General features: G+C 42.0%; 3 protein-coding genes across 8 annotated transcripts in view; 2 read left to right on the forward strand and 1 right to left on the reverse strand.

The window, feature by feature from the left end:
• Positions 1 to 1,394: 1,394 nt before the first annotated feature.
• COG2 (component of oligomeric golgi complex 2) lies at positions 1,395 to 28,702 on the forward strand. Its single transcript, XM_063151662.1, has 18 exons — positions 1,395 to 1,487; positions 2,021 to 2,182; positions 2,912 to 2,977; positions 3,919 to 3,999; positions 4,600 to 4,703; positions 5,894 to 6,002; positions 7,725 to 7,904; positions 8,901 to 9,025; positions 10,305 to 10,431; positions 14,148 to 14,287; positions 17,318 to 17,379; positions 18,619 to 18,770; positions 20,429 to 20,629; positions 21,415 to 21,487; positions 22,619 to 22,761; positions 23,268 to 23,407; positions 26,493 to 26,673; positions 28,268 to 28,702. The coding sequence occupies exons 1-18, from the start codon at positions 1,419 to 1,421 to the stop codon at positions 28,367 to 28,369; spliced, it is 2,217 nt and encodes a 738-aa protein (XP_063007732.1). The 5' UTR covers positions 1,395 to 1,418; the 3' UTR covers positions 28,370 to 28,702.
• Positions 28,703 to 33,056: 4,354 nt separating this feature from the next.
• AGT (angiotensinogen) lies at positions 33,057 to 44,737 on the reverse strand. Of its 6 annotated transcripts, none has more exons than XM_063151667.1 (5): positions 44,643 to 44,737; positions 38,296 to 39,106; positions 35,766 to 36,030; positions 35,181 to 35,325; positions 33,057 to 34,724 (listed from the first exon to the last, which is right to left on the reverse strand). In XM_063151667.1, the coding sequence occupies exons 2-5, from the start codon at positions 39,080 to 39,082 to the stop codon at positions 34,533 to 34,535; spliced, it is 1,389 nt and encodes a 462-aa protein (XP_063007737.1). In that variant the 5' UTR covers positions 39,083 to 39,106; positions 44,643 to 44,737; the 3' UTR covers positions 33,057 to 34,532. The 6 variants fall into 6 exon arrangements, with proteins under 6 accessions (XP_063007737.1, XP_063007735.1, XP_063007736.1 ...); XM_063151665.1 differs by having other exon boundaries at positions 38,296 to 39,109; XM_063151666.1 differs by lacking the exon at positions 44,643 to 44,737 and adding an exon at positions 41,482 to 41,626 and having other exon boundaries at positions 38,296 to 39,109.
• Positions 44,738 to 55,522: 10,785 nt separating this feature from the next.
• The window catches only part of CAPN9 (calpain 9), a 23,686-nt gene continuing 21,050 nt past the window's right edge, over positions 55,523 to 58,158 (forward strand). Inside the window, exon 1 of the mRNA XM_063153470.1 lies at positions 55,523 to 55,735. Within this exon, the coding sequence (XP_063009540.1) occupies positions 55,523 to 55,735 (213 nt within the window). The remainder of the gene's footprint in view (positions 55,736 to 58,158) is intronic.

The raw sequence follows: 58,158 nt of genomic DNA on the forward strand, positions 1-58,158 counted from the left end.
TGACCTAACCCATTCAATGACATTATTCTTTCTAACCCAAATAATTCAAGGACATTGCAATGCTGGAGCACATCCAGAGAAGGGCAGCAAGGCTTGTGAAGGGTCTAGAAACTTGTCTTATGAGGAATGGCTGAAGGAGCTGGGTTTGTTTAGTCTAGAGAAGAGGTGGCCCAGGGGACACCTCATTGCTTTCTGCCTGAAAGGAGATTGTAGTGAGGTGGGGACTGGTCTCTTCTCCTATGCTTGCACTGAAGGACATGGGAAAATGGCCTTAAACTGAGACAGGAGAGATCCAGGTAGATATTGGAAAAAAAAAAATGTACTGGTAGGGTGATAAGGTATTGGAATATGTTGCCCAGCAAAGTGGTGGAATCAAGAGGCATCTGGGTCTGGCTTGGGGAGACATGGTTTAGCAGTTTAGGGGTTACAGTGCTGCTGGATGATCTGGATGAGGGGATTGAGTTTACCCTTTGTAAATCCACAGGACACAAAGTTGGGTGCGAGTACTGAGCGCTGGGTCCTCTACTTTGGCCACAACAAGCCCATGCAGTGTTACAGGCTGGGGGAAAGGTGGATGGAAAGAGGCCCAGTGGAGGGGGACCTGTTGGTGCTGGTTGACAGCAGCAGAACATGAGCCAGTGTGTGCCCAGATGGCCAAGAAGGCTGATGGCATCCTGGCCTCCATAACTAATAGCATGTTCAGTGGGACCAGGGCAGTGATTGCACCTCTGTACCTGGCACTGGTGAGGCTGCACCTTGAGTTCAGTGACCAGTTCTGGGCTTCTCTGCCCAGGAAGGACATTGAGGTGCTGGAGTGTGTCCAGAGAACGGTGATGGAGCTGGTGAAGGGTCTGGAGTGTAAGTCCTGTGAGTTGCAGCTGAGGGAGCTGGCAGTGTTCCGCCTGGAGAAAAGGAGTCTCGGAGGTTCCCCACTACTCCTCTCTGCGACTGCCTGAAGGGAGCGCATTGCCAGGTGGGGATCAGCCTATTCTTCCAGGTAGCCAGGGACAGGATGCGAGGAAATGGCCTCAATCTGCGCCAGGGAAAGTTTAGATTGGACATTAGAAGAATTTTCTTCACAGGAAGGGTGCTTGGACATTGCATTGGGCTCCCTAGGGAAGTGTTGGAGTCGCTGTCTCAGGAGGTGTTTAAGAAAAGTCTGGACGTGGAACCCAATGCCATGACGCAATTGCCATGGTGGCGTTCAGTGACAGCTCGGCCCGATGATCCCAGAGGCGCTCTCCAGCTATCCAGCCCCCTGGCTCCCGGCCGTTCCCGCCGAGCCGGGGCCGGCCGAGCCCGAGAGGCCGCGCCCCGCCCGCCCCGCCCGCAGCGCCGGCCGGAGCCCTCCAGGGGGCGCTGCGGCGGCGGCCGCGCTCGGCGGTGCCGCGCTGGCCGAGGGGCGGTGCGGGCGCTGCATGGAGGGCAGGATGAGCCTGCCGCGGGGCCCCGAGAACCTTTGCTTCGACAAGGACGAGTTCATGAAGGTGCGCGGGGATCGGGGCTCGTGGAGGGGCGAGGGGCCTCCTGGGGAAGGGGGTGGCGGGTTCCCAGCGGGAGAGCGCGGCCCGGAGCCTTGGTGGGGATTTTACAGCTCCGCCAGGGCCCTTCCCGGGCCGGGCTGCGAGGAGCGCCGGGGGTGTCACTGACCGGGGAGCCGGGATCCGGCCGTGTCCGGGTAGGGCCGGGCTCCGAGACTGACGGGAGCGAGAGGCCTCGCTGCTTGCAGAGAGTAGAGCACTTCTCAGTACTGAATTTCCACTCTTGGCTGTTGTTTCGTGGTTTGGTTGTTTGGTTTTTTTTAAGTCTCCTGTATTTCGGGGAGCTCGTCATTGGCTATTCAGCCCCACGACACTCTGTGCTTTTCAGCCTAAAAACAGAGAGTTTAGCTAGTGCGTTAAGAAGCTTTTTTCCCCTAGGGCTTTAGTTTGGTCTACTCACAGGCATATGGAGTACTTTATTTTGGGTGTGTTCTCTGTGTGAACTGTTTACTTACATCCTTCTCTGTTTCCTGTTTCAGGCGGATTTTGATGTTGATCACTTTGTGTCAGACTGCAGGAAACGTGTGCAATTGGAAGAGCTCCGAGAGGATCTGGAGCTCTATTACAAACTCCTTAAAACTGCTATGGTAGAACTCATAAATAAGGACTATGCAGATTTTGTTAATCTCTCAACAAATCTCGTAAGTGTTACTGGTTGTACCTTGTAGTTCAGGCTTAGTGTGGTTCAGTGGGATTTTTATTTTTCATATGAAAAGTATATGGCTTTTATTTTGTCATTTTATGATTTAAGGCATCTTAAACTGATGTCTCTAATCCCTGCACTGAGACACCATTCCTGTAGAGCTTACAAAATTGCTGTACAGAGTTGCTGTTGGCCTGTAGTAAGTGTTTTAGATGTATGCATTTTGTCTTTTAAAGCTGATTTGTTAGGGAGTTAAAACTCAGGGCAAACTTTGTTTGACACTGTCAGCACTTTTAAAATTGAAGGAAATAAATTATTAAAATAGAATACCAATGATAAAAGTAAGTCTGTTTTGAAGGATTCTTTTCGGAATCTTTAAACTTTTTGTATATCAGAGTAGCTTAAAAAATCCCCAACTTTATGTCTGAAAATTGTAATTGTTCCAATTATACAGATTCTCAGACTGAGACTTAACATACTTCTGAGAAGAAAAATTTCCATGGGAAGAAATTTTGTTTACCTTTTGGCTTTGTGTGAAAGCAGTTGTACATCTTCATGCTTGTATTTGAGATAACATATTTTTGCATTGAATTAAAACCTGGAAATTATAAAGGAAGTTATGTTTTCTCACTTCACTTTCAGTATCTGTAAAATGATAGGCTTTGTCAGTAATTCACATATGAACTTATCAAAAAAGTAATAAATGTGTTTGTGGTAATTTCTTTAGGTTGGCATGGACAAGGCTCTCAATCAGCTGTCAGTACCTTTGGGACAATTAAGGGAAGAAGTTATGGTATGTTCAAAACAGCTGTTGTCAACAGCTTGGTAAACTTCAGCTCGCTCTCCTGTGATGTACAGAATGTTTTCTATTCAAGTACAGAATGTCTTCTGTTCAAGTTAATATTTGTTCCAATAAGCTTTTCTTTGAAGACTGATGACTTAGATTGCTAGTAGGAGAAGCATGGTGTTTTCAGGCACTTGTATTGTAGTAAATTTAGGTTTCCTATAGTGCATTTCAACCAAGAGATAAAGAGTTTCTAAAACTTAACAAGTGAATAGACTCTTGCAAGACAAGTCTATGGATATATCTTGAAGCTGTTTTAATATTTTAGTAACTTAAAGATGGTAGAAAATTCAGATGCAGCACAGTCCCTTTATGGACTTACTTTCCTTAGTGTGTGGTTTAACCATAAAACATCACCCTTTTGTAGGTGGAGCTTATTCTGGCTCCTCCACAGTGAGTTGGTATTTATAGGAAGGGCCAATTTTTGATCATCTTGGCAGCCAGTTCAAAGGGATGCTTGCTGCCTAGATGTGCCTCCAAAATATCACGCCCTTTGTGTCTAACAGAAAACAGGGTCAGCTATCATAGAGAAATCCTTATTGCATGAAAAATATTATTTAAAACTGATTTATAACTTCAGTTGCAAGACATAAAAACATAGTGGGTTGATTGCCTGTTTTTAGGCAAAGGTCATTTGTTCTCTCTAATGTAATAAAACAATGGTTATGGTGGAAATAATTACATTTGATTTGCAGTGGCAATACCTAAGAAGCAGGTTCTACTTTCAGTTATTTAGTTGTATTTATGGCTTTTTCACTTGATATTGTGTAGCTTTTATTAGTCCCATGATCTTATTAATCTGTGTCTTAAGTTTAGATTTTTTTTTTTTTAGGTTTTTTTCGACCCTTAAATGGGAAGCAGGCTTTACATACTGACTTTTTCTCTCACAGAGTCTCAAGTCATGTGTCAGTGAAGGAATTCAAGCAGTAGATGACCGAATGACTAAACAAGAAGACATTAGAAGAAAAAAGGTACAGCAGATAGTACTATCTTCAGAAGATCATCCTTAGGATAACTTTGATTTTGCCATTAACCCAGAGAAAATGAAATTAAGAAAGTTCTATGCTGTCTAGATGCACACTGTGCAGGATTTTGTACTTGTAATATGTAGTGAAATTTTGGTTGACAAACTTCATATTTTACAGTGTCTAGTTGGTCATAAATCTTTGCTTTACTGTAGTTGCCCAAAACATATGTTTGGTTTAGTTGGATTTTTTTTTTCTTTTGTAACAGTTACTCTTGTTTCTAACTGCAGTAGCATATAAACTTACTTATTATGAATGGAATTGAAGTACAACTGTTTAATTTTTATGGGAAGGAGACACACAAAGCTTTGAAAAACATCAGGGATAGGAACAACTGTCCTACATCTGTGACAAACATTTATTTGTGGTGTTTTATGGACATATGTGAGCAATACTTCAACTGAGACATGACTCAAGTGTTAAGATAAAGGGAGAAAACTTTAACCAGGAAAAAACCAAAGAACTAAGAAACCATCTAAAATGTTTTCTTTAGGTGATGTCAGTTGGTATTGGGGTTAGACATGAAAAATCTTTCTTTAATTGCAGATGTGTGTCCTGAGACTTATTCATGTTATTCAGTCTGTGGAGAAAATTGAGAAGATTCTACATTCCCAAGGCACTAAAGAATTGTCCTCTTTAGAGGGAAACAGGTAAAAAAATTGTAGTGTTCGGTTTTGTTTGTAGTTGATGGGGCTAACTTAATTTCATGGTGTTGTTGAAGGTGAATTTACAAGCAGTATGGTGTATCTTTAGAAATGTAACTCTGATGGACTAAATTATTGGAATTTTAGTATTTTCTTTGTTTTAGTCTTCTGCAAGCCAGTCATTCACAGAACGTGTAACTCAGACTCCAAACTTCCAAATTGCTCATGGTGCTTTCAGTAAGCAAGCTTTGTGAAGCTAGTATGCAGTTATTTTATTTCACTTTATTTTATTAGAAGTCACTAATCCTCTCATGTCTGAAATACTCTCTATAGTTTATTCCAATGTCATTTGTAAGTGAAACAAAATAGTTTTTCTTGTTTTCCCTGCCTATGTGTAAGTGAAAGGACTGCTGCAAGAATAGCTAAATGCAGACAAGGCAAACCTAGTACAAGGAAGGTTTGTGACAAATTCCAGTCAAACCTCTTCCTCTGCCTTTGCTGAGGATTGCAGGATGTTGTTCAGCCAGTTTTGGAACAGATGTACCAGTCATGCACTTGAAAGGCTTGACTGGGATGCAAGTACAATTTAAGCTGGAGGGAAGACACAGTGTGAGACTGTCTCTTCAGCTCAGTGTGCTGGATCACATGATTGATAGTGGGGGTAGGTGTACCAGAAAGTAGGTTGATACCTAGAGGGACAAAAGCAGATGTTTTCAGTCAGGTGAGGCACTTGGCAGAATTAAGTTTGCAGTTAAGATCATTCTTGAACAACTGAAAATTCGGCTCATATTGGGATCGTGTGGGCTTGAGAAGGGCAGGACTGTTTCTCTAGAGATAACTATCATTAGTTTTACTATATGATAGAGTAAGAAAGAAACAAATCTGGATGGTGAAGGTCACCTGGTGCAGTTGCTGAGCTCTCTTAAGACTGACTTTTCATGTGATAATAGAGCTTATGTTCCTCTCGGCTTCTGCTTCACCCACTTCATGTTAGAGCTGCAAAACAGCACTAATCATGTAGCATGCTCCGGATCATTATTGCTTGATTGCAATCATTATAGTAGTACCTATCAGAATTCAAAATACTGAAATTACATAAAATTGAGGGTGAGCTCTGTCCATCTGATACAGATGAGAGGGAGTTGGTTTGAAAGGATCTAACTGTGTATTCTCATTTTGTATCTTCTCTCTTCTAGTCCACTTGTAACTGGACAAGTTTTAGAGAGAATTGCCACAGAATTTAATCAACTACAATTTCATGCAGTACAAAGCAAAGGAATGCCCCTTTTAGACAAAGTGAGACCAGTAAGTATTATATGACTCTTAACACTTGCACAGTCAAGCAAAACCAGTATAAATGGAAGACAAATGCCTGTTTCCACAGAATTTTATTGAATTAATTCATGGAGAAAAATGGGTTTCATGAGGTCATTTTTATCAGTTGACTAGAACTATTGCTTTTTCCGAGGGTTTATGCCCTGTTTGCTTACTTCTTTAGGATTAATTACTGAGAGTAACAGTGGGAAATATGACAGATGTTTTTGTCAGCCTAATGTATCTTGCAGTTCGTCTGCTGACTGATACTGAGGCCTCGTTCTAGAGATTAATGTTTGCTTTGTTAGCTGCTGTGTACAGACCAGAACATAAATGGAATGTGCCTACATAGCGGCTGGCTTGAATATATTCAAGTTTGTCTTCTCATGAAATTATGCTAGCCATTACTAATCTCCCAGCATGCTCTTTTACCTGCTGTAAAAGACTAAGTGATGTTTTGGTGGGACTTTTTTCTTCTATTCATTCAGTGGGGAGAGGGAATAAACGAAAACTTGTGCTAAAAGAAAGCTGTGGATGTAGAGATGGGGTAATGCTTTAAGCTGATTCTCATGAGGGTGTCATTCTTAATGGCTTTCAAGCTGTTGAGGTAGTTCAGAGTTCCAGTTTGTACCTCTGCCTGTTGGCAATGCAAACTTGTTTCGGCTCCGGATATCCATGGGATCATTTTGTTACATGGACAGTTTACAAGACTCCTCTGGCCACTGAGTTGGATATCTAACTTGGATACTAGCAGCAGTGAGCATGAGCAGCAGAGTAGTGTATGGGTTGGGAGAACATTTGTCACGTGGCTTCCTTAATGGTGTTTGCCAGGACTTGTGTCCTGTACCTGTTGTTGCTAAGGCTCATCAGAATGTAGCTTTCATGACTAGTCAGCAGTTGGGTTCCTGACTTTGCATGTTCAGTAAAAATTGTATGAATCATTTTAGGATGGATGGACACAATACAGCATGTAAAAAGAGAGAGAAGAAATTTTACCGGCTATACTCATAGTTCAACTCCGACTGCTTTAATGTGTGTTGCTGATCTTCCTTCAAATGCGGAGTTATAGGGCCAGGAGTATATCTGCAGGTAGTGTAGCAATGGACTCACTGCTACACTAGTCAGATCTAGTGGAAAAGATGTCATGGGAGATCAGGAAAAATGGTTTGCAAAAAGGAGAATACGTGTAGACTGAAGAAGCTGTTTGGCAGAAGCCAGAAGGAATCTAATTTCATTGGTGTTTGCTAGTGTCACTCAGTGTCATTGGTTTGTGGTAATTTGACAAGTAGTGCTGGGTACACACTGTCTGTTTAGTCTCTGACAGTGAGGGATAAATGCTACAATTGTTATCCCTGGTCACTTATTGTAAATCTTTTGTTTATTGTCACATACTGGTTCAGTTGAACAAAGAGCAATCAGTAACTTATTTCCTCAGGATAAAGCAGACCTGATATAAATTACCATGGAACTTACAACATATAGAACATAGTAGTAATTGCCTTTAGCTTTATTATAATAAATCCTGTCTTATATAGCATCAGTAGCCAATTAAGTTTGTGTTAATGGTCATTGAACACTGTCAGTTATCAAATTTTTGTACTTTTCAAGTAAGGCTGGAAAGCTGAGTTAGGCACATCTGGATGAATTTACTTCAGCAATGATGACAGGCTTTGATTTTGGCCTTTTCTGACCGTATTTTCTTTGTCTTTGTAGCGAATTGCTGGAATAACAGCCATGTTGCAGCAGTCTCTGGAAGGGCTGCTCTTGGAAGGCCTTCAAACGTCAAATGTTGACATAATACGCCACTGTCTGCGCACTTATGCAACAATTGACAAAACACGAGATGCAGAGGCATTAGTTGGCCAAGTGCTTGTAAAACCTTATGTAGATGAGGTAAGATAACATTAAAAAAATTCCATTTGTTTTCCAAACATGCTTATTTTTCCTGTGAACCTCCAGCTTTTGTTAGCAGCTTCAAAATATCTTTGTGGAGAGAACAGGATAACTGAGCTGCAGCAAAATGTCAGTTTGGTTGTTGTTGCTATTTAAGAAGAAAAGGATGGAGGAATTCTCTTACTTGCCTGTCACCAATTTCAAGTTATATCCAGGGTGGATTCTTTTTCTTACCTCTATTTTTCTTCGGCTAAAGAATCAAAAAACCAAACCTCTCCCATTTAGGACAGGTTTCCATTGGGTTTCTGCTACGTGCTGTAACAGCTGCTACAGCATGGGACATGTCACTTTCCCCTCAGTTTTCTGAGGCTCTGTACTTTCACCACTTCTGCACCATTCCACTTGTTTTTGTAGCAAGAGGCAAACGTGTTCAGACATTGGAAGAATACCAAGAAACAAGCTGTTGTTCTTTTCCTACTGTCTTCTCTTTATGGCAGAGATTATCCCTTTTCACTGAGTATGAGGCACTGTCCAGACAAGCTGATTTGCTAGCTGCTAGCAGTGTCACAGAAGATGCTTTGCTTTGGCTTGCCTGTATTTGGGATTGGACCAACCACAACATCTGGAAGGAGTTTTTACTTTATTCTGAGTTTGATTAGCTTTTATCAGTTCCCTCTTTAACTTGACAGACTGATTCAGGTGACAGTAATGTGGCAGTGGGTTGGCAGCCAGACATAGTGGCTCACATTTAAAAGAAAGGATCTCCTTCCCAGTTTTGGGCCAGTCTTGTCAGTTAAGAGTGCTGCTTTAAAGGAAGTAATAATTCAGGCTGGCAAGTTATACTTGGAAAATATAATGAAAAAAAAAAGGTAATATAAGTAATACGCTGACTATCCCAGTATTTGAGGTTATAGTGTTAAGAGTTTTGTGAGTCTTGCATTACAGCATATTTTATATTCACTTTTCTGGGCGTTTAACACTGAGCTGTTCTGGCAGGTGATGGTGGAGCAGTATGTGCAATCCCACCCTAATGGCCTCCAGGCTATGTACAATAGGCTGTTGGAGTTTGTTCCTCATCATTGCCGCCTCCTGAGGGAAGTAACAGGGGGAGCAATTTCCAGGTGAGTATCTTGGGCTTCTCAGCTGCACTGAAGTCACAACAAGTATCATATGCATTGAAATCCTTTGCATTATCAGCTTTCATGCACTAATGACTTATCTGGCCTTTCCTGAAAATTCGAGTCAAGTTTGATTTGTACCTCACACCTCTGTTTCTCAAAACAAAACAGTGAGCAGACTTTCCTGGTGCTGCAGCCCAGACCTTCAGAGGAGGCAAAGACAATCCTGTGTTGCAGTCGTAGAAGTGAGTTCTGTACATAATACAATGTGTCAGATAACTTGGGTTTTGAACCCATTAAATATGATTGTACATTTCATCCAAGGAGAAGAGCATAATAAAGCTATTAAAATATAAGTTCAGAAGATATTGAGCTACTGCACATCAGAAAAGTGGGAATGGTCCTCAGAGGTTTGACTGATTTGTTGCATATACCAAAACTACAGGTTTAATTTATTTGTGCTTCCACTGTGTTCTCAAAAAGTGCTTAATTCCTTATGCAATTAAGTTACCTGTTTTTCAAGCTTAAATAATTCAGGTCTACTGAATTGAATCCATTTAGTCATCTCTTTTCAGGATGGTTAATATAGCAGACTGCTGTAATTAGCAGAACTATGGACATAGCCCCTAGGGACTGCAGGATTACTTTTCTAATTAGTCATCCATTGCTGAGCTTTTTATGGCTCCTAAGTTTTACTAACATTTTAATTCTTTCAATCCCTCAGCAAGTTTTAATCGTTCTTCTTAATAATGCAATGTTTCTACTTTGTAGTGTGGTGTACTAAATTGGAATAGAATGCTATTATTTCTTCTGCTCTCAATTTTTAAGTTTCCAAAATCAAGGTAACTTTTGATCTTTTGATCAAACACAATATGTATAAATACAGTTTGGAACAATTAGGAAGAAGTTCTCTTTTTCATTGCATTAGTCACATTATTCCTACTTGGTAGATCTTGGAAGTTTGGAGCTATTAAAACTTGAACTATACCTAGGATTTCTCAGCTGAAATGTACTAATTTTCCAGTACACACTCGCAAAATATGTAACTGATTAATTTTTAAAACACTTTGAGAGTTACAAAAAAGCACCTTTGATTTGATAAGAGTGTGGAATCGGATTAGGAATCTTCGAAGGAAGAACAGTTTAGAGAATCACTATAAATATGTAAAAAAAATTCATTGCATTTTGTCTAGTGCAGTGCATCTATTTTTTAGTGATTCCTGCCTCCAAATAGAAGCTTAGTGGTAAAATATAACCATGGAATAATTGCAATTTTTTTCAGTGAAAAAGCAGATATTGTTCCTGGATATGATTTCTTGGTGAACTCAGTGTGGCCAGAAATAGTACGTGGTTTGGAAGAGAAATTACCATCACTTTTTAACCCTGGAAACCCAGATGTGTTTCATGAGGTAATTAATTTCCATTTTTTCCATTTCTAATTTCTGTGACAGACGCAAGAATTGAAAGAGTCGTGTTCTCTAGCTTCTCCCCCCCCTGCTGCTTTTGTGTAAATTCCTGTTGTTGCATGGCTTGGAAGAGGAGGTTATCTCAAACCACTTGGTTCAATTTTCATAGGAATTAATTCTCCCCTCAAGTTTGTTAGGAGAGCTCATACAGAAGTTATTGGATACCATTCAGCAGATGAAATTGTTTTTATTTTGGGAGTAGAATTGCAATGTTATTGAAGATGGGAGTGGATGACTCCAGTGTTCACTCAAGTCTAGAACTGCTGTATAGCAGGAGCTGGTAATTAATATTAATTAAATATCTGGGTTGCAACTTATTTTTTACTATGGGAAGATTAAAAAAATTCTTTGTTTTGCTTGCTTGTTTTAGCTTTTGCTCTCTTGCAGTACTGCATATTATGTTGTGATTATAAACACAAGTCAACTAAAACCTGAAAATATTTGGCAGCACCATCAGGTTTAGAAAACAGAGATAGTATTTCTCTGATATCACAAGCTTACATTAAATAATGAATTTAAAGTACTTGTCACTCTTGTATTTTCTTCATTGGTAGTGCTGCTCTGTCTCTAAAACATCATCTTTTACTAATGGTGAAATAGATTTCTTGGTCTAGTATGAAGATCTTCTCTGGCAGCGCTTTACTTGTGACTTGTGTGTTGCAAGTCGAAAATAGGAACTCTTTGCTTTTCCTCATGTCCTGCCTGCTTTGTGTTTAATCATGATTACTGAAAAAATTGGAGTTTTTCCCCCTGGCAGTTTGACTTGTGTTTAGTGTGAAACATTTTATTTTCAAGATAGAGATGGGAGGCAATGGTAAATTGTCTGAAGGAAGGCACTGTTGGCATATCAGGACAGATGACTTGAGGAAATGCTGGCTTGCAAGTGGAGGTTTATAAGGCTTGTGATTCTTCATGTCTTCCTGAAAAACTGCTTTTACTAAACACTTAGATATTTTTTCTTGGAGTTTAAGTTCTCTTTTGTACAGATAGATTGAACAAGTGAAGGCAGATAGGCATGACTGAGAGTGTTTGCAGTGCTGTCTCTGAAGAAGAAGCAAATGACATGGATGTTGAGGAAAGCTGTGGTAGTGCCACGCAAGTGACACTGTAATGTGTTCCTCCTCCCACATGAGAATTCTTAGTTTACCATGAAGTTTTAGTCACTCTTCCAGCTTTCACCTTATGCCTACATACTGCAGATTGTGAGCCTTGTTGGGCCTTTGCTGTACTGTGCTCCATGATGTACAGGAGTGTATTGTGTCTTCAGAAAAGCTGGGTTTGCTTAAAAGGCCTGTCTTATGTTACACTGATACTGGCCAACAAAGGTGTTTGGTTTATTTAAAAAACACCAAACAATCAAAAAAAAACCCAGCATCCAACCATGACTTCCAGGTAAATCACATAGTAAGTCTAAAGTACTTTCCAGACTGCTTTTGACTAATTAAGGGACTCATAGTCATTAAAATCATTAAAATCATTACAATATTTCACTTGAAAATCAATACAAAGTTGAAATGCCAAGTGTAAAAATGCTATTACACCTATCTAAAGACTAATAGTTCTGAATTGAGAGGGAGGAAAAAGCCTTTAAAATTGTTTTGCTCTGATGATGAGCCAAGTAATGCTACACAAATTTTAGACGATAATATTTTGTCTGCATTTTCTAGGTTGATAGAAATGCAGAACAAGTTTTTTTCTCCATGTGTATTTTCATATATACCTATAGGTTTAATGCTGTGTTTTCTGTTCAGGGGTTTTTAGGTGTAGAGGAGAGAGGGGGATTGAAAGATTTGTTTTAAATCCTTTAAAAATCAGACTGGCAATGTTAAGTATGTTAAAATAAGCGTATGTGCGACATGGCTTTTTAAAATAGTTTCAGGTTGATGTGCCTTTCTTTGAGTTAGATGGGTAGTTTTATGGGTATTTAAAAGAATACTTCTTTTATCCCTAAACATTCATTTAAGTTTAGATTTCTCTGTTTGAGAATTGCTCCCTTTTGGTTCCCAGTTTTATTTTTCTTAAATAGCTGTGCAGGCAACAACCCAATCCTAGAAGCTGAAATAGGAACCAATCTTGCAGTTAGTTCCCTCTCCTGGATATAATGTTTTCAATATTGAGATAAAAGTCTCTTGAGGTGCCATCTATTTTGAAATTGATTGGTCTCTACAGAGTGTTTGGTTTATATCTCTGACTTACACTTAGGGTAGCAGAGCATTAACTGCTTGTTTGCCTTTTTACAGTGCTGGGTTTATTATCTAAGAAAGGAGGCCTGAAAGAGAAATAATCTGTCATTCAGTCTGGGTCTAACTCCCATACCTTTTATGGGTTCATTGTGTTATAGATAAAACCAGGTTAGGAGAAAAGTAGTCACTTAAAAGCTTTTGGATGCATTTTTCAGGATATTATCTTGTCACTGAAACTACCACATCACAAGAAAGGGATTCTGTAGTTATACCTTTAACAGAAAGTTATGAACTTACTGAGATACCCAATACTGAGGCATCCCTGTGGCAGTTCATGTCCTTTGTTCACAGTAGAGTTTTTGAGAGCAGGCCCTCTAAGCAGCAACACAGGGGATTCTGATAACATTTTACCGCTTCACAAGAGGCAAAATCACCTGGCTCCTGTAGTGTGTGCTCTGGATTGTGGATTGAACCCTAACCCTGCAGTGAAGTCAGAAGCACTGAGAGATTGTCTGGACTATTTCATTAATTCAGTGTTGGATTTATGAGAATATATGATAAGTTTTATGGCTGTTTCCTAATTTTTTTTTAATAGAAGAAACTTGCACAGAAACCAAACTAGCTTTCAGTTCATAGAATTTTAACTGCAGTTGTGTTTGATTATAAGTTTATTTACCTAAGTTTCATGGTCTGTTAGCAAGGTCTATTTTGTATGAAATAACATTTTTTGTACTGTTTTACTTCTGGCTTTCATCAAGTATTTGACTTTCTGCTTTGTGCATGATTTAATTTAATATTTCATTATTTTCAGTGTTCTCATACTATTGAGACCAAATCCACAGTATGTTTGGGGATTAATGTTTTTTTTTTTTTGATTGCAACCAACTTAATACTATTCATAAACATCTTATTAGAAGTATACACTGGATGAAGTTAATTTATGTGAAATTTTTTGAAGTTCTTCTGCATTTTTTGATATTTACAAAACATTTTTAGGGAAACAGCTCTAAAAATTCTTATAGTACAGGTCCTGTGTAACAGACAAAAATATTGTGCTTCCATTCTCATGTGCAGTTGGCTGTGTGTACTTCTGAGTTTCATTCCTGATTGTTTCTCCTTGTTGTGTAGTTTTATCTGCTGCACCTGACTGTTAGTAGTGTGCAGCACCACCCCAGTGATTGAGCTCACAAATAGTTATGAATCTCTGATCAGTTCTGCTTGATCAGCATGCTTGGACAGTTTTATTGTTTTTAGAAGCGTCCTTACCATAAAGTAACACTTTGAAGTTAATTTGGTTTTGGTGTCTGCAGTCCGGGCTTTTAGCCTTGTGTGATTAGGTGATGAGGGGCAGTGTCAGCCTATCCTGACCCTTGAGCTTAGTTGTAGCATCATACAGGTGTTCTGCTGAATGGGTGGTGGCCTTCCTTGTTTGCTGGGAGCCTGTGTGTGAGCAGAGTGCTCCTTCTCTTCCTGCAGAGATACACCACCAGTATGGATTTCGTACGGAAATTCGAACGGCAGTGTGGCTCCCAGGCCAGCGTGAAGCGCTTGAGAGCTCATCCCTCTTACCACAGCTTTAACAACAAATGGAATCTGCCTGTCTATTTTCAAATAAGGTTGGCATGCATTTCTTTGTTCACTCTTAAGGTCACACCTCCCCATTGTTCAAAGTCTGACTTGTCAACAAATCATATGCAAATCAAATTAAGAATTTAATTATGTCAAGTAACTTTTATATATCTTTCAACAATTCAGCAACAAAATCACATAACTACTCTTCAGTATGTACTGTGTTGTTACACCAGATTTGATAAGCTACTCATAAGACTTTCAGGAACAGATCTAAATAAGTCTTGAATTCTTGTTTCAAATTATTTTTCTCCAGTGTCCCTGAAACTATGCTGTATGTTGAATGCTACTTATGCAAATCCAGAGGAATACTTACTGTGAATAAAGAAATCTTTTTTCTTAGATGTATAGAACTAAAGGACTTGAGAACTTTCAGCTTTTCCAGACCTAGCTATGTTTCTGCCATTCTTTATGTCTCACAGGATGTACTCCTTAAATTGTATCATTGCCTTCCCAAAGATTTTCCTTCTAGTCCCTGTTCCTGAGGAGCTGAGTAGTAACTTCTGGAATATTTTAGTAGCAGGTCTGATGTATCTATAATGTTTTCTTTTACAGACATGCAGCTAGAAAAGAACAGAGTGAGCCAAGTCCTTTTTAAATTCTAGTAATGTTAGAATTTTAATGAACAAAATAGAATACAAAACTGTATTTTTAGAAAGGGTAGTCTGCATGTCTGATTGTAGGCTGGAGAGCAACCCTCCAGGCAAGGCATTGATGAAGTCTGCTATCACCCAGCTATGCCATGTGTAATCTCTCTTGGTCCAAAGCCTGAGAGCCTCTTAAAAAAAAAAAAAAAAGCCCAAATAAACAAAAAGTGGAATTTCCCAAAGAGGGGGAAGAGAAATTGATGTTTATTTTTAACCTGTGTCACTTTAGTGGCCTTTTTTGTTGCACAGTTCTGTAATTGGCAATAACACTACCACAGTCACATTTATACAGTTTCTTTAATCCAGGGGGAATCTAGGAATCTTATGAGTGGTAGAGTTAATATAAGTAACAAGAACATGGGGCTGGGAGCTGGGTCTTAATATTTTGGTGGTTCGTGGTGTTTTGTAAAACTGTAGTCCCAACATCTGATACCCTGATTTGTTCTTTTGCTTACACATCTGTTCCTGCAGTTGTGTAGTGAACTGATAAGGACCTGTTACTCAGAAAAAAAATGACTGATTTTCAACTCCTGTCAATTTCCCCGAACCACTTAACTGTACAAATATTCATGCTGGCCCAAGGGAAGTAGCAGTAGTATTCACTACATAGTGATGCACAGACTGAAAGTGTCTGTGGAACTGCAGCCATTATGAACCTTTTAACAGAAATGTATCATTAATTGCCCTTTTGTTTCAAGTCCAACTTTTCTAGTAGGAGACCAATTGATCAAACTTTGATAATCTTGCTCATAAAATTGAAATGGAGCTTCAGCGTATTTCTCTTCAAAAATGTTTGCCATTAGGTATTCTGAGCTCTGATTGATTAAAACACTTTTAAATATAATTTTCCTTTAATCCAAGATTACTGTAAGACTAAATAGTGTACTATTTTGTGAAATGTTTGGATAACAGCAGCTGATTTATCTTAAATGGTAGTGTGCCTTTATATTGGAATCTAACTTTGGAAGTACCCATGAACTCTTCAGTGTGTGAAGAGTAATAATTGTGAAAATAATACAACATATTAATTATATATATCAGGAAAGCTTTCTCTGGATGTGTGTTAATATCCTTTAAGTCATACAAGATTTTGATTGAACTGTTATCTCACACTTCAGCATTTATAGTTAAGATTTTTGGTGTTTTCTTTTTTCAATTACAGAAATTCCCCAGAAAAATCAGCCATAACTAAAGCCTTTAGAAATGATCCTTTGAGGAGCATATGGATGTTCAGGCATTTCTTCTGTAGCAGTGCTGGCAAAACAGCACCAGTAACTCTTTCCCTGTTTCATTCTTTCAGTTGTGTCAATACAGCTGATTGTGCCCTACACTGGGGAAATGATTTCCTATGTAAGACATACTCAGCAAAAATTACATTGTCATTAAAAACCTTATTCTGTTCTCTAATCCTTTTCACCAAAAGACTTAAAGACACTGCTCTGTTGATGGAAGCAGGGCATAGGCGGAACTGAGGCTTTGAAGCCATTTCACAAACGTGTTTAGTTGCTAAACATTGATCCTACTCCATTAGGAGTTTGAGCAAAAAAAACTAGGTGGGCTCCTGTCCTGATCTGGAAATGATAGTTAAGAGACTTTAAGAGAAATCCTACAGGTTTGTAATTACTAAGTTTGAAGACTTACAGAGTTACTATGATGCACATAAAAGCAAAAAAGAGGAAACTAGTTACAACAGAACTTTATACAGGGAAGCTTAAATTGATGCAAGGATGGAAAAGTATCAGAGGTTTTAATAACCTGCTGTTATACCTAGAAAATTTTGGAGATGTCATTTTGGTTTGGGTTGTTGGTTGTTTTTTTTTGCTTTGAATGGTGATTTTTTTTTTAAAAAGGTATTTTAGAACGGGAATTAAACAAAAAAAACCCAAAACAGGTGTCCTTGGGGAACTATTGATTTTTATTAGGTACAGAATTGTTTGCAGAACCTTATGTTACTGCTCATTAACAAACATGTAGAAATCTGGAGCTCCACTATCATGTGACATACCTGAAGGTTAAAGAAGGTCAGTTTGATTGCTTATAGTTTAAAAACAGTAACAAAACAAAAAATTTCCTTCCTCAAAAAGCTGAGGACTTGTCACTCTGTGAGCTATCATTTTGATGATAGTTGTGGTTTGCAACCACTTTAATAATATCCTAAAGTATAAGCTTTGTAGGTGCCTGTAAAGTGTCAAAGGTTCTCTTTCAAGTGTTTGAATGCTGGTGTTAAGATGGGCAAAAATAACCCCAGGTTTAAAATCTGTGTATGTCCATTGATAGCACATAGAAATAATACTGAAGTAAACATTGGAAAATGTTTAGGCATCAATTTAAACAATGAATTGTGATATTCAAATTTTTTCCTTCTCGTAGATTCAGAGAAATAGCAGGGGCCTTAGAAGAAGCACTTTCAGATACACTAGAGGAAGCACCAGGTAAACTTTTATTGCAAAAAATATGTATTGTAAAGGAATCAGTTGTAAAATTAGCAGTGATCAGTCTGTCTCCTGAGTATTCAGTAACATGCATCCCGTGGTTCACATGAGCTTCCTTATTTCTGATTGACTGTTCAAACAGTATAAAACATTGTTACAGAGATGGCAATGTGAGAATTCTGATCAGTGATGACTTTGCTTACTAAAAACCCCTCTTTAGCAGCTGGCATTGACATACTTATGGAAGCACCCCTCAGTGCAAGAAGGAGTTGTTAGCATTTGACATCTTCTAAATGACAACCAAAAGGCTGTGCTGTGTTATTGGGGCATATTTTTCTTAATGTTGTAGCAATGTATAGCACTGTGTAAAAATGGCTGTCTGTTGGCAGCATTTAGGCTTGCTGTCATTCATAGTGCTGGTGTCTGCTCCAAAAATGCACATTGATTTATGGGGAGGTATACACAAGAGGAATAGCCTGATACATGCATTAGAAGCATATTGTAATCAGAAGGACTAATTTCAGCTAACAGAGTGAATACTTATGAAGAAGGTATCTATGGGCCACCTAAATGTCTGTATGTGTGTATCCACACATGCCCTCTGAAGCAAACCAGGAGAAAAAAAATCCTAATTGAGACAAAATATGTATAAATCTTACCATTCACTGTGTAGGCCTGGAACTTGCAGACACGTTCCTTGTCTTTCTAATTGTATTCTCTAAAATGTTAAAACTGCGTAAAATGCTTTAAATGTAAAACTGTGTAAACTGCTTAAAAAGTATTTTGTTTAAATATGGACATTTGTACAGTATTTAAAATAAATATTTATAGCAAATATCTCATGTAACTGGGAGAGGAGCAATAGTTTAGTGGAAAGGGAATATTATGTTATGGCTGGCAGGAATATCTAATGTAACTTCTTCAAAAGACTGCCAGAAATTATTTTGGAAATGTTATTTCCTGAAGTGGATTATTTGGCCAAGCTGTTTCTGCCTTTATTGCAGGCAAATGCCCATTTCTTGCTTTTGCCTGCACAGCTACAGCAAGACTTTGGTGGAATTTGAAATCTAAAGCATTGAGGAGATAGAAATGTATTAAGCATTGCCTGAAATAAACTCATAAAAAACTATCTGATTATTGTATCTTTTAGGAAAGATCTTGGGTAATGCAATTACACTGATGTTGCATCTTTTAAAAACATTCTTGGGAACTTGACCTTTGTTGCCTGATCGTTTCTAGCTGGGAGCTCCTTCTGTCTCTTGGCCACCCACATGGTGTGGGCGAGTCTTGTGAAGTGCTGGTCGGATCAGATGTTTGTGCCGCTGTTAGCGCACCGCCTGTGGAAGCTCAGCCTGCAGATCTTGGCTCGCTACTCCGTGTTCATCAGCGAGGTGAGAGAGCAGCCTGCTGTGAGGGGCTGGTGGTGGGGTGTGTCCCTCAAAAAGAGACTCTTTGAAGCAAAATATGTGACCTCTTTTTAAGAGTTTTGTGAATATAGTGGTTTTTAACCTTCAAGCAGTTAATGAGTTTGGCTTATAAAAAGTATCACTGCAAAATATGTGATTAGTCACAAATATCAGTACTGTTGCAGTGCTGCTGTCTGCTGCTTTGGTGGTTGCCAAAGCTGTACTTCATACTGCTTAATTCTGTCTCTGCCACTGAAACAAGAAGCCAAAATCTTAGTTCTCTTCTGTTTGTGTGTTGTTGATTGAGTGAAGTTGTGAAACAGAGCCAGGTATTGTAAATTAAAGGCGACTCCAGCAAAGGGGAGAGAGAGTGATGCATCTGACTTCATCATCAGAAGGCTAATGAGTTACTTTATTATACTCTACTATGTACATTGTATCTAAACTGAATCTGCCTTGTGCTCTCTCTTGCTCACGACTGCACAGACTGCACTCTGATTCTCTCGTGACTGTCCTGTGACAGTCCCAGCACACACACACACTCTTGGCCCTGATAGGCCAAGGGAACAAAACATCCTCACTTTGAGTAAACAGTCTCCATATTGCATTCTACTTTAGCACAACACAGGCACAGCAAGCAAGATAAGAATTGTGTTTTCCTTCTTCTCTGCTTGTCTCACAGCTTCTTTCTGTTCAGAGGGCTTGTGAATACCACAGCCAGGAAAAAAATAACCCTGCAAATAAGGAGTGATATAATCTAGATCAGTTTTTTAGTATTGAGAATGCAAAGCCAAAGTTTCCTGGGCAGCTGACTCAGCATCAATGATCACTGCTTTTGAGCAGAGAAAATGTGCTTTGCTCTTGTACTGCCTGCTCCCAGCTGTACAAGTGAGCCCCTGTTTCTTATGCCATAGAGAGACAGTACAATAGAAAAACTGGGATTTGAAGAGATTTCTGGAAGTCATTTGGTCCCAATTCCTACTCAAAATAGGACCAGCTTATATAAGGTTGTGTAGAGCCTCTTAAGTTGAATTTTGTCTGTCCAAAGATGATAATTGCACTCTTTCCTGGGAACCCTGGTCCAATGATTGATTGCTTTTTCCTCTTATGTGGTCAGAATTTCTCTTAGCACAGTACATATCCATTGCCTATTACTCTCTCAGTGTACCTCAGAGATCAATCTGATTCTGTCTTCTTTGTACATGCCCCTTCAGTAGTTGAAGACAGCAGAAAGATCTCCATTTATAATTTCTTTTGTGTCTCAGTGACTTAGTTCTCTCAGCTAAATCAGCTCATGCAAAGTACTGATAAGTACCAGAGTTAAAGCAGAGTAGTCAGGGGAAGCACTTGCCTGACAGCAGAGAGCTTGAGGAGGTGGGAGGAGGGAGCTGTTTGACAGCAGGACTGGACTGCCCTCTCTTAACCTTAGACAAACTTGTACTAAATCACCCAACTTTGTAGTGCACTCAAATTTTTTTAACATTTACTTTTTGCATATTTTAGTAATGGTATTTGGTAATATCCCTTGAAAGTATGGCATTCTAATGCTGAAGGCTTACAAGTCTTTTATGTACTGTTTCAGTTTGTCCAGCTTTAACTGCCTTCACTATTGCTGGGGTTCACACTTCAATCTGATGTTTCAGGTTTCTGTAAGGCCCATTTCCAGTGAAAATACAAAGGAGAGCAAAAAACCTGTGCTAGTTGCTAAAAAGGAATCTTCTTTAAGCCTCAACCCCAGTGAGGACCAAGGAAATGGATCTTCTGCAGAAAGTGTGCCATTGTCTTCTATATCTAGTACTCAGCTGATATATGTTGCTGCAGATCTGGACAAACTGCAGGATCGGGTTTGTGCTTTTGACTTTACTTAGAAAGAATCTTCATCATTGTTTCTGGCATCTTGTAAGAGCATTAAATTGTTTAAAATAATGTACCATAATTATTTTTTAATCTTAAATGCCATAACTTGGGGTGTCTGATAACTGAAATTCATGGTCTACTCTGTGCTTATTTGGAATGGCAGATTATGGGCAAACCACTTCAGGTATTTAAATTCTTTTTATCAGTAGCTGCTGGGCTTAATTCCTAAAATAATATCTTTCTGAAGTTTTTTGGTGTGAAGTGTCACTCTACCAATCTTACCTTTTCTAGTGAAGTCTCTGCTGCAGCTTGGAGTGTGGTGCAACATTCAGCTTTAATGTGTTTAAGTGTTCGCTGGTTTTAGTCTTTGAGGTTGGAAAAGGTTTTATCATCATGATTATACTTGATTAATGATCCAGAATCTTGAGGAGAGATGTATGTTGTTAATTGTCTCCCAGTAGGGATGATTCCTATGTATTTATTTTCAGTAAGGGTGAATTTTCTGTAATTTGTGAAGTTGTAAATTGCAGGAGGTTTTGTTAATTCTAAAATATTTCCTCTGAGTACAATAATAAGGTAGAGGATTTAGTGTGTGATCCTAAATTCCTGTGCATATTGTAAAGTTTAGTATTGATTGAACAGAGATGCAGTAAAACCGTAGAAATTGAGGGTGTTTTGTGATGCAATTCAAACTTACACGATGTAGGAAAAGGAAGTAAAATTTTTATAACATGTTTATATATCTCTCTCAGTTTTGGGTTGTTTTTTTCAGATTCCTGACATCTTAGACATGATTAAACCAAAGCTTGAAATGATTGGCTTCAAGAATATGTCTTGCATTGCAGGTAAAGCTGAGAGGCTCCTTCTCCTTTCTCCCAAATCCCCTCTGCCAAAAAAATGAAATCAACTTTTACAGTTTCATTATTTAGGGTGAAAATACTTAATGAAATTTGCCTTCTGTTTAAATTGTTAAATAGAAACAATCTTGAACAGATCTATTGAGTCTAGAAATTGCTTAACAATTAAAATTGAGTGAGTCTAAAGTGCTTTTAGGATTTTTCTCCAGAAAGTGGGGACTTTATCCTAGAAGATTCATATCATTAAACTTTTGAAATAATTTGGAAAGAACACAAAAGGAGAGGCTTTCCATTATCCAGTGGAAACTAAAATATTTTTCTAAAATGACTGTTCTCTTTTAGGCCTGATGGGTCATTTGAGGCAGAGGTTTATCAAAGTATCATAGTTAAATATCTTAACTTCAGAGAGTAGAAGCAATTCAGTATTCTCCTTTTTTCTTTCTGGGTTTTTGGTTTGGGTTAGTTTGGTTTTTGGCTTTGTCTCTTTGGTTCATTTGTTTGGTTGTTTTTTTGTTTTTTTTTTGTCTGATCATTCTTTATGTGAAATATGGAGTTTGATTTTAATTTAATAATTAAAGCTAGACATGCATGAGTGAACTAGTGATCTAGTCCCTGTCTGCAAGCAGAGCCAGAAGTTCTGCATCATGAATTCTACTGATATCTCTAAATCAGCACTGCTGGTAGATGTCCAAGTCTATTAGAGATGTAGGAGCTTCTGCACATCTGCTGCTCAGTAGATGGTCTGTAACCAATCACAGCTTTGAGTTGAACATATTCCAGTAATTCCCTAGGGAATTTAGAGAGGATTTCACAGTTTCTTTGGAAGGTCAGAGCCTTTTGATTCAAGCCCTTGCCTCATTGGTAATACTGGAAAAACTTTGAACCTGAAGAATGTCACTTTACTCCACTTGTCTTTCCTTGCCTCTGTCTGTGTTTCTGGCTGAGGAATGGTTGGTGTTACTGGCAGTGTTTTATAAGTGGCTGGTGTGTATTTATTTGGTAAGCATATCCTGTACTTGACACCAGACAGTGAGTGGGATTAGGAAGCCGAGGGGATTCACATAACTTGTGTTTGGGCAGGGTAGCTCAGTTTAAACTTCAGCATTTTGACTTTAATAGGAGCCTTGGAAGATTCAAAGACTTCTCTCTCAGCCTGTGTGCCTACCTTGAATAACAGGATCATCCAGGATCTCAGTGAGTCCTCCTTTGCATACCTGAAGAGTGCACTGGAAGTTCCAAGATTATATAGGAGAACCAACAAGGTCAGTACTGCTTGCAAATGAAAAAATAAATCTCAGAAGGGCTTGTGCTGAGATTATTGAGTTCTTTGAGCCTGTCCATATCTGCTTGAGAGAGCCCATGACAGTGTCTTCAGCCTAGTGAAGTATAGTACAAAGCTGTAGGTATTTTAACAGAAGTGTAATAGTCTGTTTTGGGCACTGAGTCTGCTCAGCTTTGTCTGGAATCAGTAAGAGCAGAAAGAGCATTCAGGATCATACCCTGGTAATAGGAATGGTTTGGCACATGCATCTCTGAAAAAGCTTTGGGCATTTTGAACCTTGTTCTGTATTATATTGAATAATTTTGTGATGGTGTCTTCCATGTGTATAAGGATCTCTTCATTGACTTGTCCTGAATGGTTTATGTATCTCTTTGCTTTAGGTACAAGATTAGCATTTTTTACATGTGCTAGAATTGGGTGTTGATGCTTTGAGTAAGTAAATGACTGGTTCCTTCTTCCCCAACTTGTTTCCCTGTCATCTGCCAGGAGGTGCCAACTAAAGCCTCACCTTATGTTGACAGTGCTCTTAAGCCCTTCTACCGACTGCAGAATGACTACAGAGACACCTTGAAGCAGCCCATGATTCATCAGTGGTTGGAAGGGGCTCTCTCTGACAGCACACAGAAGTAAGAAAAACATACAGAACATTACTTGCCTTAGTTAAAAACTCCAATGTCTATGGAACAGGCACAGGAAAAAAACAAAATGCTATGAATTAACACAACTGTAAAGAAAATCAAAATGCAGCACTCTTTAGGTGGGAAATATTTCCTTTGATTTGCTCTCATATTGCATGTTCAGCAGATGAAAAGCTGGGCAGGGAATCCAGAAACCTGATTCCTGCTCAGATCTGTGCAAACCATGATGAGGTGGATAGGATGTTTGAAAATTTGGTTAGTTCTGGGAATGCAGCAGTGAAATAAAGATGTGCAGAATTGATGTAAGACCTTAAACCCATTACTTTCAATGAAAGTTGCTAACCTTGTTACTTTCAATGAACAGTGGTTGAATTTTCAAGAATTTGAGTTCTACTGTCCTTTGTCTTCTTTAATGTATGCTATGATTATCCAGTTTTTTAGTGATTAAAAAAAAAAGCTTTGGGCTTTTTAAACTGCTGAAGAGCTAGTTGTTCACAATTTTAATAAGGCAGTCATAAAGTAATACTTTCTTTAGCAGATCTTCTGTTTCCTAGTTAGCATCTTGAGGGCTTTTGAACCTGTGTAGTAGTTGTACATATGCATTAGTTTCCTTAGTGGCTTTTTTTTCCCGTCAGTCTAGCTGTATTTTAAATTCTTACTGCTGTATTTTAAATTTTTACTGAGCAGGGATTTTGCATTTTGTGAGGTCTCCCGGTTAAAGCATGTAACACGAGACAGCAATACTTGGTTTTGTTTGAAAGTTCTGCCAAAAAATTTCACAGGACACCTCCTACTTTTTGTGTTGTCAACAATTTACCCTTTCTGTTAGCTATATTTTTTTTATCTCTAACCTTGCCTAAAACTAAAGAGTCACCTTAGCCTATTTGGATGGGTTTTTTTTTTCCTTTTCCCATATTTATAGCTATGCTTTGGTTGGTTCTCTTTGACCTTTCTGACCATAGATGATAACACCAGAAGAATCCATGCAGGTTAAAGTATAATGTGTGCTTTCTGTCTGTCCTTACATGGTTTTTCCCAATAATCCTTTGCATATTATATTGTCTGTTGGCTGCTGTTGAGCATAGATTGATTTTTTTTTTTCCCTGGGATTTAACCTGATAGTAATACTGCAGTTTTAAACCATAGTCAGAACAGGAATTTTTTCTTATTCTTTGCTTCCTTATGCCTCTCTGCTCTTCCTCTTCTGGTACTTTTCAGAACAGACATAAAATTGTAAGACAATTTTACACTTTCACCAACCATCCTCAAAATTTTTCGTAAGTATTTTGGACAGGGCTAAGCTTAGGTTGATCTTGACTGCACTGGCCATTGTAATTTTGCACAAAACCTCTTTTTTCAAGCTTGGTGTCTTTTTACCAGTTTTTAGTGCATGGAAAAAAACTTATTGTTATTTGTTAAGTAACATTGCTGAAGAACTGCAAAGATTCCTGGAATCTCAATCCACTCAAGGTTATTGAGCTGAAATATCTTGGGGTGAATTCTTGTCTGTCTCTTTTATCTGTGTGCCTGGTTAATCTTGCTTTTAAAGCTTAAGTGAATCTGGTGACACCATGCAGAGTAGCTGTTACATAGTTCCTTGGACCCAACCAGAACTTTTTTGCCCCCCAAAAAGCAGTTCTTCACTTTCCAAAAGGTTAAACATGATGGCAGTGGTTAATCACCAGTAAGACTGGCAGGTTCATTTCTTAATTCCTTAGAATTTTCTGTCAAATTCTGTTTGCAAGTTTACTATTTTCATAATTTTGTTCTAAAATATCCTCATTGGCAAGCAACAGGTCAAAGAAACTGGATTTCTTACACGGAGGAGTATTGTAGTTTATTTATTGAGAATACAAATGCAAATAATTTCTTGCTGTGATAATACATTCTTATATATTCACATCCAAATGAAAAAACAGAAAAGAGCATAAACTAGTTAAAAATCACTGGGGACTGAATTTGCTTAAATGGCAGAAGGATTTAGGAGTACAACAGAAGTAGGAATTAATCACAAGTGAGTGGGACTAGGAAATACCAAGATATGAGAAGAGGACACGACTGACTTTTACTGGAATACTTTTACTTTTCATAGAATGCTGTCGTGAAACAAGTTTTCATGGCACTGGCAAGCGCTTTTTCTTTAGCCATCCCTATTTAATTACTTTTTGTAAAAAGCTTTTCTGCTTTTTGTTGCCTTCTTGTTTAAAATCATGAGGAAGATTGTTTCAACTCTTAATTCTTACAGTAATATTTTTCATAGGCTCTTTGAAAGTTAGGTATTTTAGCAAATTACAGAACATAGCTCAATCTGGTCATTTCTCTCATGGATCTTTTAATTTCCCATTGTTGCTCTGTTTTCCCTTCTTATTGTTAGCTCACTGTCCTGGGCATCTGTTAATTTGTATGATATGCTCTTTCCACTGAGGCATGGGGTTTCAGTCCATAAGACTTTTTGAACTTTTGTTGAGTAGATCTCTGATTCTGTGCTTTCTTTAATGTTGATTCTTTCTTTGTGGGCAATGGTGTTTTATTTTATCTCTACCACTTCTAAGTTAGGGTTAGGGTTCTTCTCACTTTTCCTGCCAGCTTCCTGAGACTCCTGTTTAAATCAGTTTCTTCATTTTAAACTGACTGGTGTGCCTATATGTGCTGTCATACACACTTTTGTAACTTGCCAAAAAATAATGTGGGTTTTGGTCTGTCAGGCTGTTATTCCTGTCCTGACTATAAAATTGAGTGTTATCAGTAGTCTATTGATTGTAAAGAGAGGCTGATTTTGACTGTTTAAAATTGAGCAGTTGCATTCCTTGGTCACGATTGAGTACAGACATCTTGAACAAGTCAAAATTGTTGTGATGAGGAGTCTTCAAGACTAAATAGTAATCTTCAGATTAACCTCTGGAACAAATAATGGAGATACTGGTCAATTGGTAATACTAATCAGTAGCTGCTTTGCAAGGGAAGCCATTCCTTCTGGCATTGTTCAGCAGGGCCAGTGATGTACTTCTGTGTATGAAGTAGGCTCTTCTGTAAAGTGGAATTTTTTCTTTCTCATTAACCTTCCTTAATTCAGGTATTATGAAACTGTATCTGATGTGCTCAGTTCTGTTAAGAAAATGGAAGAGAGCCTAAAAAGGTTGAAGCAAGCAAGAAGAACTGCAACTTCAAACCCTGTTGGTACAAATGGGGGCATGAGTGATGACAACAAAATCCGACTCCAGCTGGCCTTAGACATTGAGTATTTTGGAGAACAAGTAAGTTATGACAAACAAGTTTCTTCTTATTATTAATAGTTTGGGAAGGGAGATGGAAAAGGAAAGGGAACCTTGACTCCAGTTTTGGTCTTGAAAGCTTTGCTGGTGTGGGTTTGGGTTTTTGTTTTGTGTTTTCTCATTTGTATAAAGGAGATTATTTCAGACCTTGGTGGTTATAGATACCACTTCAGCAATGCATACTTTCCTATCCTTTCTTGTACAAATGCAAATCTTATATTTCTTACTACTTAAAATTCAAGTACTGCTCAGTGCTTGGAAGCATTAAGGAGAAACACTGTCTTTACAGATGAGAGGGCAGGGACCTGACTTAGGTGTGATAGAAACTTCTTTATGGCCCTTCTTTTGTTTGTCTTCTGTCGGGGTGTTTCAGCCTTAACTTTCTGCATGGTCAGGGTCTGTTCCCAAGAGCTGTGAGGATGTCAGCCTGATTTGTTGTGCTGCATAACTGTAACTGATTCTCAGTGCTGAATACGAAATTTTAAATAGCAAAACAGAAAATATTCCAAGAAATGTATGAAGTAGCTACATTAAATTGTATAAACATACTGTTTTGTACTCCTTTATTTCTAAAAATCATATCTATTCCAACTCTGGTATTCTATCATAGATATTCCAGCTAAGAGTGTATATCATTATGCAAGGAATTGTCTGATCTTGTTTGTGAGCTGATACTGCTGATGCATTCTAGCAGGTAGATTAAGTCTGCCTGTGTGTGAGCAGATGCTTTTCTCAGATATGAGACTAATCACAATTGGGTGGAACTGTGGAGATCTTACTAACAAAAACTATTATTTGTCAGCTTTTGCCTGGGGTTGAGCTGTTGTTCTTTTCCATGACTGCAGTGTGATTTTAAGCTGAACTGGGAGAGATTTTTCATACTCATTTGGAGATGTTTTGGTCCATGTGACTATTACAAAGAGGTCCAGCAGCAAACACCTTTTCAGAATCACTTCATTATGGTTTTAGTTAGATCCAGATTTTTCTGCTTCACTGCACTCTTAGTTTTTTCATGGCCATATTTTTCTTATTGTCAGAACAAGAGATTTCCTGGCTAAGAAATTACTTGCAGCAACCTCTGTAATTGTAGAGTTGTTTTTGTCTCCCAGGAAGTTCCAGGCTAGAACCATAGGCTTTTGCTGCCTATTGAAATGCTTTCACCATCATGCTGTTGGCTCTTCTTGGATGTATTCACGTTGATCTTTAAAGTATTGCCCAGAAACTTCATTTGGAGTGGGAAAAAAAAAAAAAAGAATCAGTTGAAATCAATGCATTAAAACCAACTGCAGCCAAGTTTCTCTTTCTAATTGCTTCACTGGGAAACTTCCAGCTGGCTTTAGTTACAAGTTGCCTAGAAGATGGTGAAATATTTCCCTGCAAGACACTTCTGTAACCAGAGAGACTTAACTGAGCAAAGTTGGATGCAAATATTTACAGTTTGCACTATATGCAGTTGTGTTTTTTGCCACATGTCAGTACAGGAGAAAACATAGGCTTCACTAAGTATTTTAAGTAGAATAATTATTGGGGTTTCAGTGTTTTAAAGAAAATTAATGGGTTTTCTGTATCTTTTTAGATCCGAAAGATGGGACTGGAAACAAGCAGCATAAAAAGCTTTTCAGCCCTTGCAGAGCTGGTTCTAACTGCCAAGGATCAAGCTACAATGGAACCATCCTAGATGTTTTTGAAAGCATGTGACTGAAGATAAACAAGGTCCCTAAAAGAGAGAGAGAGAGAACTCTGCTTTGTTTTACCAAATAAATAGCAATTAAGTGCTTCCTAAAGTATCTCAAGCAGCAAATCAGTGTATCTTCTGCCTTGATGAACTTGCTTCACCAAAAGACTAAGACTTTATCAGTTATCCATTATATGGAAAGCAATCGAAGTTCTAAACGTTCTACTATAGAATAAAAGTAGAAGAAAATGTTTTTCTTATTTTTGTTGTACAACTTGAAATGTACAAGAGCAAAGTTCTATGTTGAAAATTATATGTAATAAATTGTCTTCCTAACGTTTGATGTACCATATGTTTTTGAATCAAATGTATTGGTTGATGGCTGTGTTACAACCCACTCCAGAGGCAAAGTAACTGAGGTTCTTGTTAACTGAACCCGTGATCAGAGTGGAAGGACACTGAGTGATCAGAGTTTATATATCTATATATACACATAGAGCTGTATCTATCTATCTATCTGGTTTATTTTAGAGCAGTTTGGTTGCAGTGAAGGAAAGGTATGTAGCCGTTTTGATGATTGTCTATAGAAATAGAACAATATGAAAGTAATATCATTTAATATGTAACTATATCATTTAATATAAAAGATATCATTTAAGAATATATATAAGGAAAAGAAAGAAAAAATATATGAGTACATAGTAGAGATGAAAGACATCACCATCCATGGATCCCACAACAAGACTTGATTGTTGCCATTTCAGTTGTTTGTTGGTCAAAGTAATGGTCACAGTCATGATCCATCAGGGGTGGGGGAAGTCCATGAAACAAAGAGGGTTCATACATGGGTTCAGTGGGTTCGTGCCCACTGTTTTGATTCAGGTGGGAATGCCCTGGTACCTCCCCTGAGGGGGAGTTCTACACTGTTGTTGTTATCACTGTGAATCATGTGCGGTCCTCTGGTGGGAAGCCCCAGAAATGAGTCTGGGCGCACATCAGGGTTGTTGGTGGTCACAGACTCCATCTGTCCCATAACTTAGGGTGATTTTGAACAGTGATATGAGCATGAGCACTGGCTTTCTCTCCCACAGTTTGCCAGAGAATTTTTGTCTGGATGCATTAACCAGAACGTGCTAACCAGATCTCACCAGTGACAGGTCTGGAATCAGCACCTTCCTGTCACAGTTCCTCTATTCTGTGCTTACCTCCAGTTCCTGCTGTAGTGGCTTTTCTTATGGAAACTTCTGTCTGTGGCCTTGGCAGTGCTTTAACTCTTTACAGGTTGTCAAAAACTTCCAAATGTTATTCCTGCTCTCCTGGGAGAGCAGCCTTGGTCTAAGGCTGGTTCAAAGGAGAAAGCTGTGGAGAGAGCCATGTTGTGGCAGTTCTGTGTTCCCCTTGGAATGCCTTTTGCAGCTGCAGTGTGCTTGGAGCTCTGGGCTTGGTCATTTTTGGAACCCTAACCCTAGGCCTGGCTCTAACCCTAGGCAGAGCTGGATAAAGTGCTCTCAGGAACACAATTGTGCTATTTCTCATTGCTGCTTTGCTCCTTCATCATGGGATATGCTTAGCTCTTGTTTGGGTTTTGAATGTTTTCATTTAACTGATGTGGTTTTTTCACTGACCATGTTGGTGTGAAGGGCTGCGTGACAAAAACTCATAAAGTAATTTAATTTTTAAAATAATTTTTACTGCAAGTATCTTACTTAAATGTTATTACATTCAAACTACCTGTTTTTCCTTCAAATTCAAACTTAATTCACTAAGCTAGAATTTATTCAAGGCTGGCATATTTCCTATTTGTATTATATTATTGTTTATCTATTAGAATTTACCTGCCTACATGTACAATTTTTGTAACTTCCCACCTAGTTACATCAGTGAAAGGTGCGTCTTTATTTAGCAGGAAATTTGAAAGCGTTACTAGGGTTTAAAATGGTAGAAGGAGTAACCAAGAGCTTTCTTGAACCTAGAGAGATCTGCCTATTGATGCTTCTCATTCACATGTGAAGGACAGGCACAGTCTGGGCACAGTAGGAGTTGAATTTAGGGCTTTAAAGTCAAAAAATGCCCTGGTTTTCTTTGTGTTTTGTTTTTCTGATTTTTTTTTTTTTACTTCTTTTTCTTTTACCTTGTGAAAAGTTAACAAGGTTAACTTTTCACAAGGTAAAAGAACTGGAATTCTAGTTCCATATTATTAATTAAAAATACCTGTTTCTTCCTGAAGCATTTAGAGAGTTTGGGACATAATGCCCAGATTATGCAAATTTTCCAAGTACTTAGAGACAGGACATGTGTAGCACATGGCTGTTGGGTGAAGTGAAACTGTAGTGAACAAACCTTTCACAGCTTGAGGGCTTTCATTCCTCACTGTTGGAAACTGATCACATTTTAGTTGAGAAGACACAGCCATGATATCATGGTGCTTTTGAAGCAATTAGGAAAGGTGGCTGTTAGGACTTTTCTAATACTGATTTTTTGAAGGGAGGCAATGAGGAAAGAAGCCCTGGTGCTTAAAATTACATGATGGTGCTTGCATTCAATCTTGAGTAATGGAGAGCAGGATTTGGCTTTTCTAATTTGCTTAGCATCTCTCCGTTCATGGCACATACACAATCAAGGGAGCATCCACAGCAAAGTGAACCAACTTGTCAGATGACAGATCTGTTTATCTTTTTCAGGCCTGTGGAAATCCTCAGCCTTAGGCACACACTGCTGAGTGGATGTAACTCTTGCTGCTTATGAACAAGGAGTTTGTGTACCTGTTACATTTTTCTAGGCTTCTAATAGATGAACACAGAAAGCATGTTCTCCCCACACCTCTTAATTTTCTTAAGAGTCAGGAGTAGAAACATCATCCTAGTTCTAGCTACTGTTGTTTTCAGCAATGTTTTCTTATTATAAAATGGACATGTAAGTTGTAGCCTGAGAGTGAGATTATAGGATTGTAAATGCACTGTGCAACTGCTCACTTCAGCAGGACTGCATCTCTATGCAGTTAAATTTCTACAACAGCTGTCACCAAAGCAGCAGATTCTGAGACCAGTACAGACTAGTGATTGAAAATAGAACAGTTTTGTTTGTATCCTCCAAAGCAGGGGAAAATGATATAGTCTGTGTACCAAACCAAAAAGGCACAGAGAGATTACTTACACTTGAGTTGCAAGTGATTTTCCACATCTTCCTGCAATAACAATGCTTCCTACTTGTCTTCATCAACTTTCTGAAGATTTAGGCTGAATTCTGTTCTTTTCCATTGCAGACCAGCTTTAATTTCAGGGCAGGAAATATCAGTATGTAGCAAATCAAAATTGCTGAATGGTCCTATGATTGCTTTAAATGTCTGTATCACTGGTTCTGTGTCAGTTCCCCGTCTTTTATTCTTGTTCACTTGAATAGGATTGAATTTTCTTTCAGTGGAATAATGCATCAGTTAAGAATTTGTGTGATTCAACCATTGAAAGAAAGGTGTGAATTAACTTTGGTAAACTGAATTTTAGCATTTTCAAACACTGTGGATCATTGAGAAGATAATCTACCGTGTAAGTGCTCAAATGGAGATGTCTTCTGCTACTGATCCTATTTCTTCTATCCCTTAAGTAATTTTTGAAGTGCACTTCATGAGAATAATCCAGTTTTGATTTTCTGCCTTTTTCTTCTTCCATTCTAGAACTTTTAGAAAACTCACTATGCCTTTCTAATCTTGGAAGGAATTTAGCTGGAAGAGGTTTTCTACAACATTGAGGAGAGAAAGAGCAGTGGTTATGTCTTCCTCTAAAATGGTAACTGAGTTCTCAACTTGGTATGTTATACCAGAAGTGGACCAGACTGTTCTAACCTCATTGTCTAATGATAACTAGCACTATGTGTATTTGGCTGGACCACTCAAGGAATATTTGCTCTCTTTTTTCCATCAACCATCGTATTTTCTAGGTCAAACCAGGAGGGTTGAGGAAGCAAAGTGCATAGATTTCTTAAAAGTTGTTGTGTTTTTTATGCTGTCTCCGTAAATTTTCTGCTATGCTTAGGGATAAACTGTGCTTTCTGATGATACCTAAAGAGCTCATCTTTGCCTTTGTTCTCTTTCTCCAAATCTCCCACTTTTAGAGTCTGAGTTCAGGTGCTCATTCACTAGATTATTAGGCTGTAAATTGCTTTTGGGATCTCAGTATGAGAGTAGTGTCTAGGATGCTTGGAATGTGCATCGTGGTGTGCCTGACAGAGGAATTTGGTAAAATTGGAGGAGAGTGAAGAGTAAAAAATGCCATGAAATTTTACATGTAAAATTGATGTCAGAAACAAGTCTCAGGAGAGTATACATTGTGAGGTAGCTTATCTTGTTGGTGTTGTAGCATTTGCTCCAGCACTTCTTTCTTTGCGGTCCTTATTCTGGTCAGTTTACTTTTAGTTCCTTGTCTCTGCCCTTTTCTTCTTCCTTTTCATCTCCAGGGTGTCAGTGGAGAGGTGCTCTCCACCACAACATTTCTTTTCTGAACAGTGTGTTTGATGGGTTTGTTTTGTTTTTCTGCCTGTAACCACTGAAGAGGGATATGGAGTTCCAGAGCATGTGGCCCCCATGTGTGAATAAAGGCACTTTCCCCTTAACTTTGTCAGTGTACCCAGAACTTATTTATGGACAAAATAAGCCAGAACTCATTTATGGAAAAAAACCCAACTGAACTGCAGCAAAGAAACTTGGAAGTGAGTTTATTTACATCTTTCTACCTCTGCATGTTCATACTTAATTACTTCTGTATATAATACAAGTACAGTATTTAGATGTTAGAGCATCTGGAGTCCATACAGTATAAATGGATAAATACATGGATGCTGTATCCTAGCATTCTTGGGGGTTATTTTATTTATTTTCCATGAAGCTACAGGGATGTGTCACATATCCATATCACTGACACCAAGCTGCTGGCATTAGTGCATTTACTTAGACACACATTTGGGCCACTGTGGATGGTAATGAGCTGCTGTGCGCTGTAGGATACGTCTTGCATGATCTGCCAAAGAGATTTGCAGTTATTTTTAAGTGCCATTAGTGCTAACAATAAACCTAGAGATGAGAGGTGGAAATCCTTGTTCCAGGCTTTCCTTAGTACCAAGGTTTGTCTCCCAGTTCCTCACTTCAAAGAGTCATCTAATAATCTCATGTTTCACTTTAATGTTTCAAATTTTTATGACTCTGTTAAAGAGTTGGACTGGACTGCTGAAATAATTTTATTCACAAGTAGCAGCACCACATCCGCTATTTATACTAATATATATTATTGCCATTAAAGCTATTTTTAAAGAACATATGGTTTGGATATGTTAAAAGTTTACAGAATTGGACTCTAACCAGTAATGTCCTTCTTTGCTACAAGGCTGTAAGAAATGCCTCACAGGTTATAAAGCAATCCAGTAAATGGAACTGTGTTGCAAAAGTAGACCTTGTGGGACCTTTTTCCTAAAAAAATCAGAGATAATTCTGTCAGGCTCTGAGAATTTATCCATCGCAGTTCATTAATACTACCAAACCCTATTTTTAGCATTTCCATGGAGTTAAGAAGTGAACACATCCATCTGGGCTGCAGAAAGAATGAACTTCCTCTAAGCATGTTTTTGCTTCCAAAGCAGAAAAATTTTGTCTCAGTGGGACAAGCGGAGCCTGCCTGTGCTGTTGGCAGCATTTTAGAGGGAAATGTTGCTGATGAAGCTAGAAATCCCTGTGGATAATTTTCAGTGTAATGTAAAAGGGAGTCTCTCTTGCAAAACTGACTATACAATTTAAAAAGCTTTTTAAAGAATGAATATGTCCTTTTCTATAGTAAATAAAAATACTATAGTAAAAGCTGCTTATCTGTTTTTTCAAGTTGATGCTTTGCATCGAAACACTGCCCTGCCCCACTGCATCCAAAAAGGGAACTAGGAGCAAAAGAGATACAAAGAGTAAAATGGAAGCTGGAGGAAGGATGTGAGTCACCTCACATGAAACAGATGAACGAGGATGAAATGTTGCAAGGTGTTAGCTTTCAAAAAGCTGTATTTTGAACACTGACAGCTTCATCTCAAAGCTAAGTAGAGCACTCAACATCATCACTAAAATATCTGATGAATAAGAAAAAGGCGATGGGAAATGTGCATCATTCCACTCCTTTCTTATCCTCTGTGTTTGCATTTAATCCTCATGCAGAGGGTTTACTACTCTGCCAAGAAAAAGCATTGCCCTTGACTGCTTTTCAAAAACAGCAAAAAGGAATGGCTTATTCAGTGTTACATCCAGGTACACCCCATCTTCCTTCTGTGCTGCGGGGTCTTCTGGCTGATCTGTTCCTTCACTGGCCAGTTTGAAAAAGGCTTTATTTATTACCTGTAAGGAAAAACATATGAGTAACTCTGGAGTCATCAGAGCACAATCGTGATGGGACAAATGAGAGTCTGAGTAAATGATGAAACACATTGTATCCATAGATGTTTTAAAAAGATGTTGGGAGTACTTGTCCATAACGTGCAAGAGCTGGATAACTGCTCTTACATTGGGCTGGGCTGTCATGCTGTTACCCTTGTGTCATGGTTTAACCCCAGCCAGCAGCTGAGCTGCTCACTCATTCCTCCCACAACTTGCCAACAACTAAAACTCTTGTGTTATCAGCATTATTCTCCTAAGAAATCAAAAACATAACACTGTATGTAATACTCAGTCCCCTACTAAGCATGTCCCCTACATGGCTCTGACTGCTTAGTTCTAGTTAAATTTATTCAGTTTAGGAGGCTGAAATGTGCAGGAAACTTTTTTTTTTTTTAATGGCAGTGATGTGTACTGTACCTTTCCAACTGTTAGACTGGCATTGCTTATCTTACTGAAGTCTGCCCCCTTCCCCAGCAGTGCAGGCATTTTCATATCTGCAAGAAGCTCCTGTAGATCGGAGCTGTCTTCTAGTGTTAATGCTGGCAGCTTTAATTTAATTTCTCTGCAGAGAGAGGGAGAGAAAGAGGCAAGTGAGTGATTGTTCACTGTGAGAGCGTCGTGGTTGGGCAGTCCTGGGGCATGGGCATGTGAAGACAACTGCAACAAGTGCTCAGTGTGTGGGTACAAACACAGTGGGTGCCTCTTAATGTTTCCAAGTGTGAACTCACCCAGACTTCACCCAGGGTCTGCTGCTAAACCCCAGATGATCCCACTTCATGGGTGGGATGCTTGTTTCCTTGAAATACCCCCAGATAAAAAGCTGATCCCGTGAAGTGGAGCTCCTTTGAAGTGAGCCCCTGGCTGTGCAGGAGCTTCTCTTTGTGCACAGCAGTACAGCCTCCCTGGCAGCACCTGCCCCAGGTGAGGGGCAGGCCCCTGCGGCTCACCCCATGCCATCCATGCCTTCCATGGGAGGGTGCCCAGCCCCAGCCCCTTCCCTACCTTGGGGCCAGGTGCTGGAGCCAGGCTGAGGTCTGCAAGCTCTCCTGGGACTCCAGGTGCTCCAGGTCGCTGCCACCGACGGGCTGCAGCAGCACCAGCAGCGCCGTCCGGCTGAGGGGAACCTCCACCGCAGAAAAAGCGCCACTGGCGTCGGTTTGGTACCTGAATGTCCCCGTGATGGACAGCATAGGGACCAAAACCTTTGTGTCTGAATCCACCCAGAACTCCTGAGGCTCTTTGAGCGGGAAGGCTTGCTTAACATTCGCTGAAAAACAGATCAAGAAAACAGAAATTGATTCTTCTCTTCCTTCCCTCCTCCCCTGCCCCTTAGCTGGGCTTTTTCAGAACACACTGTGCCTTAGAGAAGGACTGCATGTATAAAATCACATTTAGCTACTGCAGTCATATGTCTCCCCCTTTTAATCTGCCTTCTGGTGGCATCAAGCTCACAGCACAGGGGCCATGACCTCTAGGACTGTGACTAAAGCTGCTGTGTTTCTGTTGGCTTTGGGGCCTTTCCTGGGGACAGGAAAGTGTTTCTGCTTGCTTGGCTGCCTGCTTCCTCCCAAGCTGCCACATGGTCCCTAGGGGCTCACAGGCCTGTGCAGAGGGTCAGCTTGGTTTTCTCTGTGTCCCTCGAGTGCAGTGATGGCATGTTTGGAAGCACGTCCATCAGGGCCAGCCCGTGCTGCAGGAGCACTCTCAGGCAGCCAGGTGGGCTCAGGAGAGGGAAGGCAGCACAAGCTCTCCCTGAGGTCTCACCCTTCACCATCTTACAAACCAAAGCAGTGGGGAAGGTTGTAAGCACAGCACTGAAGTGTTGGTTGAGCCAAGGAGGTTAAAAAGGACATACTCAAACACTAACTAGACCTTAAAATAAATTTCTTTCCCAGTTCACAACTATGAGAGGCCTTGCTCTCACCTTGCACTACTTCTGTGCAGCTTAGCATTTCAACTTGTTATCTGCTCACTCCCACAGAGCTGTGCCCAGCTGGGCAGACAATCCTGTTCAACACTAAAGAAACTACTGCCCTCAGTGAAACTTGCAGCTGATGTTCTGCATTGAATTCTAAATGGCAGGCCCTGCTTGGCAGCAAGTCTGCAAATGTGAAGAAAACTGTGTGCAAGTGAACAGCACTTGAGACCACTGGAACATTTAGCTGCTGTTTTGTATGTATTTCTGTCACTTTATCAGTGGTATGGCTGCTAACAGCATCTCAGAGCTTTTGTAACATGTTTCAGAGAAAAAATAGGTACTTTATCCTTTCTGCAGCTATAAGGACAGATGTGGAGTGTGGCAGCATCAGCTGTCATGGGTGCACCTTCACAACCAAATGGCAAACCAAACGCTAAAGTGTTTATTAGAAGGTAATTGTTTGTGTAATTCATTTGTTCTTGAGCCAATTTTGTCCATCCCATGTGTGGGGACTGTAACATTTCAAATGCACCTTCTGAGAGAGAAGGCAGTAGAACTGACCCAGTGAGGCAAACCCTTGGACATGTGTTTCTAAGCTTATATAAATTACAAGTCTCCAATACAGAAGAAGAGGAAAAATGATTCTACTAAAGGAAACTGCTTTTGTCACCATGCCCAAGTGTGTAACACAATTACATTTGTAGTATCATATCTATGCTAGATCTTACAATGAAGAGAGAGATGATGCCCACAGCTCACTGAGAGAATGACAGCAGCCATGAAAGGCAAAGAAAACCTGATATCCAGTTTTGAGGTGGGAAGATGGAGGCACAAAAAGGCTTCCTGAGCACCACAACTCCACCTTTAGCAGCAGAGGCCCACTCAGGAGCTTGGGGCTCACTGCAAGTGTTCTGAAATACATTCCTAAGTAGGCAAGCTGTCTGAAGTGTGCAGCTTTGATACTGCATTCAGTCAGGAGGATCTAGGAAAGCAGCTACACTCAGAAGAGGAGGCTCAGTTGTAGTGCAGGGGTATTTCTGGGACAGCAGCACAGAATGACTCTTGGCAATGAAGGGATTGCCTCATTCTAAGTCTGTATAAGTGCCCTGCTTCCGTAACTGATGTTCAGGTGCTTCCTGAGCCAGATGTTGCCTCTAGGCTTCTGTGTTTAATAGGCACTAGAGGAGTCATGTCCATTGTACTTTTAAACCTTTTTTGTATCTGTACCTCTGCCCTACATCCCCCAGTTCCTTTGGCTTTCTTTAAAGCTACACCCTGATCAATCTTGCTGGAGGCCCCTCATGACTTTCAGCCCCTTTGCAGCAAGAAATGCTGCACAAGTCTTTCTTATGCACCTTTCCACACCTTTCCTGGACAAGGACAATTTCTTGGAGGCCATCTGCCTCCTCCTCACTCCCCGTCACCCTTGCTGGCTCATGGCAGAGCGCAGGCAGGATCCCTGGCACAGTGGTGGGGAGCAGAGGTCCAGCCTTTCTTCTGAGCCCTTCCCTTTCCCCACTGGCCAGGCCTGACCTTGTTCCTTCCCAGGAGCAGGGTTTGTGTCCTGCTGTCCTTGCCCAGCCTGTTCCCCAGAGGAGCAGTTCTGCCTCGTACCTGCCAGGCGGGCGTCCACGGCAAAGAGCAGCTGGGCGGATGGGTCCACGTCTGCCAGCAAGGCCTCGCTCTGGCCCTCGCCCTTGGCCTCCACAAAGGCATTGATTTGTTTCACTGCCTCGCCTGGATTGGCAAAGTCAACAGCTCGGGCGTAGAATGCATCAGCACTGGGCAGCAAGCGCTCCATGAACAGCTGGAAGAGGGCTATGCCAGGGGCACAGAACAAGCTCAGTGTCTTGGAAAAGAGCAGCTCCTCGTCCCCGCTCTTCACAAGCCTCTCGATCGTCCTCAGGCTGGAGAGGAAATTGCTTCCGACTGCCGTGGAAGTGCAGTCAGGGTTTCCAGAGGGGGGGACAAATCCCAGCAAACTCTGCAAATCAAGCGCTGTCTGGTTTGAGGCCCCCAGGTAGAATGACACCAAGGAGCTGTAGAGGCTGGTTGGGGACAGGAGCACATTTTGGCCCCTCTGCGCTTCCTGCAGCGCGCTGTAAAACCGCATGCCCAGGACGTACACCAAGTCACTCAGGTAGCTCCGCTCCTTCTCCCCCCAGGTGCTGAGGCTTGGGGCTTCCAACTCGTTGTCATTCACGCCACCTTCATATTCGGGTGTGGTTTGGGACTCAATGGAGACAGGGACAACAGTCTTTCCCTCCTGAACCAATTTTTCCAGCTTTTCACAGTCACTCTCATTGAAAGAAAACAAATTGAAAGGGTGGACGTAGACCCGGTCACACGTCACCAGAGTAAGGCAAGCCAACAAGCAGAGAAGATCTGCTACCAGATTCATGTTGGAAAATTGCCTCCACCGTGTCTGCTGAAAGGAAAAATTAGGAGGAAAGGAGAGTGGTCAGTCTGTTTCAAGTACAGTTTCTCTTAATCACAGGGTGAGGTGCTAGTGCTGTGTTGGAGTTACAAAGGTGGGGATTTTAGTATTTAGTGGTGTTTGGTCTGACTCTGCCGCCAGAAAGCCTCGGATGAGACAGACACCAGTTTCAATGGCAGCAGGTGGGAAATGGGGGCACAGATGTGACTCCATTACCCACTGCAGTACTCTAAGGATTTATCATGGGAATGGTAGTGGATGCTGGTTATGCCTCAAACTAGAGCATGCTATTTCTGCAAAGCCTTGTTTGGCAACAAATGCAACAACATTTGTTCTGGGAGCTGGTCAGAGCCATCTCATCAAACTGCTGCACTGAGCCTTGCTGACACACAGACAAGCTAAGCAATGTGCCTGCTGTTGTGCAGGGAGTAGGTTTGGAAACCAGTTCTCTTAAGGTCCAAACACAGAATGTATGTCTGGTCAGTAATGGATGTCTAGTCAGCAAAATACTTGGCACTAGCTGAGCACGTTATGTTTTCATAGCCCAGTGCAAACATTCATTCTAGCTTCGAGGCAAACACACTCCAGGCTCCCTTATACAAATGTGCTCACACTGAAAACATTTTTCATTGCACCTTCTATGTCTGAATACAGAGTTAGAAGGGCTAGGCTGAGTTTTACTCAGCTGTGCAGGCAGTCTTCTCCTGAGGTAAAAGACCACTTGCTGCTCTTGTTTTTCCTGCCAAGAAGCAGAGAATTTTACTTTATGTGGATGTCACTGGGTTTTAGCACAAAGAATGCAATGGCATTGAGAATGTCATGGACATACACCCACACACAGAGACAAATTATACCCACTGACAAATTTTATATTTTTAGGATTCTCTCTTATATCAAACTTTTTTGGTAACTAATAGCTCTGCTTCACCTTTCTTGGATTTCTAATATATGACTGTTTATCTGTGTATTTGAAATCCACATTGAAATGTGTTGAAAATTACGCATCTGTAACACATATCATCAGCCAAAATGCTGTTATTCAGAGCTGTATTTTTATTTTAGTAGTAATTCCTTGTTTATTGTAGCTTTGTTCACCCTCTTTCATCTGTTTCAAGTTCTGCAGAGCTCATTGGATGGGCAAAATGCTATCAGCCTTGCCAGTACCCAAGCCCTACTCTCTGCTTTCTTCCTCCAAGACTTTTTGAGTCACACCAGTTCATCAGGTATTGTAATTCTGGTAGCCTGAGCCTTTTGAGAGGACACAGAGCATTGTCTGTCTCACCAACACTTTACACAGGGTGAAAGTGCTTGTGTTTAAATCCAGCTATTCAAGACCTGGCCCCTTCCCAGCCTAATTCACAATTTATAACCATATTCTTTCCCCTGAGGAGTCCCCAAGTATTTCATGCCTAATGATATCCCAGTTTGTAGTACCACCACTCTACAAAAACTGAGATGTGCTTGGTAACTAGACATACCTTGCCAAGTATGTCTGCCTGCTAACATGGATATCTGCATTCCCAGGCTGTAGGCTCCTATCTAACAGCTGGGTTTGCAAATGAAGTTTATGTTCTTGTGATGGTCACTCAGGTTGTCTGTCTTCCTACTGAATGCCAGGCCTGAAATTATTTAGTCCCCAGAGGCATGCAGAGGAGGATCTGTTGTAGATTTCTGTCCCTGTGCCTTCACTCAAGGATTGTTCTTCCCCATTATCTCCCACCTCATCCTCTGAATTACTGTGTGGGCAGCACAGCCGTGCTGCTGTCCCCTCTGCTCCTGGCTCTTCTTCACCTCCCCAACCCCACTGGTAGGATGTGACATGCATGACAGAGCATATTCACTGCTTGGGACTGACTAAAAAATTATCTTGGAAAGTGTCTTCCCAGCTTCACTTGCACAGTTAGCCCAGCTACTGTGCTAGTGGATTTCTAGACTCCTCAATGTATTTTTTCACATTGGCATGCTCAGGAAAACGAACCAAAAAGCCACAAATTAGAAGGAATTCCCTTCCCACAGTGTTCTCTCCATCATACAATTCTTCAGAGGCATTACTTAATCTTTCCTGCACAGCAGGGAGGGTGACCCTGTGCCACCCAGGCAGGCTGTGCCATTAGGCACCGTTGGCACCCAGTGGTCACTTCTCTCTGGCATGCCTGAGCTCCCAGCTCTGTTCAGCTTTTGTTCCATGAGCAGAAGCAAGAGGAGCAGCTCTCACTGCCAAGCACTTACCCTAAGCCCCATCTGTGGAAAGTCAGCGTGGTTTGTTTGGCTAAAGAAGAGAGCCCCAAGCTCTTTGGGAAAGCATCAACACCTGAGCTGGAGAAGCAGCATTCAAAGCAAATGCAGTAAGAGCGGGTACTCGCCTCTGTCCTGGGGGGGTCGCCCCTTTGTTGCCCCTCCAAGCTGCTGTCCCTCAGGCGAGCTCCTCACACACCTCTCCCCCGGGGCGGTGGGGCTGCGATGGAATTCTGCCCTTTCTGGGCGGCTGCTGCGGGCATTGCGCAAAGCTGCTTTACATCACAGCCTGGGGCTGACAGAACTTACCCCGGGCCAATGAGACCTGAGCCCCGCTCAACACCGGCTGCATAGAAAGTTCCAGGGATGGATGGATACACAACCTTTAGCCAGACCCAGCACACCTGTGTAGCCTGCAGTTACACATTTACCAAGGCAGACACAGGCCTTTTTGCTACACAGAATAACTGATCATAGGAAAGACCTCATTTTTGCCAGACTGAAAGGAATGCAGATTTCTTTGTACTTATATTTGTTGTACAGTTGGATTTTTGGATTTGTTGCACAGTGATCAGATTTTTGACTTCACAGATAAATTGCCTTTAATCTCTACTTGCAGCCTGGGGACCCACCAGTGTGTGAGACACGTATGCTACTGCAGAATAAAGTGATTAAGCTCTCAATTTTTACCCCTTCTTTTCCTCTTGAACTGTTCAGAATGTCAAGGCTTTGTTCTTTCTCCTCTTGAACAAGAAGTGTTGAAATGGAGAAGATGAAAACCCGATAGGGGAGATGGCCAGAGCTGGATCACAAAGACTTCATCCATCCCAGTGTCAGCCTCTCAAGTCTTGTTTGGGAAAAGGGGTTGGGAATTGCAGATCTTTGTGCTGCTTTTGAAACAATCTTTCAATTTTGATGTGCCCCTTCTTCCTATTTAAGCACGTAAACAGTGAATCAAGGTAGGGATAAATGCAATTGGTTAGACTGGGTCATGTTCAGTGCCCTTTATTCTTAGTAATTAAAATCCCATGGCTCTAACAGGAGTAGGGCTGATTTATCATCTGTGCTTTGATTTTAGAGAGCCAGTCAGGCATGATTTGGACTGCAGTGCCCAGCTGCATGTTGAGAGGGTGATGTTGTGCCTGGGCAGCTGGAGCTGGTGGAGATGAAGGTGGAGACAGGGACAGCTGAGTCCTGCCAGCCCAAGGGCTGTATGCCAAGTGCCTAAAGCCAAAGAGATGAGAAATTTCTGTCTCTGCAGTCCTGCTTTTCATTTAAACAATCTGATTACCTTCACTATAATGAAGTCCAAAAGTGGTTCTGAGCCCAGGCTTGTATAACATGCACTGAAGGCTTAAACAAACAGCTTGAAACATTCAAGGTGTTTTGTCCTCTTGCTGCCTGAACATCTCAGGTGAGGAAGCATCTGCCCACAGCACAATCCCTGAGCATTTGTACCATCTCCAGATAGCTTCTAGCTGAGTAAAGAATACAGGCAAAGGGAGGAGGATGAAAAATGCATATTGCTCAGCTAAATGCTAAGAGACCAAGTTAGGTTTCAGGTCCCCCTTCTTTTCCCTCCACCCTGGAGACTCCTTCCCACAGGCAGAGCAGGGGAGCCAGCTGGTCCCTCAGAGGCCAGTGGAGCTGCAGGTGGGATGTGAGCACAGCCCAAATTTGTATCTCCTGCACACCCCCATGTGGGTCCCCCTGAGGCACTAAGCAGGCACCAGCAGAGCACACAAATGGCCAGACCATGCTGAGCCTATGAGCTAGAGCTGGTCTGCTGCATCCCTCTAGATGAGGCTGGAGCACAGGTAAAAAGAAAACCCATCCCAGTACTCTCTCTATTGAGGACACACAAACGAAAGATGTTTCATGGAAGGGCACCTTGTATTCCATAAAACTCTGAAAAGTATCCTTATTAAAAATAATTACTAGCTTTGGCTAATATGCTACAAGTGATGTTAATAACTTACAGTACAGCTGTCAGACTTACATGTTTGCTGTGGACAATAAACACTGAAAATGGAAATCACAAGCCCCCCCACCCACTGTACTTTCTTTCCTTAGATCATTCTGCCTTTCTTTGTTCTGTAGCATCCAGACAATGTTGTTTTTTGGCTATCTCCTGCTTCCAGCTCCCCTGAAGGTCATGACCAAGCCATGCTGCAGCTGTTGGTCTCCTTGTACTGTAAGTACCAGCCCTAAACAGGCAGCCCTGGCTGCAGGGGATGCTGCCCTGAAGAAGCAAAGGAGCAGGAGTCACCTGAACAACAAATCTAGCATGTGAGTCTGGGGGCTCTGCCACATAAAGAAAGTTCAGTTTAGTTGAATGTTCTTGGGGTTTCCAGCCAAGTTGATCCTTGGGTGTCTTTTGGTGTTTGTGCACTCAGCTCTATTGTTTTCTGTCGATAAAAAAATGGTCAGTGTCTCTGAGGAACACAGAAGTCTATCTTTTGCCCCCCACCCTTGCCCCCACATCAATAAAGTAATCCCATTAAAATACCCAGCTTTCTCCAGAAAAAGAAGTTTCACCAGGAAATGTTCAATGTGCTGTTTTCACCACAGTCCTCCTCTTGCTTTGGGCCACTGGGAATTGGGCTGGCCCCAGTAATGAGGAAGAACCTTTGATTTCACCTTATGTTCATGCACTACTGCAAAGCTCAGATACAGCTCCCCCCCTCATTTGCCAGTCACTTGTGCTTGCTCACTCAATTAATATTTCCCTATTAAGATGCATCACACACCAGCACACTTCTTAGATCTTTGTCTTTTATCTTTTAACACATTCTTCTAAAGGAGAAGGTTTCAGATTACAAAGAACATATCCTGCCACACCTGCAACATGTTTTATCCTAGTAGTACTTAACTACAGTTAGTCTTTAATTTTACTTCCGAGACATTTTTAAGCAGGAGTGCATGAGCATTATTCCATTTACTATATGTGGACTCTGTTGTCAGGCTTTTTTTGTTGGGTTGCCACGGTTTTAGGAATGGGAGTGTTCTTAAAGATAGAGCTTCGACTTTAAAAAGCAGAGTCTCTATCCTGCCCTTCAAGTCTGGCATCCAAGGATTTTGCCCCTCAAAGAGAGTTGTGCCAGAGAACTTACACTGGGCCAAATTTGTGCAAAAAGCTTTCTGGCAGCAAGGAAGCCAAGAAGGTGAAAGCAAGGCTGCTCTACAAGCATCCCCCATCCAAAATAAGCCTGTGGCCCACACGTTTTCTAATGAACTTCTCGCTGCAGCAGCCACAGCAAAGGCACAAAGAAACACAGAGCTCTCAAACCTGTTGTTCAGCGGTGAGGTGTGCGCTCTCCTTCTGCCCCACTCTCGGATTTTGGAGGGGCACTCGGCTCCCCCTCTTATACCCACTCTTGCATAAGCCGGGCCCGCCCCCTCCCCCCCACCAGTGCCCTCATTTCTCTTCAAAACCTGCCTCTGTTTTTCCTGCTTGTTATTCATGGTAGCTGCTGAGAGGGAGCAAAGAGGGGTGGAAAAACACTGGTGCTGCAGTTATGGCATTCCTTGCAGCCATCCCAGGGATCAGATCTCCTGGTCAGCCTCACTGCTGTGAAGTGCTAATGTGGAAGCTCTCCCCTGCCCCACAAAAAAATTCTTGGTGATGGTGCTCCAGCACTTCTTCATGCAAATACTGCCCAAAAAGCTTCAGAAATTTAAACCCTGGCAAAAGAACACTAACCCTATAGACAGCAGCATGTAATCCAGCCTTGAATGGGAAAATGTTTTTGTCCAAGCTAAAGTTTTGACTGATCGACCAGGAAGCTATTCTTTTTCAGAAGAACATTGTGTCTCCACTTTGTCAAAAAGTGTTTTCATTGATCTGAATTGTTCTGGGAAAAGCTGTATAAAATTCAGCACTTTGTGTGGAGACAATAGTAAATATTTTATTCTGTTTCATTCTGTTTGTTTTCCAGCTTTCCCGAATTTTGCTCCGAGACCTGAACTCAAAAGGGCCAGATGTACTCCTGTGATGATGCTCTTGTCTCCTGTGGGGCAGCAGACCTGGAGGAGGGATAATAAATTATTCTGCTCACAAGCTCAGACCACAGACCTTCACATGACCTCTTCCTAACCTGAGTTGGCACGTCTGACATACATAGGAATTAATATATGCATGACTAATTTAGACATAATAGCATGTACATGGCATATATAACTCATTACTAAATTGGAGGGTTTCTCTTATTAAGCCTAAAAGCCTTGAGTGAGAAACAGGCCACAAACAGTTTGTTTATGCAGCCTGCAAGTTGACATGGTTAATAGTGAACATCTACATCCCATCAACATTCACAACGTTCCCTCTCTCAGTTTTGGTAAGGAAACACAGCCTGGAGTCTTAACAAGGGAAAGTCCTGGGAAAAGGACCGGGAGGAAAGGCAAAAGAGAATGCCTGTGTGGGAGCACCTGACAAAAGGAAGACTGGGGACTATTGCTTCATCAGCTGCTGCAGAGGTCACCCCAGGTGTGGCAGTCAGTTGTGGGGATGGAATGGAAGAATGATTGATTGTGAGACAGCCAGGAAAAAAGCTTTGTGGAGCAGTAGAGTGCCTACAGAGACCAAGACATTCCAATTAGGTAGAGAATCCACTGGTATGGGAAGTATAAACATAAAATGCTAAAGGTGAACAGAAAGTCTTGAATCACTCTTTTGTAATATTGCCAGAATCAGTGCATTTCCAGTAAAATTATCAGTCTGCAGATATAAAGGAGGAACCCTTTTGCATGCTGGAACTGTGGGAGACACTGCCACAGGATGCTGCAGAGACCAAAGGTCTTGGTACAAAGAGCAATTAAATGAATTAACAGAGGGTATGGCCATTGGCCTCTGCAGAACATAATGGTCTAGATGAGATTGCTAACTCGGGAAACCCCCAGACAGATAGCTGTCATGAATTTTGCTTGATCCAGCATCTCTCATGCTTCTCTCCAAGGGACTGTCTTCAACTTGCTGTGGAAATAGAGAAGTCTGAGCAGAGGCCAGCTTATGCTGGCTCATTTTGCAGCACAGACTGAAAATACTCTTTCAGTAGTGCTACACTAAAGAAACAACACACTCAGCAAACCCGACCCTCAGCCTCACCATTGTTACTGTGCACAGAGCATTTAGGAACATGCTGATAACTCTTCAAAATCAACATAAACCATGGAAAATATTTAATGATTTTCAAAAACTGTGGGTAGGCTCTTCATACTAATTAGCTGTGTTTCAGGTTTTTTCTCTTTTAATCAGGGTACATGCACAAACTGTGGCAGAGTTACTGCATTGGGGTCTAAAATGTGTCTCTGTTCCCTGCCACGCCTATGGGCTCTGTTCTAACTTCGGCTGCAGACAGAGTATTTAGTGACTTTTTCCAAAGTGAATAAGTAGGAAAGGAGTACCACTCTGGAAAGTTTCTATACTTTGGTAAACCAATTTTCCTCCCATTCTGTGAGAATTGTGGCAAGCTGCCATGGGCCTGATTTTATTTGTTTATTTTTGCTGTCTCTAGTGGGGAAAGGGAGTGCAAAGTAATATTTTTTTAGCTGTTTTAATAAAACAGGAATAGGTTTGCATGTGATTTTTCCTGTGTTTTCTCTGTATGCCTGACCTCTGCCCCTCTCACTTTTCTGTGAAAGCTTCTGATGAGCATGAGAGATGTACTCAGCTTGCCCAATTTTTTGTGTAAAGAGGATTGCAAAAATGCTTTTCAATAATAACATTCAAAGTACAGATGATGAAAGAGAGGGATTATCCTGCTTCTGCCATGGGTTCTCACAGCAAGGAGCAATGGAAAACTTGGTAACTTGGCTCCCATAAACCCCAAGGATCACGTGTGCCATTCCTGATGCCAAAATGCACATGATGAGTGGGCAGCCTGAGAGGTGACTCAGGTGGAAGGGCTGGTGTGGCACGGTGCTCCCTCTCCATGTGAGAGGTGCCCTGGCTGGGCCAGCTGCCTGGCATGCCCTCACCCTGGCAGAGCCACAGATCCTCCCTGCTGGAGGAGAGAGCATCACCATCTTGCCACCTCTTCCAGCTTCCCAGGGAAACTTGTATTAACACTGGTACAATCAGCCTAAAATTTCATTTGCTTTGTCACAGCTTGTGTTTGCATGGCCTGAGAGTAAAGATGGCTTCGAATTTTTGTAGCCCTATTTTTTTTATCTGTCCCAATGAAAGTTGCAGTTTTTAGAATGGTCTGTGCACAGCTTGCACATGCACACAGAGGCGTGACAGTGGGCCCACTCTGTGTGTGGGCAGAGGAAACCTCCTTTCCTGAGGATCTTAAAATACTTTTCAGTCTAACAGTTACATCAGCAACATATAATTGATTTGGGTCCTTTCCTCTGGCACAGGCTGTGCCTGTGAGGAGCAAGAGACAATCCCAGACCAAAGCAGCCAAGACAGAGCAGCCTGTCCTGAGAGTGAAAGTGGACACAAAAAAGTGACATGAATCACCTCCAGTCATGCAACAGGTTGGCACCATCTCAAGGACAAACAGCCAGGTTTCTCTACTCCCAGCCCAGTGTGTTTACCTTTTTGATCTCACTCTATCTTCACACAGTCCTGTGGATAAGGCAGAGCAGCAGGGATGGCAGCACCAGCACAGCAAAATGCCTGCCTGAAAGAGCTGGTGCCAGCTTTGTTATCAGAACTCTGGCAGATGCCTTTGTGTCAGGGAGGGATTTTCCATTGTGCCAATATTTGCCAGCTGGGTCAGCCACTGAGGTCTTCAAGCTATTACCCAAGTTGAACAAGGGAAGCTGCCAGGTGACCACTGTCTGGGAAATGCCACAAAATTCACTCCAAAAGCCTCCAGCACCAAACATCTGGCTGCCCTCAGTATTGCAAGTATGCTGCAATAAGATCAGTAGTGATTTACTCCCCGGGATCTCCTAAGTGGAGATATCACCATATCTCTGGTGGCCGATCTTTTCTGCCACTACTGAGGTTTTGAAAGTCTGGTTGTAATTTTTGTACCCCAGCCAAATTGTCCACAGGGCACTATGAACAATAGTTGTTGTCTCCTAGAGAAAGACCTTTAGAAGATGGGATATCCATGCTGCCTGCACAACCTTAGGTTCCCCTTTATCTTTTGCCAAGCCTCTCAAAATACATCCACCCTTCCTCCTGCTCCTCTGCCTGGATGGGCAAATAGTTGCAACCAGCAGGACTCCGCAATTTTGGACACTGTGTGGCGTTCCTCTGAGCAGACTGTCTGTGATGGTCTCCTGGCTCACTCGAGGGCTGTTTCTAATGATATGCAGTTTGTGCAGTTCACTAGTGAGAAACAGACTGGCTCCTTCCTCACTGCAGGCATTATGGGACTCTTCCATCTCCTGGAGCTGCAGCAGCTCCCACTCAGCCAGCTACAGGGGCAAAACTGCAACTCTCTTGGGACAGCAGCCACAATTTTCAGTGCTCCAAACACAATCTACAGACCCTTTTGCGACCCGAGATGAGGGCAGGGCTGTCAGGTTGGCGTTAATTTGAGGGGTGCACAACTAATGAGTGTTTGGCTATGCTGGACCCTTTCCCTTCCCTTCCCTTCCCTTCCCTTCCCTTCCCTTCCCTTCCCTTCCCTTCCCTTCCCTTCCCTTCCCTTCCCTTCCCTTCCCTTCCCTTCCCTTCCCTTCCCTTCCCTTCCCTTCCCTTCCCTTCCCTTCCCTTCCCTTCCCTTCCCTTCCCTTCCCTTCCCTTCCCTTCCCTTCCCTTCCCTTCCCTTCCCTTCCCTTCCCTTCCCTTCCCTTCCCTTCCCTTCCCGTCTCCTTAGCCGAAGCTGCCGCCGTGCGGAGGCTCCGCCACATCGCCGCTCCCGGCGCGGCTGTCTCGGCCAGGGACATCTGGAAATGCTATTACCGTGCTGCCTTTTGGTAAACCAGTAATTCTGGAAGCAAGAGGAGGGGAAAGTTAAATTTGTATTCGGTAATTTTTTTTTTTTCTACAGGAAATAATGAAAGAGCTCATAACTTAAAGTTTCTGGGGTTTCAATAGAGCGGCAAAAGTCAATCTCCAGGCAGATCAGAACTTCCTGCTCTTGTGTTTTTGCTGGATGTTTCTTAAGCAAAGGCTTACATGCTGCAGTTTTGGGTTCATTTTTATTTTTACTTTTCCTTCTTTTTCTGCTTTTTCTGTTTTAACTGTAAAAACGTGAAATAACAATTCAGCTTACTGCTTGAGGGATAAATCAGAGCAACACTATTACTGAGCCCAGAATATTCATGATGAAAAAAGGATTAACATTGCCTTCTGGCAACATACCCTGATGAAAGCCTTTGAAAACCATAACTCCTGTCATTAAAAAAAAAAAAAAAAAAAAAAAAAAAAAAAAAAAGTGAGTGCTCTTGCAGCTATTCTGTTAGTCCCAGGAAAAGCTGAGGTCCCTTAGGGACTGCCTCTGACTCAGGGAGCTGAAGACATACTGCAGCTTGGCTCCTCTCCCATACTGCCACTTGGTGTTTCACAGTCTTAAGAAAAAGAATAAAAATAATCTTAAAAGCCCTCTTTTGTTTGCAAAGCTGCCGCTCCCCCAAAGTGATGAATTAATGCAGCATTGTGTGCTTAGCTCTGACAAAAGCCTGGAACAAGCTCAGAAAGCTGTGCTGTTTGGCTGGGTAAAGCACTTAGATGGCTGTCTAATGATGATATTTCAGCTGCCAGCACAGATAATGTTGTCCTTACTTACCCAAGCATACAAAAAGATGTTTCACATTTCTGGGTGTGTAAAAGGGGTGGCAGCCCATCAGAGGGGCCAAGCAAAAAGGGAGCAGGCAGAGCAGAGCTGCCTCCTGGCACTGCAGCGCTGTCAGCGTCAGGGCAAGCTGGGCAAGGTGGGCTGTGGTGGGGGAGCCACCCATGGTGACAGCTCAGTGTTCCCTGCCCTCAGCCCTGCAGTGTGGCTGGGCCACACCAGCATCTCTCAGCCAGCCACAGCAGTGGGCAGTGACAGCAAAGCTCAGGTGGTGTGAGCACACATGAATCCTAAGACCACCTCTGAGACTGATGCCTCTTTAGGAGAACCTACTGCTTTTGCACAGCACACGGAAAGCAACCAGACTTCTTACATTCACTGTTATTTTAGGATCCTCCCTTGAATGAGATTTTGATATCCTGCAATTCCTCAAAGGTATTTCTTTTCCACTTAATCTGCAAGATTTTTAAGGGCCCTTCTTAAACACCCTCCCTTTGATTTTCTGTACCTTTTTTCTCATTGCTGCCTAGCCTTTTTCACTAGGTTGTCCACAATATTTTGTAGGGTTGTCCAGTCCTCAGATCAGAACCCCTAAAGCTGTCCTTTCTCATCTTCCTTCCCTCTGCTTCACTTCTGCCTGGAAATGAAGGAGAGGAGGATACTCCAGCCCCTCTGTAGCAAGCTATGTCTTCTCCAGAGAAAGTATTACTTTACTTCCAGAAGACAACACACATTTCCTTAAAAAAACAGCCCCAAGCTGGGCTTAATTTTAGCTGGTCTCTGCTGTTGTTGGAGCAATAGAAGATGTCCCCAGTTAGCAAAGATATCTGCAGGAGCATATGTGAAGCCTGCCAGGCTACTGGGCAAAAGTCCATGCACTGCACTGAGGCAAAGTAATGGAAAGTATCAGAAACAGCGTGGTTTCATGTGACTGTGACTGTGGCATTTGGATTCAAATCAAGGCCAGGATCAGAGGATGCCAAGCAGTATGAAATGAGACTAATCTCAGAGACAGAACAAAGATGTTTTATGTAACTTCATACAGATCTGGAGGAGGAAGGACAGTTAGCTGCTGAGTTTCACAGGTGGTACCTCAGTCCATAAAACATCTCCCCTTAAACCTTTGCAAATATAAGGAGAACAATATAGAGACCTAGACAAAACCAGTTGTATCTCTCAAACACTGTCCTGGTTTAGGGAGACCTAAAGAGTCCGGAGTACAAAAATGAAATATTCTAGCCTAAACCAGTCCTTAGAGAAGGTCAGATGACATTAAAGGGGCTTAGCCAGCAGGTAACAAGCACTGGAGGACATGGGATCAGTCAGGCCAAAGGCTATGGATAAATCCTCCAATGTTAAACTGTTGACTGGGCAGGAAGTGTAATGACAACAGGGTTATGAAAGACTTTAAGTTGCTGTCATTTGAATAACCAACTTTATATCCTGAATGACCAGTCTACCTGATGTTAATGGGGAAAGAATTACATAAGTGTGACTCAGAAAAAGCACGTGCCAAATGCTGAATAGCAGAGAATGAAAGCCAGAGCTATAGCATGATACTAAGCAAGGAGGCCAAGAAATGGAAACCATAGTTTCCTACATCAAGCCTTTGTGTCACCTTCTATCCCATGAATTATGCTGGAAAGTGAATAAGGGTCTCTTCTAGAGAAAAAAATTACTCTATAAAAAAAAAATAAAAATTACTCTGTTCCTGTTAGCAGTAAGTGTGCCTGAGCCTCTGCTCTTGGCAGAGGATGCTCACCCTCTGCCAGAACACTGCTTCTTCTGCACAATGCCCATCTGGCCCCCTCTCTTGGTGTCATGGCATGAGCAGTGTCTTGGCAGGAGGGCAGTGCCTGTGGGCAGCTGCAATTGCACTGGTGTTCACACTCCCTGAGTGCTTTGCTCCCATGGCTGAAGGTAATGGATAAAACTCCTTATGTCTCAGGAACAGGCACTGAATGATGGTATCCAGAAGAAAATGGTGCTCAGCTTTAACATATGTTGCCAGCCTGTGCATCACTCATGCTGTCATGCTGTCACCTTGAAATCTTGCCTGGTCATGTGGCTTGTAGAGAGATCTCTGCAGTCTGCAGGAGCCTAATAGTGTCCAGAGCAGTCCCACTAGGAATTAATTGCATTCGCTCTGACAGCTCCGTGTCTGCCAGCAGCACTTTCACACGCTGGCAGGCTCTCACTCACTGCCTGCACAGCCCAAGGACAGACCTGCTCCATCCCCCTGCTGGGACAGCCCCGTGGGCTGCAGACCCACAGCTCCTGAGGCAGTGGAATCCTGGAGGAAGGACTTTATTACTCAGTGTGACAAGTATCAGTACTGTCTTGTATTGTTTAAATGTCACAATATATCTGCTGGGACTGCGTCCCAAATGGAAATGTGCACAGGCTGGTGTCGCAGCCTCTCGCTGTCTGTGTTCACCTGCTGCTCCAGGGAGTGTTAAAATACACCCTGCTTTTACCCACTGAGCCAGCACACCAAGGAGCAAAGGTGCTCCAGGTCAGTGGCTCAAGTCCTGCTCACCTCTCCCCTGAGCAAGTAGGATTGTGCTGCTGGTGTCTGTCCATAAGAGACCATCACAGGACGTGTTGAATTTCCCTCCCAGCCTGAATATCTGCAGAGAGCACCAAGTGGCAGGAATAACAAGTCATCTACGGGGAAAAATGCTCTCCCACTGCTTCCAAAAGGAGATTTCATGGCAAAAGAGCAAAACTGTTCAGTCCTTGTAAAACTCTGGAGTGGGGTAAGCATGTAGGTGATACATAGATTTGTTTGTTTCTGTCCTTCAAGAGATGAGCCTGTGATTCTTAACGTATGTCAGGCAAGGTATTGTATTTTCATAAGAACTGAGACATTTTATAAGTGTTTTCTGCTCGTTCCTCTTTTTTCCACCCACACTCCCCAGACACCATCTCTCCTGCGCACTTTTAGTGCCTTGACACTAAGGTTGAAATCTCAGAGACATGAATTTTCCTGCAGTGCCATGACATGAAGCAGCAGGGCGAGGAGAGGGAAAGGCTGTCCCTGCCCTCTGGGAGAAAGGCTACAGCATGAAAAAATTTCTTATTGCACACCAGAATGTTCGCATAGGAGAAAATCTGCATGCACTCCCCTGCAGCAGGACAAGCCCCGGTAGAGCTTAGCCCACACATTTTCATCTGCAACTGAACTCTGAAAGGAAGAAATTTCCTGAGGTGATACATGATCACCCTCCTTGGGACACAGCACGTGTGCAGTCTGTGTGTCTAGGGAGGTCTAGAGGAGGAAGGTCTCCTTCCCCACTAAACATGTTACTCTGGTGTATGAGAATGTGCCTTGCCCCACACAGAGGTGTTGTGGATGAAGTTCCTGGTTTTGCTGATGGTTGAGTATGAGATTTTGGGTATTTCACATCCCTGGGCTTGTGTTGGCACTAAAATGCCTTTTACCTGCCTTAACCTATTATCTGGTATTCCTCTCACTTGACTCGGTGCATTTGATATGGGCATCTACCCTGAGCTACCCCCCATGAGGGTCTGTCTAGAGGCAAATGAAGGACACAGCCATCTCCAGAGGGATCTCAAGGATGAGTACACAGTGAGTCACCTTCTGGAGGTTTTGGTCTTCTCAATGGCTGTGGAAAAAGCTCACATGAGTAACTTGGACTCTATTCTGCAAACCTAAAGTTTGGTCAAACGACGGCCAAGTTTGGAGCACCAGGCCTGCCTCTTCTCACAAATTTGGACTGTATCCACATATTTGCACAATGGGAATTTGGTCTCAGCAGGAGTCTGCAGATATCAACAATGGATGCAATTATGGGGAATAAACATGGGAATATATGTTCTGAAAAAGAAAGCTTTCCTCCCAGCACTGCTGTGAAAAATAGCAGAACAGAGAGGAACTAATTCTGTTTCACCTAATTGCTCTCCATAAATCATCTCTTGGCAGCAGGCTAAACCAGTCCACCAAAGGGCCAATTAAAGCAAAGGGAGGCAGAGCGCTGTTTGTACTCAGGGGTGTGTTTTATACTACAGGAACTGCAATTTGTTCCAAGAGGGTGGCATCTCCTCCCTTTCCAAGCAGAGAGGAATGTCTATGTCTGGCTCTGAGTGTTATTTCTTCAGTGCATCCACGGTGCATTGTCTGGCATTCTCTCCAGCCAGTGTTTTAGTGTCCAATGTGAGATACAATGGTGCAGGTGAATGCTGGTAGGCAGAAAAATCACAAAATCATTTAGATTTGAAAGGACTAATAAGATCATTGAGTCCAACCACCAACCAAGCACTGCCAAGTGCTAAACCACATCCCTGAGCACACATCTGCACATCTTTTAAATATTCCAGAGGATGGTGACACCACCACTTCCATAGGCAGCCTGTTCCAATGCTTGACAACAATTTCCATGAAGAAATTTTTACTCAGTATCTAATATAAACCACCCCTGGTGCAGCTTGAGGCCATTTCCTCTTGCTCTACTGCTTGTTACCTGGGACAGGAGCCTCACCTGGCTACACCCTCCTTCCAGGTGGTTGTAGAGAGCAATAAGGCCCTTCTGAGCTTCCTCTTGTCCAAACTAAACCCCAGCTCCCTCAGCTGCCCCTCATAAGACTTGTGCTCCAAACTCTTCAGATGAACAAGATCATGAAACCTGGAAATCAGTGACAATGAGTATTTATTTTAAAATCACACCATACAGTGCACACTCCTTCAGTGTGCCGCGCATCAGAATCCCTCCTCAGGGATTTTCTAATGCTCTTGCTGTGTACGCCCAGGATGTATCCTGCTCCAAGTCCTCCCCACTAGCTTTGCACACCCCTCTTGTGCACACCCAGCCCTCGCTCTGCACCCTGCCAGCAGAGCGGCCACGGCCACGGCATCTCTTGTCGCTGCTGTCCCTCCTGCATGACGTCCCCCGCGATCAACACCTGCCCGCCAAGGCAGCCGGGCCACAGGCAGCCCAGGCCGCTCTCCCGCCCGGGAGAGAGAGCCAGGCAAGCTCGCAGCCCGCTCTGGTTTCCCTCCCAAGCCCAGCCCAATGGCCCAGGCTGAGCTCTGCATACCTGGGAGCCACCCCGGGCCGTGGCAGCCTCCCGCGGGCCGTGCCGGGCCGGGAGCGGTGCCAGGGCCGCGCACACCCCTCACACCCCTCCGGGCCCGGCAGCCGCGGGAAGGAAGGAAGGACAGGGCAGCCCGGGCCGCTCCCTGGGTGTCCGGGACCGGCCGCCTTCCCTCCCTGTTTGCTTTCAGGGTGTTTGTCTCTGGTGCTGTGCAGGTCAGTCTCGCTCAGCAGCAGCAACTCAAGGAGGTGACACGGAGGAGGCTGGAAGATACTGCCGGCTCCCCCACCACAGAGGCCTTCCCAGCCCCTCGTCCTTCACAAGGCACGTGAGGCATGCTCGCTCCCCTCTCTTTTCCCATCCGTTCTGTCCCCACCAGCGGCTAAGCCTTGTCTCTCGGGGCAGGTGGGAGGCAGGCATGCCCTACCTGCACCAGGACTCGAAGCCGCGGCCGGCTGCGCATCCCGGCGGTGCCCGAGGCACGCACAGCTCGGGAAAGGGCTACGAGCAGCTGAAGCAGGAGTGCCTGCGCAGGGGTGTCCTCTTCGAGGACCCCGACTTCCCCGCCTGCAATTCATCTCTCTTCTTCAGTGAAAACCCAGCCATTCCCTTCGTCTGGAAGAGGCCTGGGGTGAGTATGCCCTTGTATTAGCGCCTCCCGTCCCGCCCGAGGTCAGGCAGCTGGGCTGCGGAGGGCACCAAGCACCCCCTGTTCAGGGAGATGTGGAGATGAAGTGTGGGAGTATGGAGGGGCTTGACAGCTAGCCTGCAAGCAAAGCTGAGTTAATAGAAAAAATAACAATTGATGATTTTCGGGTGTATCTATAGCAAAGAAGAAGAGAAAGCTGTCAGCATGTAAACTGATTAGAAAAGATACATGAAAATTTTGTAAGCTAGACTACATGCTTAAGTAGATGTGTATCTGTAAAACTTTTGCCAATTATATTGACGTTAATTGCTTTATGCCAATGAATATAATAAGTTATTGTAATGTAATTAATGAGTTAAGATCACGCTTTGTTAAGAGTATATAAGCTAGATAACACGCAGAATAAAAACTTTTTTCTTCTTAGACCCTGATCATGTGTATGTATATCATGTCCAACCTATCAGTGACATGGGGGGGAAACCCTTCCCACCCCAGGAGCAGTGGCTCAGGATTGGGATGCCCCCCACAAAGAGCTCAAGCTGCAGGATGAAAGAGCTGGAAGGCTTCACCCCATGTTTCAGGTGTAGCTCATTGTACAGTCACACTTATGCATGTGTATTTATGTGCATGCATAAAGGACTTGTAATCAGCCTCTCTCTTACATTATTGCCAGACGAAAGATGAAAGTAAGAGGGCACGCAGGGAATTAAGGGTAAAATACATTATGATAATGTTCTAACTGTGTAAAATTGAGTGTTGTTAATGTAGGAAATTCATAAGTGAGATCAACTTCAAAAATTCAAACCTTTTAACTTTGACAGTACTAGAGTCTTACTCTTACCTGCTCACTTCCATCAGGGAACACTGAGAGATTACAATTGCATGCCGTGGTTACTGAGCCATTCAGCAGTAGCCAAGGGCTCAGTGAGTTTCTCTTAATGCATCTTGCATAACAGCCATTAATAACACAGTGGGAGCCTGAAGCTGCACCAGTCATATGCTCTCAGATCATAAACCCAGCATCACTCCAGGTTCCTTGTTCTCACTTCACCCTGTAACTAATAACCACAGAAAAAATGTGGCAACATTTCATTTCTTTGCTAAGGACTGCTGTTTATTCTGGGTTTTCTTCATAGTCTGGGAGCTGCTTCCTTTATAAAAAACTTTTCTTTGGTGATAGTGATACCAAGGGAGAGAAAGAACAAAGTAAGCTTAAAGAAGGGCTTAAATTATCTTAATTCCCAGTGATAAGCATTCAGTGCCTCACCATCTGATAGTTAACATAGTGCTGATACAGAGCAGAATTAAAGCTGTTACTCCTGGACAAGTTTCAGTTGTGAAAAAAATTGGAGATCCCAACACATGCCAAGTGCAGCCCCCACAGGCACTGCTGCCTATGTGTGCTCCAGAAAGCCAGGTGTTCTGTGGGGCTCTCTCCCACCACAGGAGAGGCTGTGAGGCTGAGATGCTTCGGTTGTGGTGACTCTAGAGGGCTGAGAGACATCAAAAATGGACACTAAATCTTAAAGAATGGTTTTCCTTTGCCCAACTCTCAGGTGCTAGTTTGTCTTTTCAGGGCTCAGAATAGTTAAATCTGGTGTAACGTGATCAGGAGTGGTTGAGAGTTTGTGTGCCCTTGTGTACAGTATGCAGGGGCAGTGGAGAATGGTCTGTTTTCTTCAGGATCTTTGTGTGCTGAACTGGAAACATTTCCAGGATGAGTAAGTTACCTCAAATGGCATCTGCCTTCACTCCAGTTCCCCCCACGCACTTTTGTGAGCTGCACAGCGAGAAATAAAACTCAGGGGAGGCTGAGAGGATGTGTAAGGACAGGGTATTAGTTATGCTCTGCTCTGGCTCCTCACCATTTAAACTAAATCAGTTTCATGTCTATTATCCATCAGGAGCAGCAGCAAAATAGAGGTGGTGTAACAATTTCAATTTAGCACATTTTACTTTGCAAAGGGAACATTGGCCTGGAGCATGTGCCAGGTGAGTTGCCACAGCTGGAGAGGCTGAGCACAAAATCATGGCCTCTGTGCAGGGTATCTGTATTCCAGCTTCTTTCATGGTGACTGGTTTTTACTGCATCTCCCACCAGTATTTTACAGGAGCTTGGTTGAAGTGTAGCACAGTACATGAGGGTGATTGCAGGGACAAATAATCTAAATCTTCTGATTTACAATCTTTAGTAATGAGAGTAGAGAGTTTAATCTTTAGTAATGAGAGTAGAGAAGGCTTTCTCATTACTTTGACATGCATATATCTGCATATATACATGTTTGTAGCAGCATGAACAAGACCTTCAACTAGCACTACTCTGTAAATCTCCCACTGCAATCAATGAGCTACCTGGATCTGCATCAGAAGAATATCTGACTTTCTACATTAGTGAAGTGCTCCCA

Source organism: Melospiza melodia, chromosome 3 (assembly GCF_035770615.1).
Source record: "Melospiza melodia melodia isolate bMelMel2 chromosome 3, bMelMel2.pri, whole genome shotgun sequence".
NCBI lineage: Eukaryota > Metazoa > Chordata > Aves > Passeriformes > Passerellidae > Melospiza > Melospiza melodia.

Coding starts and splice junctions, on each gene's coding strand:
- COG2 (XM_063151662.1), top strand. CDS start 1,419: ATGGAGGGCAGGATGAGCCTGCCGCGGGGCCCCGAGAACCTTTGCTTC. Junction 2,183..2,911: donor TTAATCTCTCAACAAATCTC/GTAAGTGTTACT, acceptor TAATTTCTTTAG/GTTGGCATGGACAAGGCTCT. Junction 9,026..10,304: donor ACAGGGGGAGCAATTTCCAG/GTGAGTATCTTG, acceptor AATTTTTTTCAG/TGAAAAAGCAGATATTGTTC.
- AGT (XM_063151663.1), bottom strand. Junction 35,326..35,765: donor CTCCAGCACCTGGCCCCAAG/GTAGGGAAGGGG, acceptor CTCTCTCTGCAG/AGAAATTAAATTAAAGCTGC. Junction 34,725..35,180: donor CCAGTCTAACAGTTGGAAAG/GTACAGTACACA, acceptor TTTTCCTTACAG/GTAATAAATAAAGCCTTTTT.